This window comes from Malus domestica, chromosome 08 (assembly GCF_042453785.1).
Source record: "Malus domestica chromosome 08, GDT2T_hap1".
Taxonomy (NCBI): Eukaryota; Viridiplantae; Streptophyta; class Magnoliopsida; order Rosales; family Rosaceae; genus Malus; species Malus domestica.
The window spans coordinates 25,500,354-25,560,894 of record NC_091668.1 but is presented as its reverse complement, the minus strand read 5'-3'; the positions used below and the strand labels follow the sequence as shown (position 1 = coordinate 25,560,894).

General features: G+C 39.4%; 3 protein-coding genes across 7 annotated transcripts; 2 read left to right on the top strand and 1 right to left on the bottom strand.

Annotated features, from left to right (window-relative positions):
• The first annotated feature begins 3,656 nt into the window (after window positions 1-3,656).
• Window positions 3,657-5,672, top strand: LOC103441680 (UDP-glycosyltransferase 91C1-like). Its single transcript, XM_008380380.4, has one exon. It carries the CDS (start codon window positions 4,110-4,112, stop codon window positions 5,571-5,573), a length of 1,464 nt encoding a protein of 487 aa, XP_008378602.3. The 5' UTR covers window positions 3,657-4,109; the 3' UTR covers window positions 5,574-5,672.
• Window positions 5,673-7,678: 2,006 nt separating this feature from the next.
• Window positions 7,679-9,479, top strand: LOC103441681 (UDP-glycosyltransferase 91C1). The gene has a single exon (XM_008380381.4). The coding sequence runs from the start codon at window positions 7,928-7,930 to the stop codon at window positions 9,389-9,391; it is 1,464 nt and encodes a 487-aa protein (XP_008378603.2). The 5' UTR covers window positions 7,679-7,927; the 3' UTR covers window positions 9,392-9,479.
• Window positions 9,480-9,912: 433 nt separating this feature from the next.
• Window positions 9,913-49,891, bottom strand: LOC103441723 (BEACH domain-containing protein B). 5 transcript variants are annotated; one of them, XM_029107225.2, is made up of 42 exons: window positions 49,686-49,891; window positions 48,872-49,095; window positions 46,673-46,736; window positions 39,934-40,168; window positions 38,832-39,008; window positions 38,101-38,418; window positions 32,663-32,885; window positions 31,929-31,997; window positions 31,035-31,496; window positions 30,572-30,896; window positions 29,190-29,633; window positions 28,923-29,081; window positions 28,688-28,837; window positions 27,486-27,641; window positions 27,259-27,300; window positions 26,756-27,100; window positions 26,240-26,413; window positions 25,927-26,087; window positions 25,511-25,826; window positions 24,950-25,379; window positions 24,470-24,806; window positions 24,119-24,307; window positions 22,878-23,139; window positions 22,532-22,723; window positions 22,239-22,457; window positions 21,947-22,123; window positions 21,200-21,315; window positions 20,040-20,284; window positions 19,798-19,930; window positions 19,485-19,698; window positions 18,713-18,934; window positions 18,085-18,552; window positions 17,678-18,007; window positions 17,138-17,590; window positions 16,992-17,038; window positions 16,806-16,899; window positions 15,637-15,843; window positions 13,343-13,468; window positions 12,854-13,225; window positions 12,531-12,762; window positions 11,318-12,084; window positions 9,913-10,392 (listed from the first exon to the last, which is right to left on the bottom strand). In XM_029107225.2, exons 2-41 carry the CDS (start codon window positions 48,991-48,993, stop codon window positions 11,384-11,386), a joined length of 9,708 nt encoding a protein of 3,235 aa, XP_028963058.2. In that variant the 5' UTR covers window positions 48,994-49,095; window positions 49,686-49,891; the 3' UTR covers window positions 9,913-10,392; window positions 11,318-11,383. The 5 variants fall into 5 exon arrangements, with proteins under 5 accessions (XP_028963058.2, XP_028963057.2, XP_028963059.2 ...); XM_029107224.2 differs by having other exon boundaries at window positions 19,820-20,284; XM_070825937.1 differs by lacking the exons at window positions 9,913-10,392; window positions 11,318-12,084; window positions 12,531-12,762; window positions 12,854-13,225; window positions 13,343-13,468 and adding an exon at window positions 14,294-14,481 and having other exon boundaries at window positions 19,820-20,284.
• Between the last annotated feature and the right edge of the window lie 10,650 nt (window positions 49,892-60,541).

Sequence of the window (60,541 nt, the reverse complement as noted above, 5' to 3'; positions counted from 1 at the left end):
CGAACTTAGCAAAGTTCTAAGGCCTATACTGTTTCGCAGTGCAATTGAGGCATAAAAAGTTGAGTAGGTTCTCTTTAGGAGATCACGTTCAGTCAGCTCCCCTCAAAGTTAGAGGAGTGGTCGGATTCGACAAATCTTAGAATTATATCATTCATAGACTTAAAGAGTCTTGGTAAAGAAAATGTAACAGTCGCGGCTTGCCTTGGGCCTATACTTTTTGCTTTTATTATTTTTTTGTGTGGAAAAATATGGGAGAGAAGTTGGAAAGAAATGTGAAAGAGATAGGGAGTGAGTGAGAGATAAAACATGGGAGTAGAGAGAGGTTTATATTTTTATTTTTTATTTTTTTAAATTAGAGATAAACTATGATGACGTGTGGGTGAGGAAATAAAAATAAAATTTCGTTAATACGTATTACATTACTGCACCTGATTTTTATATGTAATATCTGACTAAATTGTCTTCTTTCTCTTTTAGTTGACAAAAATAATTTCGTTCGTAAGGAATTCAGATATGTTGGCTTTGGTCAATTTGGTTTTTACATATCATTTTCAATAAATAGCCCCACAAGCTATATCGATCACTGAAATTTGAATAGCCCCCAATCTCAAATCTCATATTCAACATATGGTACATTTAAATATAATGTGTGAAAAATAATAAAGGCAAATTCAGATTATGTACCATTTTTTATATAAGTTTTAAGGAAAAGTACAAACTTAAAAGGAAGATTACCAATCTCCTCATACTATTTGGATGAAGCTACCAATTGTGAGCAAATACACTTATAAGCATACGAACATTTATATTTGTATCCCTATGGCACATTACCCACATGCCATTGGTGCCAATCACAGAAATTGTCACCGACCATTTTCATTGTGGTCGAAATTTTTCTAGTCGCTGGAAAATTAAAAGTCACTACTCAACAATGACTTAAAAAAACAGTATGTGCAACATTTTTACCTTTAATAAAGTTTCGTTGTGTGAATTTACTGTTGTTACATGCATACAGAACAAAATTAGAGAACTTACAAAAAACTAAGGGCTTGTTTGGTATTTTATTTGAAATTTTTTATCATTTCTCAAAACATTTTTTAAAAACATTTCTTGAAGACAATTTTTCTTAAGATTCAAAAACTTGATTGGTTTGCGATTTAAAATTTGTAAATGTTACGACTTAAACTAGACAAAGAGATCTAAAAAGATGGGGTCGCAGGAGAGGGAGAAAGAGAAGAGAGGATGAAAGAAATTAAGAGATGATTGAAAGAAAGAGAAAGAAGAGAGAGGATTGGACCATGTAGAGAGGCAGAAGAGATAAAAAAAACCGAGAGAATGAAGAGACAGATTGTAGAAGAGACTAAAAAGGTTAAAAATAAAATAAATAAATAAGAGGAGAGAGAAAGAAGAAAAGAGAGATAGATTTGGAGTGAGAGGGGAGGAGTGAGAGAAAAGAAATGAGTGAGTTTAAGTTTAAAAACTCTAAAAACTCACTTTTTATGTTTTTAGAGAATAAACTATATTTGTAAGTTAGTCTTGAGTTCAGTTTTTTAAAATAGTTCTACCAAATAAGTTTTTAAGGCCTAAAACTTGAAAATTGTTTTTGAGTTTAAAAAGTTGAATTCAAGTAGAGTACCAAACATGTCCTAATTACTTAAAATATTTTTATGAAAGTCACTGTTGGACAATGACATTGTGATCGGAAAATTTGATTAACCAGTCGCAAGAGAAAATTAGCCGGTCGACTAACATGGCAGCTTAAAGCAGTAATCATGTAACTATTTTAAATTATAGCAGTATTTAAAAAAAGGAAAACTAATGAAAAAGACTTGAAAGTTTTGAGTTTTAATGATAAAGACAAAATAAAGAGTAAAGTGAATAGTACCAGGATTAACTTTTTAGTGTAAAAATATGGTTTTTCGTTAAAGTGAACAGTAACGGATGCTTTTCGTTAAAGTTCCCTTTAAAAAATTGTAAGTAATGATCACTACGATCCTGACGATTATTTTATTGTCGTCATTAATCATTCAAGGGCACAAATGCAAATGAGGAAGTCGTAGCAAATTCGGCTACGTCTTTTACATCGTTTGTCCACTTCCTTCTTATTTTAATGTAGACTAGTAGATGAGCAAACATTATGTGTGAACAATTTCATTTTGTTTTTTGTTTTTAGTAAGGAGTGATTTGTGTTTAAAATTTTAAAAAAGAGTATGGGACAATCTTAATAGGGGCATATTTTTTTTCTTCATATTACATAATTACTGTTTTATCCTCCTAATGTAAATATTGTGTATCAAAAGTGAGTGTAAAATAGGAAAAATAGAGATATGATTATCTTTTTCTCTAAGGGAACATAATTACTGCTTTGTCCTCCTTATGTAAATATTATGTATCAAAAGTGAGGATAAAATAGAAAAAATAGAAATATGATTGTCATTTTGAGAAAATGTTGACAAGACATCTTCTCTTAATAATTCTTTTATATTTAGGAGTGTGATTAGTTTTTAAAATTTTTAAAAAGAGTATTAGACAATAATGATGGGATCTTATTATAATAAGGGAATATTTTTTTTAATATTATATAATTACCATTTTGCCTCTTTATGTATATATTGTGTATAAAAATGAGGGTAAAATAGAAAAAAAATAGGAATATGATTGTCATTTTGTCAAAAGGTATAAAATTACTATTTTACCCTCATCATGTCAATATTGTGCGTTCAAAAGTAAAGGGCAAAATTGGAAGAAAATAGGACAAAAAGTTGACAAACCCTCTTATCTTAATAATAGTATAAGAATGTTGTTCTCCCAACTCCTTGATGTTGCGAGTTTAAACAACCATTATATCTAATATCTTGTTCAGTTTTATTCTTAGATACTATTCTGGATTTAACGTGAATTAAATTGTTTATTTGACAATATTTGTTGCATGCATGACACTGGCCTATGTGACGTCAATGTGCTAGGAGAGATTTTTCAAGATGACCAGAATATAGAGTAATACGTCATGTGTTACATTATAAATAGTAGGACATGTGTGTTAAAAAGTTAATAATTTACAAAACAAAAGTTTCCACCACTTATAAAAACGCGTGGTGTACCACCCGTGTTCCGGTCATAATAAAAATTTTCTCACGAGTCAGTGTCTCTTGAAAAATATTAGTATTTAAGTTTATTATAATATTTGAATTTTGCTTGTTAGTTTAGGATTTGAGTATATCAATCCGAGTTAGGGTTTCTTAGATTTAGTTCTTTTTAAGTAAGGGCTTATAGTTTAGTATGATAAACAAGTCATACTTTCTTGAAGTTTTGTAACATTCTCGGCTTTTGTTGTTTTTTTCATTGATCAAATAATCGTTGTAGTTTGTTTAATCATCGTAGCTTGTTCGTATGTTCGTTAGCACACTCTGATTTTCAACGAACATACTCTGATTTTCAACTCCTGTTTGTGACTGTACTGATTAATTTGGTCTGTTGAGACGTGAGACGAGGTTCTACTTCTTTCTTCTTGGTCTCCGGAAAATCATCCTCCACCACCGGAGCTACGATCAGTTTTATTATCAACGATCCATGTCTCTACCACATCGCATCAAAAACCTTTTTTAAATAATTGTTCACAATAAAAAAAAAAGGGAACGATTGACAGGAGGTGACGGTAGTTTTCTGAAATAAATATTCACAATAAAAAGGGAAACGATAAGGAACAAACGGTGGAGGTGATGGGGAAGAAAATAGACAAAACACAAAATACAAATAAAAGTAAAAAAAAAAAAATCTCAAGGAGTCAAGTGTCTGAGAAGAATCGAGATTCTCCTCCTCCGATGAAAAAGGATGCCCGTGTGAATCTCACTAGCTTCCCATTTATTCCTTATCGTGAACGATACACTTGATTTATCGGATCGTATTTTCGGCGCACTGAGCTGTTCAAAAACCTGAGAAGCTTGACTCTCCTACTTGAGTTGGCAAACACACAAAAAGCCAAGACCTGCGTATCAAACAAATATACAACTTGATTCCTCTTTCTCATGCCGCCCGCCGTCCCTCCATGAACGGAAACCAATTGATATATATCCATCATTCCGTCCTCTCCTGTGTGTTGGTCAATCTCCATGGACAACCAGAACACTCAGAGTGGAGGCAAAGGAGTAGGAGGCGGAGGAGCTGCTCTTCACGTGGTGGTGTTTCCATGGCTGGCCATGGGCCACATCATCCCCTTCTTCCACCTCTCCACCCTCATAGCTCAAAAGGGTCACACCGTCTCCTTCGTTTCCACCCCAAGAAACCTCTCCAGACTTCCCAGAATACCCTTCCACCTCTCCTCCCTCATCAACCTCGTCTCCCTCCCTCTTCCCCGCCTTCCTAACCTCCCAAACGACGCCGAATCATCGACCGACGTCCCCTTCCACAAGCAGCAACTACTCAAAACGGCCTTCGACATGCTACAACCCCCGTTGACCGCTTTCCTCGAGTCCTCAAGACCCGACTGGGTTATTTACGACTACACCCCTCACTGGCTTCCCGCCACCGCCGCCAGGCTCGGCGTCTCACGCGCCTTCTTCTGCTGCTTCAACGCCGCCTGCATGTCCTACATCGGCCCGCCGTCCCTTCTAATCAACGGCCAGGATGGGAGGACCAAGGCCGAGGATTTCACGGTGGTCCCCAAGTGGGTCCCGTTGGAGTCCGACATGGCGTATCGGCTCCACGAGATTGCCAAGTGGGTGGAAATATCAAGCGGGGACGAGTCGATCACTCCCGATACGGTGCGTTTTGGGGTTGCGATTGAGGAGAGCGACGTTGTGTTTATTAGAAGCTCCGAGGAGTTGGAGCCCGAGTGGTTAAATTTGATGAGACAACTTTACCGCGAGGTAAAAGTAAAACCCGTTGTTCCGGTCGGATTTTTACCGCCAAACATAGAAGAGGAGGCAAGTGAATTTGATGAAACATGGGGTGGCATTAAAGAGTGGTTGGACAAGCAACGAGTCAACTCAGTTGTTTACGTTGCGCTCGGGACTGAGGCGACACTGAGTCAGGAGGAACTCACCGAGTTGGCTCTCGGGTTGGAGCTATCTGGGGTACCCTTCTTTTGGGTGTTGAGAAACCCGCCCGAGTCGACTCAGTCAGTGTCGGAGATGCTCCCTCCTGGATTTGTGGAACGAGTCAAGGGTCGAGGAGTGGTACACTTGGGGTGGGCTCCGCAAGTGCGGATACTGAGTCATGACTCGGTGGGGGGATTCTTGACTCACTGCGGTTGGAACTCAATGATCGAAGGGCTCGTGTTCGGACGGGTTTTGATGTTTTTTCCGATGGTGAACGACCAAGGGCTTAATGCTCGATTGGGGAACGGGAAGGGGCTCGGGGTGGAAATACCTAGGAACGAGCGAGACGGGTCGTTTGCGGGTGACTCGGTGGCTGAGCTAGTAAGGTTGGCAATGGTGGATGACTCGGGTGAATCGTTAAGGACTAGGGCTAAGGAAATGAGGGATTTGTTTGTAGATAGAAATAAGAACAGTCGGATGGTGGATGAATTCCTATGTTTTCTTGAGGAGAATAGGCCACCGAGGTTTACAACATAAATTTACTAGGCAAGTTTATGTCACAAATTGCAACAAAAATGTGTATTTTGAAATAATATGAAATTTGGTAAAACATTCGAAAGACAAGTATTATTAGAATTATGCATGAAAGCCATCCGAAAAAGGGTGAACAATTGTTTGCAAGAGTCCATGATGCAAGTTAAAGAAAGGAAAATACATCAGAATTTTGTAACGAGGGTTTAGAATCAACCGCATTTCAAAGTTTACAACTTATGTAAAAGCACATAAATTTTGACTATTCATGAATAGTCACATATTTTTTAAGCAAACATCTCAATTTCTATAAATAGGGAAGTCCCCTACCGTCACTAAAAATCTTTTACATTCACATATTCGTACACATAGTGCACTATTGTTAGAGAGTTTTGTAGTGTCCTATGTATTGAGTCCATCTAAGAGAGTACTCCACACAATTGTGGTTCATTAGAGCCTTACGATTTGGATTGCAATTATTGCATAGACGTGGTCGTCGTATGCTGCAAGACAAACGCCGATTAACCATGAGCATAGTATAGTATGGCGTAAACTTGTCTTAAAGACATAATATGTAACATTTACCTCGACCATATTTCCAAGTTTTTTCTAATTCATTATGTCATGTTCATTTAACATTGGTTATTCATGTGCATGCATTACTTTGAAGATTCAAAGAGATCATATATTGAATTGCATGACTATATTTTGTTTTTGCTCGTCTAATGAATCGTATTCTTATCGTAGAATTGATTGGTATTTCCATTTTACATATGAATTATGATTCATGCTGACAAATTAATTATTTGGTTGTCTCTTTGTTTGACAAACCAATTTCACATATTATATCATGTGTCAATTTTAATTTAGTTGTCTCTATGACTGTTTCAAATCCGAACAAATGCACGAGGGAAAGAGACGCACACCATTTTTCCAAAAATGTTGGATTATATGTCAACTTAAGAAGAATGAAAAAGTAATTTGCTTTTAAAAAGCGGTAAATATTATCTCTTACGATGATATTTTTAAGCTCTTGAATACCTCAAATGTGGGGAAAATTTACCCAAGTGTTGGCAAATTACTTAGTAATTAAGCCCTAATATAAGTCTGGAGGACTTAACGTAGAAAAACAACTACTCTCAAACGAAATTTATTTCCATGCATTGATAGGTTTTGTGATGGCCCTATATATAGTGTGTATAAGTAGTCAACCTAGCAGTACCAATTATTAAAAGATTGATTAGAGGAAGTTGCATCAACTAAGGGAACAAGTTAAAAGCCTATACTTAGGGCTGGTTTGATATTGCTGTGCTTTGAAAAAAAGCTGCTGTGAGAATGAGCGGTTGTGCTGTGAGAATAAGCGGCTGTGAAATAAATCAGCAGAGTGTTTGGTAAACTTTTTTGTAAAAGTGCTTTTGGAAAAAAAAAGCAGTCTAATAATGGGTATTTTCATTAAAGAAACACTGTAGCTCCGTGTGCTTTGAAAAAAAAACCAGTTTTCCAAAGCTGCAAATACCAGCTTCAGTTTTTTCCTTTGATTTCAGCTTATTCTCACAGCAGCTTCCAAAATAAGCCATTTTTTTTCAGTTTACCAAACACCTAAAACCCTCACAGCTTTTTTTCATGGGTGCTTTTTTTTTAAGCACCTCAGTCCCAAACTAGGTCTTAGAGTAGTACAGTGAAAATCCAACCTAGTTGACTAGAGATCTCAAAATCTAGGTTCAAAATGAACAACTAAATTATGATAACTTGAAGTAACATTGCAGAGATATAATCTCCTACCCATATCATGTGATGATATTACCTGTCATTGAGATTAGGGTTAAACTTTATGATTTCAATGATTCCTACAGCTTGGAAGACTTAGAAGTCCAAGTGGTATAGGTATTGCAAGATAATATACAACAAATGAATAAAACTTACATTTAGATACCAAAAATAAAATTAAGACTTGCATTGCTCCACTTACAAATAACACATCAATACTGTAAAAAAATTATAATTATTATTAAATTTCTTAATATTCATTTGAAGATCATTCAAACAAAAAAATAATTTCAATAAAGACCAATTTCGTCATTCAACTATATCAAATAAATAAATGATTTATGATTAATAATATATTATTTAGTACCTATACAATTAATTTATTTGATACACTAAAATAACCAATCGGTCTGTAAATCAGATGACTTTTTGTAAGAATAATTTTCAAACTTCCTCTAATTTTCCACTTTGATTGTACTTGAGTTGGCAACACAGAAAAGGTCAAGACTTGCTTACTCTTTCTAAATCCGTCCATATATTCCACCTCCCCTATCCTCTGCTCTGTGACTCAGAGTGGACACAGGTCAATCTCCATGGACAACCAGAACACTCAGAGTGGAGGCCAAGGAGGAGGAGGCGGAGGAGCTGTTCTTCACGTGGTGGTGTTTCCATGGCTGGCCATGGGCCACCTCATCCCCTTCTTCCACCTTTCCACCCTCATAGCTCAAAGGGGTCACACCGTCTCCTTCGTCTCCACCCCAAGGAACCTCTCCAGACTTCCCAAAATACCCTCCCACCTCTCCTCCCTCGTCAACCTCGTCTCCTTCCCTCTCCCCCGCCTCCCTAACCTCCCAAACGACGCCGAATCATCAACCGACGTCCCCTTCCACAAGCAGCAACTACTCAAAACGGCCTTCGACATGCTACAAACCCCGCTGACCGCTTTCCTGGAGTCCTCAAGACCCGACTGGGTTATTTACGACTATGCCCCTCACTGGCTTCCCGCCATAGCCGCCAGGCTCGGCGTCGCACACGCCTTCTTTTTCTGTGTCAACGCCGCCTGCCTGGCCTACCTCGGTCCGCCGTCGGTTCTGATCAGCGGCCAGGATGGGAGGACCAAGGCCGAGGATTTCACGGTGGTCCCCAAGTGGGTCCCGTTCGAGTCCGACATGGCATATCGGCTCCACGAGGTTGCCAAGTGGGTGCAAGCATCAAGCGGGAACGAGTCGGGCACTCCCGATACGGTGCGTTTTGGGGTTGCGATTGAGGAGAGCGACGTTGTGTTTGTTAGAAGCTCTGACGAGTTTGAGCCCGAGTGGTTAAATTTGGTGAGAGAGCTTTACCGCGAGGTAAAAGTAAAACCCGTTGTTCCGGTTGGATTTTTACCGCCTAACATAGAAGAGGAGGCAAGTGAATTTGATGAAACATGGGGTGGCATTAAAGGGTGGTTGGACAAGCAACGAGTCAACTCGGTGGTTTACATTGCACTCGGGACCGAAGCGACACTGAGTCAGGAGGAACTCACCGAGCTGGCTCTCGGGTTGGAGCTGTCCGGGGTACCCTTCTTTTGGGTGTTGAGAAACCCGCCCGAGTCGACTCAGTCAGTGTCTGAGATGCTTCCTCCAGGGTTTTTGGAACGAGTCAAGGGTCGAGGTGTGGTGGACTTGGGGTGGGCTCCGCAGGTGCGCATACTGAGTCATGACTCGGTGGGGGGATTCTTGACTCACTGCGGTTGGAACTCAATGATCGAAGGGCTCATGTTCGGACGGGTTTTGATGTTTTTTCCGATGGTGAACGACCAAGGGCTTAATGCTCGATTGGGGAATGGAAAGGGGCTCGGGGTGGAAATACCTAGGAACGAACGAGATGGGTCGTTTACTCGTGACTCGGTGGCTGAGTTTGTAAGGTTGGCAATGGTGGACGACTCGGGTGAATCGATGAGGATAAGGGCCAAGGAAATGAAGGATTTGTTTGGAGACAGAAATAAGAACAATCGAATAGTGGGTGAATTCATATGTTTTCTCGAAGAGAACAGGCCACCGAGGTGTCCAGAATAAATTTACTAGGCAAGTTTATGTCACAAATTGCAACAAAAACGTGTACTTTTGAAATAATATGAAACTTGTTCCAACATTCGAAAGAAAAGTATCACTGGAATTATACATGAAAGCCATCCGAAAAACGGTGGACAATTGTTTGCAAAAGTCCACAATGCAAGTTAAAGAAAGGAAAATACATCAGAATTTTGGTAACAAAGGTTTAGAATCAACCACAAGCACATAAGTTTTGTACCTGTGCGTGTCAATACAAATCAGAGCAGCTTGTGGGAGCTCTACTTACCAAATGTTAACGAGCAACACTCGTATTAGAACATCATTCTGTACAGATAGAGCGTATTCACGGGCGAAACAACCACAAACTGGAAAACCTTATCTACTAAGAGCAAATGTTAACGAATACCCCAAACATAAGAGTTACTACAAAAAAAGGCATCGCAACCCACTTATGGAAAACTGTAACTACTAAAATACCCGTAACGTCAGATGATTTATGCAAACTAAATATGCTACACAGCAAAGAAAAAAGGGGGTTTCATTGCTTTAGACAAAATAAAGGGCATTGCAACCCGTCTATACAAAGTTCGGAGGATTAAAGCTAGCTACTTGGGAAAGGACAAATCAGAGTTGGCCTGCCACTGGTTAATACACAATATTTGAAATCTAACCTACCAAGAACATATAGTACAGGTATGTGTTGCGCGCCCCACAGGGTGGCGATGAGGCTATAACTTTTAAGAAGCCAGTATTTTACCTTAATTTGGAACGTTGCAGAAAAATTCACCTCACCAAGTTTTCGAGCTCTGAATGTGTTGCATTAAAATAACTGGAGCTTGAACAGGCTTCAAACAAAATGTTCTTGCAATTCTTGCGCAACTGCATGTAATCCCGTTCATTGTCTTGACACGCCAAAACATCAAGGAGACGAAACCAAATTGGAAATGAGTCTAGGCCAGGCATACGATGACATGGCTCAATATTCTGAGATATTTTACAGACTCCTGTATTGAAGGTTGAGAAGATAATCAAAATCTAAAGGACAAACAAATACCACAACTTCAACTGTAATTACGAGCACTTCGAAAATCTGACAACACACACACCCCACATACACGCGCTTAACATCATTAGAGGCAATAGACAATTAGTTCATGAATACATATAATTACAGCCAAATCTAACGGAAACACAAGCAAAAACTGCAATAATCCCAATTCTCATTACCGATACTTCCAACCACATGATTTTAATCTGAAATAAAGCAACCACAACAGCCACACACAATCACACAGTTACCGGGATCACGAGTTATATCAACCAACACAAAAAAAAATATCCAGCTGTCACATTTCATAATTTTAAGATGTTGACGAATTCAAGAATTATCATCAGATATCAGCACACACACACGCATATGCACACGGACATACAAGCAGCTACATAAAAGTTTAGTGTTTTTCTTAGGTGCCAAGTAAGTCTTAATTTTTAGTAGAGCAAACAGGCGAAAATTCCATGGCCTTAATTGCGTTCAAAGAACTCGGGGTGGAGAGAAAACAGTTGTCCTTGTCCACAGTTTGGCAGCTTAAGCTTTTGAGGAAAGTAATAAACCAACAGACTGTTCAACACGTTATCAGAATTTCCATCCAGCCATGAGGGAATATGGAAAATTGTTACCATATGCCAATATATGTTTGGTTGTTTTGGTTTATGTTCAAATAAAGATTAAGGTGCGTCTTACTGGATAAAAAATAACATGTTAAACCAGTACAATGAACAGAGAATACAGTACTAAAGAAGAAAAAGCAATCCCAATTATTACGTCTATATTTCCCAAATAAAGGCATTTATAAAGTGACCGAAATTCCAGAAGTGAACGTGACCGAAATTCCAGAAGTGAACTTGCAGGAAAATGGCTACAGTGCATACCTTGATTCACCTCCCAAATCCTTGCTTGCCATTGAAAATAAATGATTTCCATCCCAAATGGTTAATTTATCCTGTTGATGATGGTTTGGATTTTGAATTTCGAGGAACAGTAGCTTTGCGAAGTTGAGTATTTTCTATAGAATATACGAGAATGGTTCCATCTTTTGTTCCAGCTAAGAAGCATTCTTCTGGGGTCACCGTTAGAGATGTTATAATCTTTCCTACACCATCATATTTCTTTATGACCTCGAGTGAATTCATAGAGCGTACAACTATTTGCCCTTGGTCACCGGCACAAACCAAAAATTCACCACACCGACTCAACTCAAAACAGTTGAGGCGTCCATTGGATTCAGAAGAAGCAAGATGTTTACCATTAATTGAATAAAGATGCAAACTCAGATCATCATCAGCATAAAACACAATCCGTCCATGTCGAGAAGCGACAAGCTTTGACAATGCACATCCAGATGGATGGCGCAAGGATCTTACATATCTTCCATTCTGCAGGGTATGAAAAACACAAGTTCCATCTTTTGATCCACTGATCACCATGTCAAGGTCCACGCTGATATACAAGCATGTAATTATATCATCGTGCCCACAGAGAATACGAAAAGGAGTTTGAACAATGACATAATCTTTTCGTGGTACTTCTGTCTGTGTATTACGAGGTCTCTTTTCTTGGGTTCTACCTCGAAAGACTTCCCACACCATAATTGTAGTGTCATAACTTCCAGTTGCAAGGAAGCTTCCATCAGATGTCACTGCAACATTATAAATGTTACATCTCAGAAAGCATTATGAAGAACTGTGCCAGAATAAAAAGCCAAAAATAAAACCTCGCCCAAAACAGGAGGAAAAATCAGTGGAGTTGTTATTGATTAAATATTAATGCATTGGAATTTGAGCACCCAATTGGTTACCACAGTTCATAGTCCCCAAAAAAAAAACATGCATGACAATAGGACACAAGCCTTGACTCACTCGCTTAAAAAACCAACCACAACATATTAAACTACATGAGCATTGTGTGCTAGAAAAGGTAACATAACCCAGACATCACAGGCCCTCGGAGAAAAAAATCATTTCACTTGGCCACCGATGCTGTATTTCATTAATTCAATTTAAATAGGCTGAAGCAAACTGTCTTTATTCTTCATATGCATGTGCCATAAAGGAAACAATAATTTCGGCTTCTAGTTAAACATACCTGCAACACAGCTGACCACATCCTTATGCTGTCTGATGCTTTGTACCATTCTGCCATCATATAACGATATAACCTGAAAGCTATTTTCCCAATTGCCACATGAGATCAAAAAATTCTCAGATGGTGTTTGCATGGTTGCAAAGCATTGTCCTCCAGGTTCAAAATTTTCAGCTAAAGAACTCCCAATTTTACGAGATGAGAGAATATCAGAACCAACGACAAATGAAGGATCCTGTACATGTTAATTTAGTAAGCAGTAAGCACATGCTTACCAGAAAAAATCAAATCAAACATAATAATAAACAATAAAACAAAATCCCAACCTGGGAGCCAGAGAAGGTAAAATTTCCACCAGATTGCAGTGAGGTTGTCAACCACATCTTAACTGACAAGGTGAGACCCTGGTTTACAAGAACGACATTGGAGTCCACAGTCCGAACATATAAAGCAGCCGACCGTGTTTGACTTGTACTACAAACAATTGATGTCAAGTTAATAGAACTAGGTGCAAAGCGCAAGGGATGTGCAATTGGAATAGGTGGCCCTCTTCTTGGGTGTTTTTTACGGAAAATCTGAATTGGTGTCTGGCCAAAATTTGCAATTTGGTCTTCAATAGCTGACCTTTGCAAATCATCTTCCATGGTCTCCAGGTCAACAGAACCTTCATAGGTTAAGTAATAAAAAATATTTGCTGCCTGCATTTCAAATTTTCAATAATATTTTCAGAGATCAGTTTATTTGTAAAACAGTTGTATTAAGCAATACAAAATGTTCAGGAGACTGAAAAAATGTTTGAATTATCACATAGGTACCTCCACAGCAGGCTTTCCACGCTGCTTGTAACCAAATACCAAATCTATCCAATGGTGTAGATTAGAGCTAACATATTCGCTTTCAAGGGCTTCTCTGTTCTTGTTAATAAATTCTTCAGGTGAGCCCTGAATAAATAATTGGATCAGGTAGCAAGAAAAGAAAACAATGAAAATGAAATGGTGTATCTAATGTGAATAAATCTCATGTCATAGAAAAGACGGAAGATGAAGAAAAGAAAACAAAAGCTTAAACCTCAGATGTCTTATTCCAAAAGAAAAGTTTCTAAAGTTATGTGTGTAAAGCAGAAATCCTTTACAATGGCTTCCAAAAGAATGAGTGACACCCCTATGAATTACAAAAACTGGATAAGAAATCCACCAACAAGAAAAACAAGCTAAGACCTCTCAGGTAGGACTATTTACATGTAAGTTGTAACTAAAGCAGAACCAAATTCATTTTACGGCTGCTAACACATCCATCACTATATAAGAAAGAGAACAATCCCTGAACTCATTCTAAACTGATGCCCAGTATCTTACTCTATGTCACAGTTCCTCTACTCCCACTCCCTTATAATCCTAAAAAATTCTCCTATTACGCTCCAACCAAATATTCCAAAAAATTGCCAAAACCAAACAGTCCCACAAAGCGTAGCTTTCCTCCCCTTTCCTAAAGCCTCGAACTTGGTACTTAGAAGCTTGAAACAATCTTTTGGAATAACCCAACTAGCTCTAACTTCCTTGAACAATTTCCGCCACAGCTGTATCGAGTAAGAACAATGGAGAAAAACATGATTAACACTCTCCTCAGATTTACACAAGCTGCAACAATGAGGAGAAATGCAAATAAAAGCCTTCACCTTTGAACTTGATCACAGGTGTTGACCTTCCCGATAGCCACTAACCATGCAAGAACTTTGACTTTTGGAGGAGCTTTTGATTTTCCAATCTGAGAAAAGGGTGGAAAATGTTGTGCAGCTCCATTGCTGCACAAGAAAGAGCTATAGGATTTGCAAGTTAACAATCCTGATCTGTCTAGTTTCCACCTTCTATTATCTGTTATTGATTGAATCAAACGAACATTTTCCACCTTCTGTAATAACCTAGCCGCCTCTGCTATCTCCAGCTCATTCAAGTTTCTGAAATCAAAATTCCAACTTCATGACTGAAGAAAAATCCACAATACTTGAAATGCTCTAGTCGTGCTTTCTTGATAACAAGAATAATCTAGGATACTACTCTTTCAACGGTCCACCCTCCAACCAACCATCCTCCCAAAACCTCACCCTCTCCCCATTGCCAACCTCAAACTTGCAGCACTCTAGGAAAGAAGAAAGACCAGAAGAAATATCTATCCAAGGGCTACGACTTGAACCACGCAGCTAAGGGTTTGTGTCCCACCCATTAGCCTCCAACCCGTACTTGCTCCTTGTCACCTTGTTCCAAAAGAGAATTTGATTCCAAAGGTGCAGTCTCAGTGCTGGCAAACTTTTATACCCAAACAAAGAGAGAAAATTGGCAAGGTCATATGTTTAAGAAACATGCAGACAACATGTATGTGTCTTGTGTATCTGTACGCCAACAGTGATTGTATCTATCAAGTCCCAAGGCAAAACTTTTTTATACTTATTCTATATTTTCTTTATAAAATATAAATAGTTCCCGCAGGTAAGTATCATGACTGATCCACTTGCGTAAACAAATCCACTGTTTCCCTTTTTATTGTGTTAATTTTTTACTTCACATATTATCAGCGTTCTCCTAAATGTAGTCAATTCCTACCTGCAAAGACACATTCAGTTAGCTAGAGTGCACTTCTGGTCTATGAAGTTGACCACAATCAACTTGGTCAGTATACCCTTTACATCTCTCCATTTCTAGTCAAAGCAATGTGGTTCCAGAACCTGTTGATTTTGGTAGATTTTATATTGATTTGCACACTGATTTCCATAACTGTCAAAGCCTAGTCATTGAATGCACACTGTAACTTTTGCCCAACCTACACTTATATTCCCAGAAGGGACATAGGGTTCAATTCCACAGAAATTAAATAGGATGTGGAATGGTTTGGAGTGGATTCCCCAACCACTCCTCAATCTGCATGAGCTTTTAACCATGTTACAGCACTTACTACCACTGTAATATCTTTCCAGAGGCACCCTTTGTTTCAGCTATCATTCTAAGTTCCTCTTTTTATAAAAAGATAACACATGTAATGAACCAAAACAAATTGCACTGATGAGGGAAAACATTTCTTTCTGCATTATCCATTACTTGGAGAAGATATTACATACCTTGGCCCAGGGTGGGAGACAAACATCTGCAATAGGTTCTCCATCTTGCTTCATACCAAAATGATAAGCATTTGAATTGACAAGAAACTCTGGCATGTAAAAGAACTCCGGTATTAACTCCTTCACATCACTAGTATTAGAAAGGCAGTTCTGATATGTTCCCTCAATGCTTTGAAAGAGACGGTCAGCATGATCAAATTTACCACCCTGATAAAAAGAAACACGTAAAATTCATGGACCATTAATCAGGAATTCAGGATTCAGTATGGTAAGAAAGTAGACAAATGATAAGAGATGGCACCACAATAGCTCCAGAAAAAAAGAAGAAGATACTACACTTAAGCACCAACTCTATAACCTTAAATATAGAAATAGGAAATACGATTTAAAAAATCATAAAGCTAGATTTAGAGAAAATACTGACTAGAATAAAAATCCCCAATAAACAGTGATTAGCCCGTGGTTTTTGAAAACCCTACATAATGTGTTGAAAAGTATAGTCCTATGTCCAATTGTGGTGTCTTGTGAGGATATGCTTCATCAGAACCTCTATATCTTTGGTCAAATTAAAATCTCACATAATCTCTGGTAAAATGTCACGTAAAAAAGAATCATCTAAGAAATATTAATTAAAAAAGCTGATAACTGAAAAACTTACTACGCACACATTACATATCACACTTAAGAGTTAAGAAAGACATAAAAATTCAAACAATGTGATATGAATGCCAAGATTAGGCAGAAACTCATACTTTGAAATTTTTAAATGTAAATAACCCTCTGCTTATTGGTCATGCATGTGAAATTGCCCATAATTCCAAGATTAGGTAGAAACCCATGCTTTGAAATTTTTAAATGTGAATAACCCTCCGCTTATTGATATCAAAAAGATGAAAATAAAAAGATGAAGAAGGAAAAAATGGTGATGGAAGGATAAAATAACCATGAAAGAAAAACTGTAATGTAGTTTGTTGGGCAATGTAAAGTAGGGTAGTGGGGCAGTTTAAGTGTGTAGTGTGTAGTTTATATTTTCTTAGAACAATTATGTCAGAAGATGATATTGTTCACAAAAGATAAAGCTCTCTAGGAATCACTTTATTTTAGTTGAAAAGAAGGCTTATAACATATCATAAGATACTTAAGGTATGTGATACTGTCCACAAGAGTACCTGTAAATTTCGATGGAGAGAAGTAAACGGCTCTAATCTCAGAAGGTAATAAAGCACAATCCCCATGCTTGAGTAATGAGACCCATAGTAAAAACTGTAAATGTTAAAATTCAGGTGAGACAATTAAAGAAAGAGCACTTGGGGACCTAAAAAATCATTTTGTCTTGACATGGCTTTGGATATTACCTAGGTATATCAGGATCAGTGAAGCTACGGTACCTATCTTCAAATACCTGTATGGGAAAGCATGCCACCATAATTTTGTTAAAAACAGATGCACAAATATGTGAATTGATTATGTTTGTCAAATAATTTATGACATACAAACCAACCTCAAATCGCTTCATATCAAGTGCACCAACTGGTTTTGAAAGATCCCGAAAGGTGGAAGACTTGTTAAAATCAAGAAGCTCAGAGGAGTAATCAGCCAAGACCCAAGGAAAGACAGGGTACTGGGTCAAATCATTATACGACCTTCCAGCCAGTGTATTGAGAATCATTAGATATTCAAAATTTGTCATATCCCTTCTCCTCCAGCTCTCTCGAGCAGTTTCTGCCATCTCCAGTGCGACACGTCTATCAACAAATGAAATAGCTCCACTTTTGTCACGACCACTTCCTTTTGGAAACAAATATTCATTTCTGGTAGCAACTATTAAGGTTCCAGTATCTTTTGCATCCTTCTGGGATGCAAAATTCAAAAATACTGGTGCAGATGAATCGCTGAAGAAAATCTCTATTGCGGAATATCGAAGCAAATAACGAGTCCAACTGACAGCTTTTATCTGTGATAAAAAATAAAAACAAATAAAGATGACTACAATACGCATGAGACACTAAAAATAAAGCTAAATGAAAATTATTTCTCCAACCTTGCCAATATTCCATCTCCTGTGGCGCTTAATATTTTTTAATTGTTTTCTATTAAGAACAGTTTCATTCATTGCATCAAATTTATCAACTGTGGCTGCCTTCTCAGAATCCAAACCAAGATTTAGAGGCTGTTTCAGAGACTTTTGCTTTGGATCAGGTTTGGCCAAATCATGATTACTTGGAGCATGGAAGTTTTTGAAAACAGATGATCCTCCACTACCTTCAACCAAAAATTCACCAAAGAAATGCAAGACATTTTTCATCACTGCCAAATGTCCAGCTAATTTTCTTTTTGGGGTTACAAGCACACAAGGAACTGATGTAAGAACCTGAAACAGAAATCCCGACATTAGAAGTTTAATTTCATTTTTAAAGCAAGCAGTGAACATATTCATCTCTCCAATACCTCACTAGTTTCTGTCTCAAGTGAAGAGGATGAAGAATCTTTTCTTTCCTGTATCCAATCACCGCTGTCTTTGGATAATTCCGAGCACTGGCTGTCTGAAGTATCTTTAGGGAGGGTCGGTTTCTGCCCACCAAGTTCATTATCAATTTCATTGGGTTCTAAGCTCCCATCATCAATTATCTTCCATACCCCTTTCAGCAAAAAGCGCTTCATTTGCTCAGGAATGTGCCCCACAAAACCAGATTTACTTTCATTAACAGGAGGTGCAACCTCATTGGTGGGCATAGATGATGAAGGATGACACAGCTTTTCATCAAAATGATAATTCTGTCTCAACTTTTGCCTACGTCGCCAGGCATCTTCTATCTTGTCAAGTTTCCAATGCCTCACAGCACTATTTGGAAAAGGATTAGCAGACCATGGACCTCTCTCATCAATCAAAGCGCGAAACATGTGTATCCATTTTTCCTGGAAAATTAAGTATGTCAGTAATTACAAGCATTGGTAATTTGCATCACAAGTCAGAAGAGAAACAGCGGTAATAATGAACAAAAGAAATTGCATGCTCCTAGTTTATTATTCATTTTGAAAAGCGATGTTCAGTAACAGAAAAAAGTGGAATACATACAGCAACATTTTGTTGCTCCTCCTCATGAGTGAGCTGGAATACAGCTCTTCTGCTGTCATCTAAAGCAAGAATGGAGACCAAGCTACTCTGTATCTCATCTTCAAAAGCTTTCCTAGTATTAGATTCTGCAGAGGAATTTTCATCTAACCTAGATTGGAGCTCACGCAACTGCCTTTGACGATCTGTATCTAATGACTTTGCATATTTTGCCTCATCAGCTACCTGAAAAATAAAACTAACAGTAAAACAGTAGATGACATAGGATTACAACCATATTTTGCCTCTTATTGTTTTATTTTATTTTATATCTCAAATTAAATAATAAATACATGATTAATTACAAATGGTACAGTTACTCAGCATTTTACTTATTTATTTTGGTATGTCGCGTTTTATTCTCATTTCTTAATCTGTCAAGTTGAACAATTAAACTATTTCTAACCTTACTAGTTAATACTACCTTATAACTAAGATTCATTTTATAAATTATGTTCTATGAAAGGAAAACCATAGGGGCCCGTTCAAAGACATGACAGGCACAGGCACGTTCAACCCTAGGTCTAGGACAATCGTGCATGGCACCACATGGCGCAAAGCACATTTGGGCCTATTTAGGTGCACTGTTTCTGCATGGCTCGACCAAATTTTATACATTAACGCTATAAATATATCAGCACTAAATATTTATTTAAGTGTGAGAGTGGGGATAGAACATAATACATATATATATATATATATATATAACATCACTGAAATAACTTGCAATACGCACTGCTGCTAGCACTCGATCCCTCTGAATTAAATTCTGAATTGATCCTGTTTCTTTTACACTATTTGCCGAGTCCAAGGGGTCCTCTCTCCCCATCATGCTAGTAGCCAGCATTGATTTGCCAAAGTTGACAGTTTCTCGAATCAAGTGTGATATCACATGAAAACGAGCACCATCATCCAACATTCCGAACTGCGACCTAACAACAAGCAAAGCCCTGGCCACAATGTTAACTTAAGTTAAATTTTTGTGAATAACACTATAAACAAAGAAATCACAATTGTTTTTTCCTATTATAGTGAACTTGGTTAGAGACCTCAAAGGTGAAAAGTGGTTACCAAACGAACAGCTGCAATCTGCTTTTGCTTTGCTCATCATCAGCTGCCAAGAGACATGGCAAAAGCGAAATGACCTGTTGGACGCAACGTGATGCTCTTTCCAGAGAAGATCTGCATAGATATAGGATGACAAGTCGAAAAATGATTCTTGGGCACCTCTCCCCTCGCAAGAGCATTGCCTTATCAACAATTTTGTTAGGTTTGCCACCTAGCGCATTACCTATCCCTCCTGATACAACAACTGCAGCCACCTCTGCAGCAGGAATATTCAGAGATTCTACTAAGCCACGTGCTCTTTGGCCAAAAGATGGACCTGCAGATGGTGATGGTTTGGGTGACATCTTGCTTGGTCCCTTACCATTCATGTCACTTATAATAATCCACAAATTGTCATACAGATTCCACCACTTGTCATTTACTATGTCATCTGCATTATCAATTGGCTGCTTGTAACTCCCAGGGATCCTAAACAAAAAAGTCAATCAGAACATGAATCATATTCATCATAAATCATGACACATCATGAAAAGGAATGACAGCGACAACAGTAAAAGTCCTAGATTCCCACAATGTCTCACTCCAAAAGAAAATACAAATAAATAAACCGCACAAGAACTTCAGAGTTGAAAAGAGAACCCTCCTAGGTTCCTAAATCCAACTGATAGTTATAGTCAAAGAAGGTCATAAACTAAGAGAATTCTTCCTTTGATGTAGCCAATATAGACCACAAACATCAGAGAACCACAGTTTTGTGACTCTTTGTCCTTTCCCAGTGATTGGAGACTTGGGCATGTTGCCCTCTAGAGAAGACTCAAAAATAGGCATCAGAACCAGACCTAACAATCTAAAATATCCTTCTCTGGATATCTTGTGTAGATGAAACATGCATCAAGTCAAGAACAGCATTAAACTATCATTCTGAATCTAACAAATCCTTTATTTTCTTTCCCTGTAATCATCTATGTACTATTTAATCCTCAGAGTGAAGTTTAAAAGATCACATTATTCTCTTACCTCTAGAGAAATCTACAAGTAGGTCATGAAACACCTAAAACAGCAGCAAAAACATAAAAACCCAAATAGAAAACATATTAGGGTCACATTATTCTCTTTACCTCTAGAAAAAAAATCTACAAGTAGGCCATGAAACCTAAAACGAAAGCAGAAACATCTAAATCCAAATAGAAAAACTAAACCGACAGACAGAGCACCATCCTAGAATGCCCTCAGTACTACTCCCTCCAATGAAGATTCATCTGGCACAATTAAATTTATTGCAGATTCACTAGATAGGTTAAATCCACACAGAAAGTACTAGTGACTGACATCATAATGGACATCAGTTTCAGGAATAAAAGTTGCAACTCCAGAAGCTAATACCTGGATGTTCGGCTATCAATTTCTCCTTCCAGCACTTCATACAAAGCAGAGCCATAATCTTTATGGCGTTCTAGCTCCAGTGAATCCAGGGAAAAGTCAGAGCTACTTGCCGGAAACTATAAGAAAGTCAAATTTTCAATGATAATCTCACCTCTGCAACTAAAATGAAATAAACAGAAAATTACAAGCCATTTCATATCATTGAAAACCAATTAAGCAATGCTTTTGTGTATGCATATAGGAACAGAGAGTTAACAATTCATTACTGAAAGAAAATTTAAGGAACCACCAACTGCATTGGCTGACTGTCACCAGAGTTCGTCCGACACACCCATTGGGAATTATTGGTTTAGTAGACATAACAGAAAACTGGCGAAATAGCTGAGCATTTGATGTGAAAGTTTAGAACTGTGATATGATTGCCAAGAGATAAGAATAACTGGTCAAATTTTGAATTTCAAGTCATCTATCCACAACCGAGGAAAGATGGGGAGCATCTTAATAAATCAGAATGGGAAGACTGAAGTTAGAGTAGCACAATTAGACGGTCATCTGATCATTGAGCATCCACTAATTGAAGCAGTTGAATTAGTAGACTGACTGCAACGTATCTGCTCATGTACTTTTGTAAAATGATAAATTATTGTATCCATTGCTCTTTTTTTATTTCTATTTAAGCTTGGGTGGCGTGGTTGAGCATGGGAGTAGTAAGGATATTATGATCTCAATTCCAAGAAAGCTGATTACCGGAAGATTTTGGTCTATTTCAGAGATAAGCATCTCATCCACCAGCCTTAGAAGGTATAACGTGTTGTCCCGGCATGGTTGCAAGATAAAGATATTCTCTTCAGAAGACAATTCCACAAGTTTACTGATCAAATCCTTATAAATATCTCGAAGCAAGTATCGAAATGAAATGCCCCCCTGCCAGCAAAAAGCAAAAATAAAAATAAAAATAAAAATAAAATAAAGCTTAAGATCATACAAAGTCTATAATTAATTAGAGATGTAGAATAGCAGAGAGCGGCTTTTAACGTACATGTTCAGACTGCATTAGTAGGAAAGTCACTGTCTCTTCTAACTGTTGCCACCCACCTTTGACAGAATGAACATAGTAACAAAGAACAACACCAAACAGATTCCTCACCAAATCTTGCTCATTTCTCTCGTTATCATCTTGGTCTTGGGGATTAACTTTGTAGTTTTTGAATACACCAAGCTTGACACAAGCTGTTAACCAGGCATTCCAGCCAAATTCCTATTCATGACATTTAAGTCAGGAGAATTTAATTAAGAAAAAGTAAACTACAAAACACTTGTTGCGCTATATACCATAAAAGCTTCAACATTTGAAGGATCAGAATCAAGAAGATCAAGTAAGTCTCTGACAATTTTCATTCTTGAACCTGCATCCTCACAGCCAGACAGGAATCTAAAAATAAGAACCAAAATTTGCGGAAGGAGAAAATGAGAGCTATTTGCTTTGCTTTTTTGCCTTTCAACCTGGTTGTGTTTCTGTAACACCTGTAAATCCGAAATCAATTTTCAGTTTGCCCAGTATCCTGTTAGAAAAATCAAAACAAGAATACAACCAATAATTGCACAGCTACAATGACAGGATGAACTACAAATATTTTATTTTTTGCTTTCTACTTATCTAAATCTTTGTTACATGTACCTGTTTGGGACTAGCACCACCAAGAAGAGCATCAAACAACGAAGCACACAAGTTATCTGTTTGTGGAAATCTGAATAACCTATCAGACATGGCTGAAAAAATTGGTTGCATCTTCATACTAATTTTTTTTGGGCCATCTGAAGGAGACCGAGATCTTCCAACTGCAAGATTAAAAAATCTTGCTCCCTTCTTCTCAGATGGATGATCAACCAAAAGTCTCCCAAGGAGCTGCAAGCTGAGCAATCTAATGGGTTCATATTCCCTATGGAAAAAAAGAAGAGAAAAACAAAATCAGAAGAGACAATATAGGTCGTGTTTCTTATCAATCTATACCTTTAAATAAATATATAAGCAACTGCATTCTGAAACAATGGTCTAGAAAAGAAAAGAGTTTTCTGCCTCAGTTACTTACAGTAATTTACAATCATATAAGAGTAGACTTATTCGACGAGAAAGCAATAAGCAATTTGGGCAAAACTCACTGTTGATCACTTGCAAACATATTTAGATACACAAATTATTTTTGCAATCGTGCAATCTGGAAGCAGCTTCGTCACTCTTTGTTGAGTAATAAGCATGTGGTATTTGGTGATAGGAGGGGTTCTTTGGAAGGAAAAATTGGAGAAGCATTGAAGTCATGGTGGGTGTGGAGGTACACTGCGATAAAATAAGATTTCGGCCTTCTTTGTGGGTATGTATTTCCAGTACAGTTCTATCTTTTTTCTGGAATTTTAGTTTATTAGAAGCAGCTCTGCAGTAATTCGCTGCACAGTTTGTGTCATGATATAGCAGAATGTAAAATGTTTCATCTCTGGTAGTTAGTTTCAAATTTTTATCTTTCAGGTGGACTACTTGTTCTCAACTTTGTATTCATTTCAAGACTTTATAGAAATTTTCTATTTTCTAGGAAAATAAATGACAATTAAGGAAGGGTAGTGCAATTCACTAGAACAAGCTTAGCTTTACCTATTACTCAAGACAGATCATGTCATTATATAGCTATTCATCATAACATACAGAAAAAAAACAATAATTTATATATAGCTTTTATTGCTACTGTTGCCAATTATCTAAAATGACCAGTGTTCTAGGGAATTTTTGATAATTGTCTGAAGTTTAGTTATTTTGAAAGTCCCTCATCCATACATAGAATAAGAGAACACTCAAAAAAATAAGGTCTTACCCACATGCTCTAGTGTGAAGATCTATATATCATTGAATTCATAATATTCAATGCGTACCTCTGAAGAAGATTAACAAACATATGACAACCACCAATCAGGTTGGCCTGCTCCAGGAAAGCTGCAAGCAGTGGTTTTTGAGTAAGCGCTCGAACAAGCATATGTAAAACATCCTCGATACAGGTTGAATCCTGACTTGTTTCGAAAAAAGCTATTAAAGCTCTTATATCTGCTGCTGCAATTTTCTGCCTGCATATTACCCAGGACTTTTTTAAGATTTCACTTAAAACATGAAATGAACAAGACATGATAGTCTGTTACGTTAAATTTGTTTGTTGGAAAGGAGAAACATGATCATAGCTAAATGTTGGGAAACAAAAAAAATCCTCTGATTCAAGTGAAGAGCCATACCTGAGGCTCATTTCACCAAGGCTCAACAAAACAAGACGAATTTTTCGTATTTCTTCATTACTGGGTCTCTCTCCAAGAACTTGTTTTGTGATGGGATGAAGGAGAGGTGTGCTTCCAATAGAAAATCGAGTTTTTGGATTGTCCCAATAAAATTGGTGTATTATATCAATAACACGAGGGAGCCGGCAAAGGCTTTTAAGTAACCTTGGGTCATTATCAAACTGCTGGATGAGAAACATGTATAATTCAAGCTGCACCTTATATACCGTGTACAACCAGATGAGAGGGTTAAGAAATATGCTAGATATAGCCTCTTTAGTAAGCAGCTCCGATAAGCCTAAAGGTAAAATAAGGAGAAAATTAATAAATCTGGCCGAATGAATGATTCAGAAACTTCTGCACAACTTACATAGGAAAGAAAACTACAGATATTAGTATCAGCTGGTTATATGAGAATTGAGAAACAGTAATAATTTATACCGCAGTTTGCGACGACATTAAATAGATGTTTTAAAGCCGAAAGTGTTTCCAAATTAAGCTGCTGAGGAGGAACTGATTGCAACAAGAACCCTAGTATTGAGAATCCAGACAGAAGATGCATCTGTTGTTGATTAGCTAAGTTCTCATCTAGAACAGAAGCTATGAGCTCAATAACTTCAGCAGTCACTCGCTCTCTCGTGATAACAGGCAATGTATGCTCAAATTGCCCACTTTCTTCATTTTCATATTTTTCAGACTGCGCGATAAGAGGAAAAAACACTGATACACCTCCAACACAGTAAATTATCTCTTGCAATAAGCGTCTGGAGCATTGCTGCGTGCCAACCATCACAGTTGCTTCAAATGAGTTCTTATCTGATACATGGTCCAGCATTGGTGAAACATTAAAGAGTTTCCTGCCATCACATGCCTGAAAAAAGAGACCAACTGCTCAGAATACACCATTTCCTTATAGGATATGGATAACTAATGGATTAGAGTTACTTCATAAACAGACACCAAAGATTATAGAGAAGTAGTCTTCTAAGAAGAACAGAGAACCTGTGCATTAAGTCCAAAAATAATTTTTGATGAAAGACCATCTTTCGCATCAAGGATCCCACTAAGCACCAGGTTATCCTTGGATGAGGCAGCTTCATTGTCAAGGAATGAATACATGTAGCTCGGCCCAAGAGAATAGATGCCCTGAACTTGCTCAGACGAAATGGCGTCATTAAATAAATAAACTGGACCAATCTGACCGAGGTAAGGATGTGAATCTTTTACAGATTCCAGAGCCAAATCATCTTCATACAGAGGAATATCAAATTTTGCGCCAATTCTACAACTTGTTAATAATTCATTAACTTTGGCATATCTGAAACATACAAGTATGAAAGTAAGGGATAATCTCTGTAACTAGACAAAAGATAAAACAAATCTACATGTGAAGGTTTTTAACGGAGGTAGTCTCCAACCTGCATCTTTCAGAAGAAACGAGATCACCATCCACATAGCACCTCAATAAGCTACCCCCAGAAAATGCTCTTCCAATGCTATGAGTTATACATAGAAAATGCCATTTCTTTCTAACAATATTAACCTGTAACTGGACCGATTGTCGCTTCAGATTCATTGACTGGAATTCATGAAAGACATCATTAGTGGCATGACACTAGTGGTAAGCTTTACAATATGGCAAATGAAAATGACTAAGCAACAAGATTGGACACATCCACATTTAGAATATGAATCAAGCATGAAAACATAGTCCCCAATAAATATATTTACCTCATATAGAAACTTGTCCTTTGCAAGTGCAGCCATACAACCTCTTCCATTTTCTGCAAGAAAATTGAAAAGACCCATTTTTCCATTTCTGGGGAAATTCTCTACACGAAGCCAACATGAAAAAGAAAATCCCTTATTCAGAGGCCACTGCACAGGCGTTTTTATTATGATCCCCTACAAGCAAACAAGAGAGGGAGCGAGAGAAAGAGAGAGGAAAAGGATCAGATACAAGATACAACAGATAAAATAATTTCAGGCATTTCAAATAGTATAAAACAATATAAAACAGAACAGGAAGGTTGTACATATGAAGGGTTTAGAGTTTAGAGCTTATAGAGAGTGGGGGAGGCTACAATTGAGAGGGAGTATCTTTAAACATTTTATTCAATTTCTGCATCATCCTAATTTTGAGCCGTAAATCCCAACACTTTATTCAATAAACTTCTTGTTTCTTGTAACAACATTTAAAAAAAGAAAGAAAAATAAAGGAGCTTCAGAAGACAGAGTTGAACTTACAGAATCATTCCCAGTGAAGTCAAAGAAGGCAGTAGGACCCTTTACATTTAGCATTGACAAAACACTGGACAACAATAGTGAGCAATACTTCTGCTGATTCCCAATTTTCTCACTTCGGAGAAGTGCAAAGATTTTGCGAATGTCCTTTCCAGATGTGCTATGTCCACCAACGACCTGAATTAGTTGGGCAATTTTCAAGATGACACTATCATTGTCTTCTTGTGAAAACCAATCAAGAAGAAAATTAAGCATCCCCGCTCTGACGCAAGAAGCCCGATTGGATATGGAATCCCTCAGTAGTTGTTGAAACACATCCAGCCCGTTATGCTGCAACGAGTCACTGCTCTGCCCAATCATAAAATAGAAAGTAATGATATAGAATGATACCGATTTTCAGAACCATAATTCCAAAATAATCTATAATGATTCTGAAGAAAATAAGAAATCCAAATTTCAGGAAATTTGGAACATAAGAGAGAACAAATATAGAAATGATCACCAACCTCCCGCAAAACACGCAGATAAAGTATGATCACATCTTCATTCTGCATGGAGAGAAGTGAAAGAAAATATAATTACAAGAAGCAGGAACTCAGGAATTCAATTCCAAAGCCAAACTTGGCATAAGTATAAAATCATAAACAAATAGATCTGTGGACATTATGGAAAAGAAAAATCCTAAAAGGGGATGTTACAAACTTTCTGAATAAGGTTTGCATCAGGGAGACACCTTTATTTTAGGGCCTGATTTCATATCAAACTTTCCATCAACAAGCATATGGAGCAAAGCATTCAAAAGTCCTTCACTTGAGCGTGACTGACAAGACTCCAACAGTAAGCTTTGCAATGTCTGGTATCCCTTGCCTGCAAGAACTCTAAATGTAGCCTGCAAAAATATATCTGCCAGTCAACATAGCAACTCGAAACTTAGCAATATGAACAAGAAAAGGAAATTGTAGTACCCAAATATCAAATACATATGCTTACATAATAATGCTGGCATATTTGAGAGTCAAGCAACCTAGGAAAGACAAATTTACAAAAATCAACATGTACAACATATAAATTAGCCAAAAATTGAGATTCAAGACAATTCTCTCACATATTTAAGGATCATGATGTTCCACTAAAGGAACCCCAAAAATTCAAAGGCCACACACCATTTTACAGCACACACTTTTGTGTGTGTGTGTGTGAAACTGTTAGAGAAACGGTTCCTTATTGAAGATGTTGGGGTTGTGGGACAGGGTTCTTGGTCATCCTTGTAGGCTCCAAGGCGGATTGGCCTTTTCACACTATTTATTTGGACTGGAATGTTTTAGTTTTGTAATTCTGTTTTTAGTGTTGCTTCCTCTATTATTATTACACATGTATTCGATGTCCCTAAGTTGTAAATTCCTTTTATTAATGAATCTGTGTTTCTCTTAATAGAAAAAGAGTAAAGGAAAAGAAAAAGAGCTAGAGAGAGGAGCATGAGAGAAACCAAGGCTGTCCCCTTGATTCTTTTGGAACTTAGATCAGTAACTCGGGTTCTCTCTTTTCAATCAAAATAGAGTGCAAGAAGAAATGGCTTCTGCTCTCTTTGTGATCAGCAGGAAACTTAAACAAGTTTATGTGATCATAATGCATATTAAATGGATGCTCTATTCTCCATGGTACTGCCACATCCATAAAGCAAATAAAAAACGCAAATGTACAATGAATTCATCAAGATGAAATCATGAAACTGAATTCAACATCTTCTTTGAACAAACAAGACAAAAATGAAGCACGCAAGCTTCTACAACGACAAACAAAGAGAGGCAGTAACCATGAGAAAAAGAGGATTACATTCTTTTGTGGAAACAAACTTTTTGTAAGGAAAAAAAAAAGGAACACTAAATACAAGAAAAAGATGGAAAAGATGTCCATCTAGATCGAAAATAGGAATACCTTTGAAGCATCATTGCCTGCAAGCAGACAGGTAAGAGTTTGAAGAACATTCAGAACCAAGTTTTCTCCACTAGCCTCCTCAAGGTTGCCATTTAGTAAAGAGACAACGTGCAAAAAGCACTCTCCGTCACGAAATAAAGTCTGATAGTACTGTGTAAAACAAATATTGATGAGATATTGGAACTTCAAACAAAAAGACTGAAGATGAAAATAAAATCAAGGCATTGGATTATACCACAGGATCAATCTTGAGCATATCTCTCATTCCGACCAGTAAATTGATAGACAGTTCAGCAAAGCTTTTCTCTCGTTCCTTTATTTGAGTGAATGTTTCCAAGTATTTAGAAAATAACTGTAACTTTGCTGTTTGATCCTTTTCAGATGATGGTACAGTCTAAAAAGTAATATATAAAATTTAAAACAGAATTAAAAGTTAATCAGCTTTATAAGCACTAACAGCCAAGACATATTTATCAAATGAAAACATGATCTTAAGTAATACCTTCATCAGCTCAAATATATGCCTAAGCACCTTATCCCTCAAACCTTCTTCCCAGAATAAATCAAATAAATAACCAATACATTCGACGCTACGCAGAACCAAACTTCTAGCATCTTCTGCTGTTGAGAAAAATTCCATATAGAGCTCCATGGATGTCTCCATGCATTTAAGCCATCTTTGCGTTGTCTGATGTGATTTGGATCCCTGATGACTAGGCATCGCTTCATCAACATTAGGGCTTGTATTTCCAACCCTTCTTGATTCTTGGGCTTGAATGCAAGCAACTTTAAGCACACGAGGAAATGCATTAACTGCCTTAAAAGAAGCAACAGTTTTCTCAGATGAAAGCTGTAACACGCGACGCAGACTCTTGGCAAGAACACTAGCAACTTCAGGACTGCAAGCACAGTGTTCAAGGGCATCTAATAAAGCAGATAATTCAGGCTGCCATACAAAAAAGAGGCAAGAAGTCAGGAAAGATGCAGAAATTATGAAGCAGGTGTTGATTTGAAGCTACCATTTTTTTTGTTATCAAAATACAAGACTTTATCTATATCTATATATCTAAAGTGAGAAGGAAAAAAAGGTGTGGCATTCAAAATGGCAAGAAATGCCCCTCCCTAATTAAGAATTTCAAAACAAAACAATTTAATTAATAAGGGTAAAATGGTAAACTACATCATTTTGAAGATTACAAACAAAGCACCCACGATGTGGGTAGTTACTTGATAAAATTAATACTAATATATTTGACAAAAAAAATACTAATACATAAACATAACAAATAAAAAGCCAATTAGCACACGCGTAGGCTAGTTTCAAAATAATAGCTGTACATCTAAGGGGACAAGTAATCCACCATGAACAGAAACAAAACAAAGAAAAAAATACATGAGGCTGCATTTATAAAAGAATTAAGATTGATCAAGATACTGCAGCCTTCCAATCTAGTTAAATGGTCAACAGAGGCATATTCTTAAAATAGGAGATACAGAAGCCCACAGCGCTGCCCAGTACTACAACTGCTCTGAGGACATTGACAAGTTGTTTTCCCCTTGCACATATGTTTCGTGTTTGCAGAGATGCATAGGCTGAAACTCTCGGAAAGGTATTTCTCAGGGCCTCTATTGTCCCTAATGTTTGTCACCTAACAGCTTAACAACAGCAATACCAAAACAAGAAGGCATTCCTTAACACCTTTATCAGCCCTCACAACACCTCACACCCATATCAAAGCCTCACTTTAAACAATATGTTATTTTCCTAAGCACAATAAATCAGCAGTACTTATATGTTCTAATGTTTAAGCTGACCAGATAGTCAGATACATAAAACAAAAGTTTGTGAGTTTGGTGAAGAGTAAATGTCAGAGAAAAACCAACCAAGTTATGAGCACTTCCACTAGAAGTTGCAGCAAACTCCACAAATGAAATCACTTCCATTTGGAGAATTTCAATCCCACAAACTTTTGCTTGACTGTTGATGCCACTAGAAGCAGAGAGTAGTTCAAGGTTCCTTGGGGACTCATAATAAGTGCAACACTCTCCGCAAAGGTCATCAGATGCTGGTCCAAAGTAGAAAAAATTCTCAGAAAATATGAGTTCCCAGATTCCCTCTTCCCGAAATACTTTGAGTGACACTGGAGATGAAACAAGAACCTTCCTAAATGCATTTAAAACGCAATGCTGCAGAGTACTGACAAAGACCCTACAGATAATGCAAAAGGCAAAGAGTAAGATTCAGAAGAAAGGGAGAGAAATTGAACAAGTACATTAACACATTAAGTAACAACACCTAATAAATAATTGGAAGTGGCTTGGCACAATACTTCCGAAATAAATTCACCTTAATTGGCTTGGCAGTTCGTTTTCATTTGAACAGGCCTTAATGCAGGGGAACACTGTAAGAAGAACCCTCACAATCCATTTGATCGAAAGTTCACCGTACAATGAAGAGACTGCCACCGTAGCTTGACCAGTGGATGTTTCAAGATCATGAGATTTAATATCTTCTGAAGCAGGAAGAAAAGAACAAAATACTCTGCTCAGCTTAACAGCATAATCACTCCAAAGTTGAGAGAAATAATCATTGGCAGGCAGTGCAACAGAAGTCTCTGTTATATGGTTTTCCACAGTATTCTCACTTCCAAAGTCAATCATCGGCGTTTGGAAATCAGGCTGACCAGGAATATTCTTGGTCTGCTGTTTGTACTCTTGAAACAAGAAAGCAGGCGAACAAAAGCTATTTGCGAATTTTTGAACCCTCCCGTTTTCACATAGAAATTGCAAATTGCTGATATTCCCATAGCTGTATACTTGTCAAGGGAATCAATAGTGTTCTTTCCAGTTAACTAAGGATACAATTGCAAATTTGCAGAACAGATACGGTCGCATCTACTATTTGATAAACAGAAGAAGGAATAGTGAAAAGGCAAAGCTACAGCAGACCCTTGTTGCACCAAACAGGAAATGATGGAATAGGAACAGTACTTCCCTGATGTGTTTATTGAATTTATGATTGTACCCATTCAATTCAACTATATATGCATCCATGCAAAAAATATGCATTGAAGGTCTCCATGAAATTCAATGGGTATAAGTATAAATTCCCAATAAACACATACGGTACACAGTAAGACAACTTTCATTTATAGGGAGAAAAGAAATCACAACATCAAATTCCTAGTTAAACAAAGGTACAAAAGTTCACAAGTTAACCAACAAAGGACGCAAAGGATACACAGCCTCTTTGAGAACTTCCAGAGAGAGAACATGGAGCTGGAAATTTTTTAGCAAGGGGTTCTCATATCTGCAAAAAATAGTGAGCATATATCAGAGCTTATGATGGAGTGTATAACACAAAGACTCATGTCAGAAAAACTGCTATGAAGTTCACAACTTCACATAGTAAATCAAATTCAAATCAGCAAAATCTTACTTTATTGATTAAAGTACATCTTAAAAATACGAAATGAAAACATATACACAGATATATTACACAGATTCCGCCCTTTACAGGAGATTTTATTATGACGTCGATAAGCTGTTCAGCGAGAAAATACTATATTCTAATTGTACATGCTAGAAGACTTAACCAGAAAAAGGTAAGAGATAAAATCTCAAGCAAATTCTAGTAGTCAACTAATACATACTCTTGATCTGGCAGAGCCACATTCCCATAACCCCAAACGCGAACTAAAGATACTTGGGTTTTAAGATGACCCAAAAACAAACAAAAGCACAACTTGACCTGCATAATCTCTATCTTGAAGTTGAAGGAGATCAAACAGATATAGAAATCATTTCATAGAAATTTTTAATTTTAATCTACATACCCCGCAAACTTAAGAAAGCCGTAAATAAAATGAAATGATACTCACCCATTCATTAGCATTTTAAGAAAACTTTGCATATATGATTGCACAAGATAAATGAACCTCAGGATGCATGTCATACACAAGGAGTTGGTATTACCTTTTCTCAATGGCAGAAGCAGAACTTTTCAGTATTAGCACATTACTTGACGGTATTCCAAGACCATCCAACAGAACTTCAAGTCCTCCAATGCTTTTAAAATGATTTTGACCACGAGGATTCTGTGCTAATGTCGAATGAAGAATTCTTAAAGACAAATACGGAAGTGAGGTATCCGTCCACTGTTCTTTCATGCTCAACCTTCTGCTTACACGCAGCAGCTCTGGGACAAGAACAATCTCAATCAATGAAAATGTAGATGCAAAGAGAGTATAGGGTTTACAAAAGGCACAAAGGATATCATACAGATACCAAAAAGAATTTGGGGTCTTCATAGAACTTAAATATATCCAAAAGCAAAAAATGAAGGGGAGGGGCAGAAAATAGCAGGATCTTAAGATAACAGGGACTGGCATGGGATAGTGCAGGATGTCCTCGTCTATTATGTGCACTGAACCCTTTGAAAACGAAACAATACCAAGAGCGCATGCTAAGGACAACATAGGAATTCATACAACCATTGAAAAAAAAAATTGACAAAAATCCGATTGTTGTGAATAACATTATTTCTTTTCCTTTTTTTTGGCTTTTCTCAACATTATGAGATTTTCCAAAAGCTTGTTGAATTAACTCAAACAATTTTTAATTCTATCACAAGCTACAGAAAGAAGAGAAAGGTAATTTAACAAAAAAAGGGAAAAAGAGGCTGCCAGAAAAGAAATGAAATAAATGGCACGGAGATGCTCAAGTATAAAAAAAATAAAGACAGACATTTGGGATACAAGCATGTGGAGCACTAAGTGTCATGTACAGATACAACAACAACAACAACAACAAAGCCTTTTCCCACTAAGTGGGGTCGGCTATGTGAATCCTAGAACGTCATTGCGCTCGGTTTTGTGTCATGTCCTTCGTTAGATCCAAGTACTCTAAGTCTTTTCTTAGGGTCTCTTCCAAAGTTTTCCTAGGTCTTCCTCTACCCCTTCGACCCTGAACCTCTGTCCCGTAGTCACATCTTCGAACTGGAGCGTCAGTAGGCCTTCTTTGCACATGTCCAACCCACTCATTCCTAATCTTATTCTTTCTCGTGAGCCCACACCTCCAACGAAGCATCCTCATCTCCGCTACACCCATTTTGTGTACGTGTTGATGCTTCACCGCCCAACATTCTGTGCCATACAGCATCGCCGACCTTATTGCCGTCCTATGAAATTTTCCCTTGAACTTCAGTGGCATACGACGGTCACACAACATGCCGGATGCACTCTTCCACTTCATCCATCCTGCTTGTATTCCATATATTCTGTCTTTGATCGGCTTAGGCGAAGACCTTTAGATTCCAACACTTCTCTCCAAAGGTTAAGCTTCGCATTTACCTCTTCCTGAGTTTCATCTATCAACCCTATATCGTCTGCGTAAAGCATACACCAAGGAATAACATCTTGAATATGTCCTGTTAACTCATCCATTACCCATGCAAAAAGGTAAGGACTTAAGGATTGTTGATGCACAAAATCAGTGAGGACTTTGGTACAACAAAAAGTATTAAGTTTGTGACCTTCGCTAGATTGCTCCGGTCATTAGTGTGGATAAGTATGTAAAAGGATAGAGACAGGAGAGCAAACACAAGATGTACGTGGTTCACCCAGATTGGCTACGTCCACGGAGTAGAGGAGTTCTCATTAATTGTGAAGGGTTTACACAAGTACATAGGTTCAAGCTCTCCTTTAGTGGGTACAAGTGAATGATTTAGTACAAATTACATTAGGAAATATTTTGGGAGAATGATCTCCTTTTATAGAAGAGAGTTTCTAGCCTTGTTCTGACATTGACACGTGTCGTGTTGTGATTGGCTTCCGATGTTGACACGTGTCGTACTATGATTGGCTTCTGATGTGGACATGTGTCGCTCTGTGATTGGCCTCCTGGTTGGAGGGAAGCTCCTCGGTTGGGGACTTGCAAGATCCAAGCCGCTGAGTAATCATAAAACTTCTAAGTACCGAAGTGTAGTATCGTCTTCACTTGCCTTATCTGACTCATAGGTAGATGTGGCATCTTCTCTGGAAGTACTCTTCCTCCGTCCAGGGGTGGTATCTTTAACTGGTGGAGATGCACAAGGTAATGTATCAATTTCACTTAAAGCTTACTTGTAGTTTCAGGCTTGGTCAAGCGCGATACAAACTATGTAGTAGGAGTCTCCCAAGTCGCCGAGCTAGGGGATCTGCTGAAAGAGGTGACAGACAAGGTAAGCAATCAGAGCTCCAAGCAATCAGTCCCAGATCAGAAGTTTGATTTCGAGTTCCGGCTAATTGTTCTCATTCTCCTTATCTTGTAGGCAGCATGAAGGATAAAGAGAAGAAAAGGAGAAGAGATGATATGAGATACTTTTGCTTTTGAAGAAGTAACTTTCCACAGGCTTATTCTTGAACTGGGCTGCAGGGTTTTCTGGTTACCTCCAGAGTATAAGGCCGACTGAAGAATTTGAGGGTCAAAACAAGTCCATCAAATCTAGAGTACGTTCGACCCTGCTGATATGGGATACTTTTGGTGTTGACAAAGTAGTGGAAGTATCGACACGTGTTCTGTTACGCTTGTCTCCACATGCTTCCTTGTATCCTTCTCACTTGCCCTATCTGTTCCTCAGGCAGATGTGGTATCTTCTCTGGAAGCATAAGATGTTGAAGATGAGTACTCGAGAGCAATGCCAGGTAAGTAATTAGGTAAGGGGTTCCAGGTAGTCAGTTCCTTACTGGAAGCTTGATTCCAAGTGCTGACTGATTGCTCTCTTTCTCCTTGTTATGCAGGTAAGAACAAGGCCAAAGGAAAAGACAGGGAAAAAGCATGATATGGGATACTCTTGCTTTTAACCCTGATGATATGAGATATTCTTGCTCTGGTGTAGCTTGTTTGCAGAGGTATTATCGGGGGGAAAGAAAGCTGAGTATTTCGAGAGGCTTCGTTGGGAGTGCCCTCTCAGATATGAGGAAGGGTTAAGCATTTTTGCAAGTCTGCCTGTCCGTTGAGGATGGAGGTCGACATATATAGGAGTCTCCCTAACAAGTAGTAATGCTATTCCTTTACCCTTCTTGGTCATAGCACTGTAGTGGGAGCTGCCAGCTTCACGTGTTTTAACTCTGTCAAAGCACTTTGAAAAAGTGGTCTGTGGTATCTGGAAAGCTGATGTTGCGTGTGAAGATTACAGACAAGCTTTATCCAAGGAGATCTGGCTCTCAAAGTTGAGAAAGCGATGCCTCTTCGGTTTTCGAACAAGCGATCCTGTCGGGGATCTGGCTCTCGAGATTTGGAGAACAGTGCCACTTTGATTTTTGAGAAAGCAATCTTGTTGGGAGTCTGGCTCTTGAAATTCGGAGAGCGGTGTCTCTTCGATTTTTGAGAAAGTAATCCTGTTGGGAGTCTGGCTCTCGAGATTCGGAGGGCGGTGCCTCTTCGATTTTGGAGCAAGCAATTTTGTTGGGAGTGTTTTCTCGAATGTGAGTAAAGGTTGGGCATTTTTGCTAGTCTACCTTGCCACGGAGCACAACGGTTGACACATAGAGACTTTCCAATTATCCAGCAGTGGTGCTATTCCTTTACCCTTGTGGGTACTAATATGGTAGCTAAACCTTCAAAATTTATGTGTCTAAACTTTGTTAGTGTTGTTTCTTTGCTATTCTTTTACCTTTCTTGGTCATAGCGATGTAGTGGGAGCTGCAAGCTTCACGTGTCTAAACTTTGTCAGAGATCTTTGGCAAAGTTATCTGTGGTACCCATGAGCTGATGTTGCGTGTGGAAAGTGGATGATTGAACAGTAAGATTCACGTGCTTTCTACTTCACCAGAAATCTTCGACAGATTGCCCGTAATTTCCACAAAGCTGAGTGTGCATGTGACAGGTGCTGACAAAGCTGAGAAAGCACGTGCCTCTTCGATTTTTGAGATCGGCCCTCGTGGTCTTTGAGCAGCCCAGCTTTTGAGAAAGCAAACACCTCTTCGATCTCTGAGATCGACCCTCGTGGTCTCTGAGCAGCCCAGCTTTTAAGAAAGCAAACGCTTCTTCGATTTCTGAGCAGACGCTTCTTCGATTTCTGAAGCTCCGTCGAGTGCAGATTTTTATAGAGGTTGGCATTAAGTTCCAAAGCACACTTGAATCTCCACCAGTAGAAGCTCCCTTCTTGCACTTCTAAGATCTTGATTTGTCCGACCTCTTCTCTCTTCAACACCTTTGAAAATGTCTGGCCTTTCCGACCGTCGTTTTGACTTGAACCTTGGTGAAGAGGCAGCCGCGCCTTCTCTAGACAACATATGGCGCCCATCCTTCTTATCCCCTACTGGTCCTCTTACCGTTGGGGATTCCGTGATGAAGAATGATATGACCGCTGCGGTGGTGGCCAGGAACATTCTCACTCCCAAAGATAACATACTTCTTTCCAAACGGTCTGATGAGTTGGCTGTTAAGGATTCTCTGGCTCTCAGTGTTCAGTGTGCAGGTTCTGTGTTAAATATGGCCCAACGCCTATTTGCTCGAACCCGCCAAGTTGAATCATTGGCGGCTGAAGTGATGAGTCTCAAGCAGGAGATTAGAGGGCTCAAGCATAAGAATAAACAGTTGCACAGACTCGCACATGACCATGCTACAAAAATGAAGAGGAAGCTTGACCAGGTGAAGGAATCTGATGGTCAGATTTTACTTGATCATCAGAGGTTTGTGGGTTTGTTCCAAAGGCATTTATTGCCTTCGTCTTCTGAGGCTGTACTGCGTAATGAAGCTCAAGTGTCATGTACAGATGACCGAATGAAAATAATCTCTCCAAAATAATGGAACTAAGATTCTTCTCAAAAAAAAAAAAAATAATAATAATAATGGAACTAAGACCAACTACACAGTGAAGGTATAACATCCATACACAGATGAAAACGAGAAAACAATCTTGTGGAAGTGATGGAACTGTGACAAATAACAAGTTTTTGTTATTTCAGTCTAACTGTGGATTATAAATACAGTAGTCATTGGTCATCTAAGAAGTTTACAAATGTAAATACAGACAGACAGACACATTATGGAAATTAAGAAGGCACACAAAATAGAATCTTTACAACAAATGGCAAGGACATGCACACACTCAGCACTTTTGATGTATTTAATCATAAAAAAAATACACTTACAAGAAGAAAGAAAAAACAGGTCATCAAGATAAGATTAAATTCTCTCTAGGAAAAGTTGATGTAAAGAAGAGTAATGAAATTTTTTTTACAAAATAACCAAATCATATATGGAAGATGTCCAGACTCCAGACTGTAGCATATTGTTTCTAAGAGTGGGGCTCAAGTTTTCACTGTGTATTACCAAGTCGAGATATGATGTACTATAAGTTATAAATAAAAATTTCCTATCCAAAAGAAAGATAAGAGAACAAGTAAAAACAAAATTGCCTACCTTACCTACTAACCAATTAAGTCCACCAGCTTCCATCACAGACACAACTGCCCTCTGATGCCATCGTAACCTTATTTCACTGGAAGGAACCTTACCAGAAGAGCCAACTGGTGATGCACAACCCCTTGAAACAAAACCTATAGTATTACTGCACAACTGACCTCTCTCATATACATTTGAATTTAAATCAATGAAACTATATATTATTGACACCACATATACAAGTATTTGTTGCAAGAGTCCAGTCCACTCCATAGTAGAATTAGATGACTTTTCATCAGCTGAAAGTGCACCGCTTATTGTTTTAAGCTGGACAACAGCCCCTAAAATAACAAAAAACACAATGTAAAATTAGCAATGTTTTGCAAGATCAATTAAAACTTACATAGAAATCAACAAATTTGGTGGATAGGGTCCTAATAACATATGTTACAGCATCACACACATTTAAACCAATCAAAATATATGCACAATCAAATGAAAAACCAGCCGAATTATAAATCCAATCCAATTTTAGTCATTTGAATGGGTTATTTTCAATCATTTAGGTGGATTGGGGTTGAAATAACAATTATAAAAACCTATAGTTTTATAAGCAAAAGAAATCTTCAATCAATTGGGGGCGTGTGGATTTTAAATAAGTTTAACAATTGCAACAATTCAAATTATTTGAACACCAGTTCACAATGTCTCATCATAAAAAGAAATTACACTAGGAGAGTAATACTACTAATACCTTTCATTAATGCCGTTAGCTTTTGAATCCCACTGTAGTATCCAAAAACTCTGCAATTATGTAATGAGCGAGTAACAATCATAAGAGCATCCAGGATTGGCATTCCTTCCGAAATGATATTTAAGGTTGCGGAATGGCCAGAGAAGTCTGCTGACAATCGCACTATACTGGTATTTACTGTATTAACCATGGGAGAAACAAAGTAACCATAAATTATGCAAGAAAACCCAATTTGAAGGAACGAAGATCATAACTAAATAATATGGGAGGGGCAAAAGGGCCATAAGGAACTATTTAACCAAACAAAAAGCGCTAAAATATCAATGTATAGTACCATGACCACAATCCTGAAAAGAGTTCACCAAAAGCCTTCCAAAAGTGAAAAAAGAGAAGGAACAAGATACAATTTAGATGGCAATGATGAAGTCCAATGAATAATGTGCAGTTACCATGCTGATTAGCACAAGTATAATCAACTTTGTTATATATGAAAAAAGAATGAATTACTTCTTTTTCTTATTATTTAAGAAAACAAAAGCAAGATCCTTCCTTCTATGTTTTTTTTTTATTATTGTTGTTGTGTGAGCTTGTGTTTAGTTAGGATCTTGCAGTTTATCGACTGCCAGGCATACTCATTAACTTACAGAAATTGATCTAAAGGAAGGATCTTGCTTCTTTTCTTTTCTTTTTTAAATAATAAGAAAAAGAAGTAATTCATTCTTTTGTTGTGTGAGTTTGAGTTTAGTTAGGATCTTGCAGTTTATCAACTGCCAGGCATACTCATTAACTTACAGAAATGTATCAATAACTAACTGCCTGCATTTTGGCTGGAAAGAAGATTGGAAGCTATAAAGCCAATTCCCATTCTTACTCAACTCAAGTAGAGAATGTTTATCTTCACATACAAGGTAAAATATATAAATTAATTTAAATAATAAAACTTCCAATATCGGGCTGCTAACATTTGGCTTATAGTGGTATCAAGCATATGGCCAAAAATATCTCATAAAAATAAAAGAAAATATGTTTTGCAAAAAAATTTAATACAGCACACCAAAGTAAATTGCCAATTGCTAAAAAGCAAGCATGAATTTCAACTTACACTCAGCAACCATAGAAGTTAATTGTGTAATCTCTTCAGTCAATACTAAAATGACTTCTGCAGGATGTCCAGCAAAGCAGCCAATAACTACATCATCCGAATGTGATGAATATTCTGTATATTGAATGGTACTTGAAGAAGCCTCTGACATTTGGCCTGTATTTACTGGTTCCCAATTCTTGAATACAACCAGAAACTGCTTAAGAAAAACATGAAACAGCCTCCTCTTTTCCACCTATAAATTGAGTGAACATAATATCACAAAGTTAAAACATAAATCAACTAGAGCACAGAAGGAACAAGAAAAGCTATTATTATCATTCTCTGCTATCAATTCATTTGATGTATTCTTCCTAACCTGTTATGTCCAAAGATAGAAAACAATTCTACAGTATCTATTCTCAACAACAACAACAACAACAACAAAGCCTTTTCCCACTAAGTGGGGTCGGCTATATGAATCCTAGAACGCCATTGCGCTCGGTTTTGTGTCATGTCCTCCGTTAGATCCAAGTACTCAAGTCTTTTCTTAGGGTCTCTTCCAAAGTTTTCCTAGGTCTTCCACAGTATCTATTCTCAACAACAACAACAACAACAACAAAGCCTTTTCCCACTAAGTGGGGTGGGCTATATGAATCCTAGAACGCCATTGCGCTCGGTTTTGTGTCATGTCCTCCGTTAGATCCAAGTACTCTAAGTCTTTTCTTAGAGTCTCTTCCAAAGTTTTCCTAGGTCTTCCTCTACCCCTTCGGCCCTGAACCTCTGTCCCGTAATCACATCTTCGAACCGGAGCGTCAGTCGGCCTTCTTTGCACATGTCCAAATCACCGGAGCCGATTTTCTCTCATCTTTCCTACAATTTCGGCTACTCCTACTTTACCTCGGATATCCTCATTCCCAATCTTATCCTTTCTCGTGTGCCCACACATCCCACAAAGCATCCTCATCTCCGCTACACCCATTTTGTGTACGTGTTAATGCTTCACCGCCCAACATTCTGTGCCATACAACATCGTTGGCCTTATTGCCGTCCTATAAAATTTTCCCTTGAGCTTCAGTGGCCTACGACGGTCACACAACACGCCGGATGCACTCTTACACTTCATCCATCCAGCTCGTATTCTATGGTTGAGATCTCCATCTAATTCTCCGTTCTCTTGCAAGATAGATCCTAGGTAACGAAAACGGTCGCTTTTTGTGATCTTCGCTAGATTGCTCCGGTCATTAGTGTGGATAAGTATATAAATGGATAGAGATAGGAACGCAAACACAAGATGTACATGGTTCACCCAGATTGGCTACGTCCACGGAATAGAAGAGTTCTCATTAATTGTGAAGGGCTTACACAAGTACATAGGTTCAAGCTCTCCTTTAGTGAGTACAAGTGAATGATTTAGTACAAATGACATTAGGAAATATTGTGGGAGAATGATCTCGTAATCACGAAACTTCTAAGTATCGGAGTGTGGTGTCGTCTTGACTTGCCTTATCTGTCTCATAGGTAGATGTGGCATCTTCTACTCTTCCTCCATCCAGGGGTGGTATCTTTAACTGGTGGAGATGCACAAGGTAATGTATCAATTTCACTTGAAGCTTACTTGTAGTTTCAAGCTTGGTCAAGCGCGATACAAACCATGTAGTAGGAGTCCCCCGAGTCGCCGAGCTAGGGGGTCTGCTGAAGGAGGTGACAGACAAGGTAAGCAATCAGAGCTCCAACTGATTGTTCACCTTCTCCCCATCTTGCAGCAGCATGAAGGATAAAGAGAAGAAAAATAAGAAGAGATGATATGAGATACTTTTGCTTTTGAAGAAGTAACTTTCCACAGGCTTATTCTTGAACTGAGCTGGAAGGTTTTCTGGTTTCCTCCAGAGTATAAGGCCGACTGAAGAATTTGAGGGTCAAAACAAGTCCATCAAATCTAGAGTACGTTCCACCCTGCTGATATGGGATACTTTTGCTTTTGACAGAGTAATGGATGTATCGGCACATGTGCTGTTACGCTTGTCTCCACATGCTTCCTTGTATCCTTCGCACTTGCCCTATCTGTTCCTCAAGCAGATGCGGAATCTTCCCTGGAAACATAAGATGTTGAAGATGAGTACTCGAGAGCAATGCCAGGTAAGTAATCAGGTAAGGGGTTCCAGGCAGTCAGTTCCTGGCTGGAAGCTTGATTCCAAGTGCTGACTGATTGCTCTCTTTCTCCTTGTCTTGCAGGTAAAAACAAGGCCAAAGGAAAAGACAGGGAAAAAGCATGATATGGGATACTCTTGCTTTTAACCCTGATGATATGAGATATTCTTGCTCTAGTATAGCTTGTTTGCAGAGGTATTATCGGGGGGAAAGAAAGCTGAATATTTCGAAAGGCTTCGTTGGGAGTGCCCTATCAGATATGATGAAGGGTTGAGCATTTTTGCAGGTCTGCCTGTCCGTTGGAGATGGAGGTCGACATATATAGGAGTTTCCCTAACAACAAGTAGTAATGCTATTCATTTACCCTGCTTGGTCATAGCACGGTAGTGGGAGCTGCCAGTTTCACATGTGTTAACTCTGTCAGAGCACTTTGAAAAAGTGGTCTGTGGTATCTGGCTCTCGAGATTCGGAGAACGATGCCTCTTCGATTTTTGAGAAAGCAATCATGCTGGGGGTCTGGCTCTCGAGATTCGGAGAGCAGTGTCTCTTCGATTTTTGAGGAAGTAATCATGTTGGGAGTCTGGCTCTCGAGATTCGGAGGGCGGTGCCTCTTCGATTTTGGAGCAAGCAATCCTGTTGGGAGTGTTGTCTCGAATGTGAGTAAAGGTTGGGCATGTTTGCTAGTCTACCTTGCCCGGAAGCACAAAGGTTGACACACAGGGACTTTCCAATTATCTAGCAATGGTACTGTTCCTTTACCCTCTCTTCGCTTTTGAGAAAGTAGTCATGTTGGGAGTCTGGCTCTCGAGATTCGGAGGACGGTGCCTCTTCGATTTTGGAGCAAACAATCTTGTTGGGAGTGTTTTCTCGAATGTGAGTAAAGGTTGGGCATGTTTGCTAGTCTACCTTGCCACGAAGCACAGAGGTTGACACACAGGAACTTTCCAATTATCCAGCAATGGTACTGTTCCTTTACCCTTGTGGGTAATAATATGGTAGCTAGACCTTCAAAATTTATGTGTCTAAACTTTGTTAGTGCTGTTTCTTTGCTATTCTTTTACCTTTCTTGGTCAGAGCGATGTAGTGGGAGCTGGAAGCTTCACGTGCTCAACTTTGGCAGAGAACTTTGGCAAAGTTATCTGTGGTACCCATGAGCTATTGTTGCGTGTGGGAAGTGGGTGATTGAACAGTAAGATTCATGTGCTTTCTACTTCACCAGAAGTCTTCGACAGAATGCCCATAATTTCTGCAAAGCTGAGTGTGCGTGTGACAGGTGCTGACAAGGCTAGAATAGTAGGTGCCTCTTCGATTTCTGGGATCGGCCCTCGTGGTCTCTGAGCAGCCCAGCTTTTGAGAAAGCGAGCGCCTCTTCGATTGATTCGGAGAACGATGCCTTATCGATTTTTAAAAAAGCAATCATGCTGGGGGTCTGGCTCTCGAAGATTCGGGGAGCAGTGTCTCTTCGATTTTTGAGAAAGTAATCATGTTGGGAGTCTGGCTCTCGAGATTCGGAGGGCGGTGCCTCTTCGATTTTGGAGCAAGCAATCTTGTTGGGAGTGTTTTCTCGAATGTGAGTAAAGGTTGGGCATGTTTGCTAGTCTACCTTGCCACGAAGCACAGAGGTTGACACACAGGGACTTTCCAATTATCCAGCAATGGTACTGTTCCTTTATCCTCTCTTCGATTTTTAAGAAAGTAGTCATGTTGGGAGTCTGGCTCTCGAGATTCGGAGGACGGTGCCTCTTCGATTTTGGAGCAAGCAATCTTATTGGGAGTGTTTTCTCGAATGTGAGTAAAGGTTGGGCATGTTTGCTAGTCTACCTTGCCACGAAGCACAGAGGTTGACACACAGGGACTTTCCAATTATCCAGCAGTGGTACTGTTCCTTTACCCTTGTGGGTAATAATATGGTAGCTAGACCTTCAAAATTTATGGGTCTAAACTTTGTTAGTGCTGTTTCTTTGCTATTCTTTTACCCTTCTTGGTCAGAGCGATGTAGTGGGAGCTGCAAGCTTCACGTGCTCAACTTTGGCAGAGAACTTTGGCAAAGTTATCTGTGGTACCCATGAGCTATTGTTGCGTGTGGGAAGTGGGTGATTGAACAGTAAGATTCATGTGTGTTCTACTTCCCCAGAAGTCTTCGACAGAATGCCCATAATTTCCGCAAAGCTGAGTGTGCGTGTGACAGGTGCTGACAAGGCTGGAAAAGTAGGTGCCTCTTCGATTTCTGAGATCGGCCCTCGTGGTCTCTAGGGAGCCCAGCTTTTGAGAAAGCGAGCGCCTCTTTGATTTCTGAGATCGGCCTTCGTGGTCTTTGAGCAGCCCAACTTTTGAGAAAGCAAACGCCTCTTCGATTTCTGAGATCAACCCTCGTGATCTCTAAGCAGCCCAGCTTTTGAGAAAGCAAACGCCTCTTCGATTTTTGAGCAGGCGCCTTTTCGATTTCTGAAGCTCCGTCGAGTGCAGATTTTTATAGGGGCTGGCATTAAGTTCCAAAGCACACTTGAATCTCCACCAGTAGAAGCTTCATTCTTGCACTTCTAAGATCTTGATTTGTCCGACCTCTTCTCTCTTCAACACCTTTGAAAATGTCTGGCCCCTCCGACCGTCGTTTTGACTTGAACCTTGTTGAAGAGGCAGCCCCGCCTTCTCCAGACAACATATGGCGCCCATCCTTCGTCTCCCCTACTGGTCCTCTTACCGTTGGGGATTCCGTGATGAAGAATGATATGACCGCTGCGGTGGTGGCCAGGAACCTTCTCACTCCCAAAGATAACAGACTACTTTCCAAACGGTCTGATGAGTTAGCTGTTAAGGATTCGCTGGCTCTCAGTGTTCAGTGTGCAGGTTCTGTGTCTAATATGGCCCAACGCCTATTTGCTCGAACCCGCCAAGTTGAATCATTGGCGGCTGAAGTGATGAGTCTCAAACAGGAGATTAGAGGGCTCAAGCATGAGAATAAACAGTTGCACCGGCTCGCACATGACTATGCTACAAACATGAAGAGGAAGCTTGACCAGATGAAGGAAACTGATGGTCAGGTTTTACTTGATCATCAGAGATTTGTGGGTTTGTTCCAAAGGCATTTATTGCCTTCGTCTTCTGGGGCTGTACCGCGTAATGAAGCTCCGAATGATCAACCTCTGATGCCTCCTCCTTCTAGGGTTCTGTCCAGTACTGAGGCTCCAAATGATCCCCCTCCGGTGCCTTCTCTTTCTGGGGCTCTACCGACTGCTGAGACTTCTCCTAAGCAACCTTTGTGAAGGCTCCCTCTTGTGTGTTTATTTTGACTCATGTATATGTACATATTTGTAGCTTATCGGGGATATCAATAAATAAGCTTTCCTTCATTTCAACGTATTGTGTTAAATACACCAAAGCCTTCTTCGCTAAGTTCTTTGAATTTTCTTTTGTTGAAGCTTGTATGTTGAAGCTTTCTGAGTGGAGCACGTAGGTTGGGGTAGTGTTCCCTTAATTTCCCGAGTGAGGAAAACTTCTCGGTTGGAGACTTGGAAAATCCAAGTCACTGAGTGGGATCGGCTATATGAATCTTAGAACGCCATTGTGCTCGATCCTGAGTCATGTCCTTCGTTAGATCCAAGTACTCTAAGTCTTTTCTTAGAGTCTCTTCCAAAGTTTTCCTAGGTCTTCCTCTACCCCTTCGGCCCTGAACCTCTGTCCCATAGTCGCATCTTCTAATTGGAGCGTCAGTAGGCCTTCTTTGCACATGTCCAAACCACCGTAACCGATTTTCTCTCATCTTTCCTTCAATTTCGGCTACTCCTACTTTACCCCGGATATCCTCATTCCTAATCTTATCCTTTCTCGTGTCCCACACATCCAACGAAGCATCCTCATCTCCGCTACACCCATTTTGTGTACGTGTTGATGTTTCACCGCCCAACATTCTGTGCCATTCAGCATCGCCGGCCTTATTGCCGTCCTATAAAATTTTCCCTTGAGCTTCAGTGGCATACGGCGGTCGCACAACACGCCGGATGCACTCTTCCACTTCATCCATCCAGCTTGTATTCTGTGGTTGAGATCTCCATCTAATTCTCCGTTCTTTTGCAAGATAGATCCTAGGTAACGAAAACGGTCACTCTTTGGTATTTCTTGATCTCCGATCCTCACCCCTAACTCGTTTTGGCCTCCATTTGCACTGAACTTGCACTCCATATATTCTGTCTTTGATCGGCTTAGGCGAAGACCTTTAAATTCCTTGAAGGATATCTAATTTCATGAAGGTTAGGTTATAAGTCTTTTTTTCTGAGCATATAATATATGTATTGTCATTGTTAGAGAAACTAACATAGCTGGACAAGGAAATGAGGATAGCTCCTCTAAGATCCAGTAAGTCCCCCTTTTGTTTTTGGCAAGACAGAAAATCCCTAGCCAATCTTGAACATAGTGCATAAGGAAAAGTTATAAATAGCTCAACAATATGTAATTGTCAACACACAACCCTTTTAGCCGACCCCACTTAGTGGGAAAAGGCTTTGTTGTTGTTGTTGTAGAAAGAAAAAAAAGTTTACAAGTAGCCTCTGTGAAGAACATTGAAGAATCTTTGGAGAAAGAATTTGAGAAATTAATAAACTTCCATACATACCTTATCAACAGCTTTTTCATATCGATCCCAAAGTATGTTTAGGACTGCCTCATCTCCAACTTCACTGCAAAATAAAGGGCCAAATCATCAAACCACCCATCCTAAAAGGTCAATAAATTCTCTTATAAAAAGGATAGTTAATAATTCTGCATATTAATGCCCACATAGATAGTGTAACAAAGAAATTACTAACAGCAGAAGAAAATGGAATAAAAGGACCACAAAAGGCTAACCAAATTAGGCATCATAAAATTAACAAGTCTTGCATTCCCCCGTTTGCAGTTACAACACTTGCCCACACTCTGTAATGTCACTATGGTTGAACTGCAAATGCTTACAAGAATTTACTCATATAGTTGGCCTTAAAGTTGGGGCTGAAACTAACATGTCTAACAGTGTGTTGGTGGGTGCTAATGTAGAGATATTAGCGTCCATAGCTAGTATTTGGGATGTCGGTCAGGACCAGGAGCGTGGCCTTTGAGTTCTTTGGGACTTTCTTTAGGGGCAGTCTGTGTGCTTTATCTTCCTGGACCCCATTGTTGACTTGGTGAGGATAAAATTAGATGGGGTGAGGAGATAACGTCGCACTTACCCTGATTCGCTCACTGACTCTTGAATCTTGAATACCGTTCCCACTTATCTTATGTACATTGTGGAATAAAGTAGCTAAAACTTTGGAAAAATCGACAACAAATTACTTTTGGGAGAGGAATGGAGAGGGGAAATTGACCGTTAGGTTAGATGTGTTCAATGCATAAACCAAAGGATGGTCATGGGTTGGCTTTAGAGAATTTGGTGAAAGAAAATAGTGTGTTGTTAAGTGTGGAGATTCCCTCTTGAGCATTATCCTTGTGGAATTTAGCCATCAGGATTGTGCAAAGACTACAGAGTCCAACTGGGATTCTTGTATTCTAATGAGAATATTGTTCCAAAGTCTTTTGAAATAAATTTTTAAGGGTTTCTGTTCCTTTTCTTATGTAATGATAATTGTTTAGATCCCATCTTGCCGTGCATAGTTTCCCTGCCCAAAATTATATATATATTTGATAAAGAAGCGATTGTAGATATTGCTAGTCAGGTCTGATATGCAAGAGGACAACTTGTCCTATGTCTCCATACATAGCCCCTGCGTCATGCATTACCATGAAAAAGGAGGTGCCAAGGATGACCAAAAGGCAGTAAAATCCTATTGAAGGCTTTCTACTATTAATCTCCTCTTCCAAACAGATTTATTTAATAAGTAAAAACCTTTAATTGAGGAAAGGAAAGAGTACAAGGTGTTCGATGGCCCAAACCTAACAAGAACTCTCTAAAGAATATAAAAAAAGCCACCATAACACTACACAAAAACAACAGACTATTACAACAATACTCTAAAACACTACATCTCTTCAATCAGACAGTATTACGAAAAAGAAACAGCCCTAAATTATGGACATATCATAGCCCATAGAGTAGCCGAAGATTGGACTCTCTTTGACAAATTATCCACCTCTTCCACCACCAAAAACCCTAAAGAATTCAATCTCCATATATTAGTGTGATAATCACATTTCTTCAAATGTTCAATTCCCAGCTTTAGCCCTCCCATGGGCACTATATTTTTTTACAATACCGTGACACATACCTAATACCTATCTTAGCTGTGCCCCCTTTACCAATTGAGTGGAGGCCCAGAGGATACTTTTTTATGGGAAAAAAATTTTGCCAATAAAAATCATTAAACACAGTGCACAGACTCGGTGAAACAAGAGGCTCACCAACAATTTGACACAACTCTCATAAAAAGCAGACCCAAATTTCATCTATGACATCGTAATACAAAACTCTAAAAAGGTACCCTAGAGCAGTTCCCTCATCTCATTAAATTATACAAAATGAAACATCCCTAAAAGCCTCGAGACCAGCTTTAGGTTCAATTTTTCCGGAGAGGGAGGAGAATAAAATACTTCAACCATTTTATCATTTTCTTCCAAAGACCCAGACACTGAACTAGCTAAAATTAACTAAGATCGTTCTATATATCCCTGAAAATATGCAAAGATTATTAAACATACCAGTCCTTTCATTACAATAATTTAACTTGACTGTATTCAATCTAAAATAGCATCCCCATATTAGGAAACACAAAATCACAATTTACAATAACTAACATGCCAGAGTAAAACAAAAAGTAGTGTAACAGTGAATCATAAGTACCTAAAGTGGATCTTCAAGCCAGGAGAAGAGAACTTCTGCGCTTGGGTCCCTAAAGAAGAATCTCCATCGTGGCCACCGGCAGTCCTTCGAATAAGGTCAGCAACACCCTTGACAATATTCATGCTTCCCCACAGCCAAGTTTTTCATATAAGTCAACACTTCATAATCGAATGGTCAGGATGCAAATGGTGATTCCAGCCCATCACCCTCAATGTGCTTGCCTTCTATTAAATGTTACATAAAACACCACTAAGTTAAAAAAAAATCCCATACACTCAAACTCATACTAAATTACCACCTAATCCACGAAATTCTGAAACCAGTCGAAAAGGACTAGAAATTTGGTTCCACGAAAAATTACAATAAGAGCGTCTCAGTTAGTTTTTACACAACAAATACACTGGTTAGAGTTGAATTTGTCTGTTAAACTTCCTATAGTGCATATTAACAAAAATCTTCTAAAACCTCCAACTCATTTTCCATTCCTTTCCCTCAACTTCTTGGCAAACACACCAAAACACTATCCGAGTTTCCGACAAGCTATCACATCAATAAACTAACACTCCCATGCACAAAAAGCATAAATTTACATCAAATAAGCTGCTAATAAACAAAAATAAAAAATAAAAAACCACATTATTTGGCAAAACATTGAAATGTCTGATAAAACTAAATGCGGATGAAGGTTGATAACTCTGAGGAAAAAATCAACGAAAAATAGAGAAATAATTAATTGATCAACGACGTACACTCGAACTCAATTGTTGAATTCTTTGATCAATTTCATGAATTTCAGACAATAAAAGATGGGAACCTGATCGGATCGCGGGGCCCAAAAGCACGGTGTGGATAGGGTTTGCGATTGGAGATCTGAGCCTGAAATTCTTGGGAGCTCTATCTCTTCTTCAATGGCGTCAGTGTAGATTCAACGACAGAAGATGCGTTAGCGGAATGCGGAAAGAAAATGAAGGAAGAAGGAAAATACGAACCCCCAAACAATTTTAAATTTCAAGATTGCCCCTGTTAGTGCAGTGGTTGAAGATCAAAGTGGCTGATGTGAATTTTATCTGACAGTCGAAAATGCGGTAAATGTAACAGATTTTACCGGGTTTTTCATTTTTACGACCATTGAGACGTTGTCGTTTCTCTTCGGTGAAACCTATTCAGAACTTTACCAAAGAGGCCCTAAACACATAAATTAATGGGGACAAGAACACGTGTACAAAATAATATTTTGTATTAATTATTTTGGGATTACAATCTCTCTTAAATTTAATCCTCTAATTCGATCTCCATAAGGTGTTGATTTGTGGATGGGCTGCTGATCCAAAGGGTCATCGGGGCTTGATCTTTAGGATGAACAGTGGTATACGGATCTTCAAGGGTTTTTGGGCTTGATCTTGAAGAATAGATTTGTGGATTTGTTGATGTTGTTGATCCAAAGAGCCGTCGGGGGCTTGATCTTAGGATGAACGGTGATGAACGATGAACACTTTCTTCAAGGGCCGTTGGGGGTGGATCTTGAATTGGTGGAAGTTCTTCAAGGGCCGTTGGGGCTTGATCTTGAAGGAGGATTTGACGAAGAATGAAGAAAGCTTTCTTGATCATTCGGGATTTTCTTAGGAGCTTCGGAGTTTCCAAGCTTCAAGTTTTTGGTGTGATGTGAATTGGTTATCAATTGGTGTCCCCAAAATGAATGATTTGGCTTCCTATTTATAGAATTCCAAAACTTTATTTTTTGGATTTAAATAATCAAATGAAATAAATCATTTCTGACAAATGTTGACACGTGTCATGATTGATGACTTTTCTGATGATTCTCGATTTTTCGTTGAGTCATATGCTATGTGTAAAATTTATGTGACACATGAACGTTGAAATTTTAATTATTGATCAACATTTATTTCACCGAAATTTCGATGTCTACAAATGCCCCCACTTCAAGGCGCGTTGTATACATGTGCTTGTCACATGTAGAAGATGTGTTTTGAAGTCCCTTAATGTAGATGTCGATCCAAGGACGTTTGAGGCTTGATCTTGAACTGGGCTGGTAATTTCTTCAAGGGTCGTTGGGGCTTGATCTTGAATTTGGCTAGAAGATTTTTTGGTTTCCTCCAATTGTTGATTTTCCACAGGCTTAATCTTGAACTGGGCTAGAAGGTTTTCTGGTTTCCTCCAAAGGTTTGAACTTACTCATTTTATCTGGAGCTGAATTTGATTTAAGGGTGGATGAGATTTGATTTTGAATCGAACTTGTGATTTCACAAGGGCCGTTGGGGTTGATCTTGAACTTAAACATGACCACGAGGGATTTCAGGATTTGGACACATGGCAGGTAGGCACGAGATGAAGGTGATTGCCTGTTTCTTTGTTTAATCTTTCCAATTCATATTGAAGAAGGTTAGGGGATAAAGTCAGATGCTGCAAAAAATTTGCTTTGAAAAATCAAGGAAGTTCGTAGCATTTTCATATGAACCCTGAGCAGTTTGGTTAACGGTATGATTTTCAAGGGTTGTCGAGACTTTGCTCTTCGGCGACAGTGCTAGCGAAAGGCTGTTGAAACTTCTTGAGCTCTTTGATTATATCAACGATGGCGAGCTTGGATTTAACTTAGACTCATCCGTCTGGATTATGCAGTTCTGCCAAGAAGGGTGTCCTGCTATAATGATTTGTTCCAGCTCATCGTGCTGCATTCTTCTCTGCTTGTTTCTTTCGCATAGCAGAAGTGGTGCGCAACCTTTTGCCTTTAAATGGTCGTTCAGAGCATCACTTCTCAGCGACTCATCCATGCTTGGCAGCTTCAGTGTAAAGAGCCAACATCATATTAACTGTCCTGAAGTATTTGCTGAAGAAATTCGAGACCCGTCGAAAATTGAAGATGAGCACTCGAGAGCAGTGTTAGGTAAGCAACCAGGCAAAGGTTCCGGGCAATCAATTCCCGATCGGAAGTTTGATTTCAGGTTCTGACTGATTGCTTTCTTTCCCTTTGTTCTGCAGGCAAAAGCAAAGGTAAAGGAAATGATAAGGGAAAAGCATGATATGAGATACCTTTGCTTTCGACCATGATGATTATGAGATACTTTTGCTTTTGAAGAAGTAGCAGATAATCAGCACATGTATTTGTTGCGCTTGTCTCCACATGCTTCGATGCATCATTTTCACTTTCCTCATATGTTCTCCAAGCATCTGGTATATTCTTTGGCAGTGCATCAACAGTTGAAGATGAGTACTTGGGAACAGTGCTAGGTAAGCAATCAGGGAAGGGGTTCTAGGCAGTCGATTCCAAATTGGAAGGTTGATTCCAAGTGCCGGCTGATTGCTTTCTTTCTCATTGTTCTGCAGGGAAGAATAAGAACGAAGAAAATGACAGAGGAAAACATGCTATAAGATACTCTTGCTTTCGACCTGATGATATGAGATACTTTTGCTCTTGAAGACTTGGTTGAAGAGGTATTTTCAAAGAGAAAGAAAACTGAGTATGTTGAGAGGTTTGGTTGCAAATGTATTCTTGCCAAGGAAGAAGAGTCAGGCATTTTGGATGTGTGCCTTGCCATAGAGAATAGAGGTCGACCTATATAGTGATTTCCCAATAGCAAGTGGTAGTGTGGATGCGGCCTTGTCACCTACACTTGTCAGCCAAAAGTGTGGTAGTTGGAATAATGAACTTCACGTGTTTTCAACTCTGTCAGTGATTTTTGACAAAGTTGCACGTGCTATCCGACAAGCTGAGGTTGCGTCTGAAAAGTGTTGACGAACTTTATGCAGGAAAATTCGGAGAGTGGCGTCTCTTCGATTTTTGAACTGGTGGCTGTGTTGCCTCTTCTTTTATAAAGGTATCGATCACATCCCACATGCACATTTTGAAGATTGCCCGCTCGTGAAAATTGTCTCTAGTGTATTTCTGATATTTTACTCCATCCAACCCTTTTCTTTTACCATTTTTGAAAATGGCATACCCGTATAACATTTGCTTAGATTTGAGTCTCGGGAGTGATACAGGTGCGCCGCGTCAGGGTAATATATGACGCCTGTCTTTCTTATCTTTTAATGGCCCTCTTACAGTTGAAGACTCCGTGATGAGGGATGCAATAGTGGCGACGGTAGTAGCCAGGAACCTCCGTACTCTTAGAGATAATTGGTTGCTTTCAAGACGGTTCGATAAGTTAGTTGTCCAAGACTCATTGGCTCTTAGTGTTCAGTGTGGCTCTGTGTCCAACATGGGCCAGTGCTTACTTGCTCGAACTCGCCAAGTTGAATCATTGACGGCCGAGGTGGAAAGCCTTGGACGAGAGATCAAACGTCTCAAGCGCTAGAATCAAGAGTTGCGCATGCTTGCAAATGATTATTCGACGAGTATGAAGAGAAAGCTTGATCATCTGCAGGCATCTGAAGGTCAGATTCAAAGCGACCCTCAGAAGTTTGTGGCTTTCTTCCAGAGGCGCGTTTTGCCTTCGCTTTCTAACGGTCGACCAAGTATTGAGGTGCCACACAATCAATCTTTAATGCCTTCTGCCTTCTTCTTCTAAGATTCTGCCGAGTGCTGAGGCTTTACGTGAACAACCTTTGTGAAGTATCCCTTTTTTTGTTTTTTTGTACTTGTAATTTCTCGGAGATATCAATAGACATGCTTTATTTTATTCGGTGTATTGTGCTGAAAAGCATATCTCACTAAGACATGTTACTTCTGTTATTTATTTATTTTTAAAATGGTGCCTGATGCACCATTACCCCCTATTTTGTTTCTTCATTTCAATGATTTTGTCGCCACCACCCTTTTTTTTCCTTTTCTTTCTTTTGACTTGCTAATAGTAGCATGCACCTTCCTTTTGTGTGTGTCTGTGTATGTTTCAATGATGAGTATGGTAGACTGGCATTGCTGGGTTCCTCGATAGGACTCCTCAATGCACCACACTCTTATCCGCATGAGGATAATTTTTTCATTTGCTTATCTGAAGACCATTATTTGCACATTCACCACACCAATATTTTTTTTTTGTATATATATGTGTGTGCTGCGTGGGATGAAAGACAGCCACCTACAGCGGCAGAGGAGAAGCTTGCAGAGGGCATGGCAGTTTGGGTGAGGAGGAGTGCCACGGTAGCTTGAGGTAGTGCAGAGCAACAGAGGCAAGCAGATGTAAGTTGACACACTTTGGTTTTGTCAATCACATTCACAGGCAGCAGCAGAAGCAAGCAGATATGAGTTGACAAACTTTGGTTTTGTTAATCACATTTCAAGGCAGCAGCCATGGCAGAAGTACAGAGGCAGCTGAAGCTTGAGGAAGACTGTACAACCGGCTAGTTGTTTGACGGCGATCACTGAAGCTCTTCGATGATTTCGATCATGGTGGCCAGAATGATGAGCTCGAGGTAGTGCAAGGCGTCGAGCTTTACGACCGGCTAGTCATTTGATAGTGGTTACTAACTTTGGAGAACCCATAGAGTCTTACTAACTGTAAACCTTTGCAGCCTTTAGAAAGAAGAAACATGCCCACATCATGCACGCCATTCCTCTGACCGTTTCAACACATTCAGCAACTCGACCGAGTCAAACAAGCTCAGACAACTTCAACCTTTTGTCGAACTCGTTGACTCAGACTATAGTTTCAATCATCACACAGATTTGGTCTTCATTCACTGTCGTCTTCTACCATCAGAAATTTCATGGGTCAAATCGAAGGAGGAAAACATCACTGCAAAAGGAAGAGACAGATGGACAGCTCTTCCGAAGCTTTTTCGCCGCCGTCAACAGCACCAATCTTTGCTCATTCAGTTCAGCAAAAGCTTCAGGATCATCAGTAAGTCCAAATGGGTCAAATGCACCTCATGGGTTCCTCTGTGGGCTTGAATGATGATACGATGGCTGGGCGCGAGGTCCAAAGCTCGCTGGGTGGACTACGGGACAAGGAGGAGCCATGCCACGCGGACGAAAATAGCAGGCACTGGAGCGTCATACGTGAGGAAGTGGGAGAAGCGGAATGTGGAGAAAAAGCAATAAACGAGCAGGGTTTGAGCTTCAAGCTTGGAGGTTCAGCCTTGTAAAGACGCAAAGTCAAGAGCGGAGCAACCCGACCGAATCGACTCGATTCTAGCCAAGAAGGAGTCTAGATCTGCAGGACACTTCTCCAAAACATTGCTCAGAAATAAACCTTGTTCTCATCCTCGTACACATCATAGAGGTCAATCATATTCGGGCGTGGCGACAGATTCTCAACAATCTTCCTCATCACCAAGATTTCATTTGTGAGCATCACATTTGTTATGGACACCTGCTTTCGGGTTTGGAAAACGGCAGCAGCAAAGTTATTCTAGTATTCTCTCTCTTGATTTCTCGACCGCATCCCTGTTTTTCAACTGCCTTCTAGTTTTCTTAGAGATAGGATTGTCGTCAAGAATTTCACCAAGATGGCGTGGCCTGATCCCAAGTAGTATACGAAGGAAGCTTGGGGTGTTGGGATGAGGTACAACCATGGCTGGGTGTTGATAGCGGTAGTGCTCGCAGCTCTCAGATATAAGGATGAGCAATCGAAGTTGGCGTATATGCCAATGCCGAATATGGTAAGTGCGAGGTTGGTGAGGAAGGACACAGGTCCAGCGGTTGCTGGAATTGGGTTGCACCGGCGCTGAAGAGCACGGAGGAAGCAGAACGGCGATGTCTTGGTCAGTGGGCTCCTCGGGGAAGCTGAAATCTTTGTCGTCGTCGTCGTTGGTCGGGTGCGAAGGAGAGTCGATGTTGAGATGCAGGTCATAGAATGAAGTGGAATGAAGAGGGATTTGAGACTTAGTGTGCGATAGGTGGGCCTGGCTATTGGGCTGTGTTCCTTAGCTGAGGCTTGTGTGCGGATGGGCTTCATGTGGTGGACATGGCGTCTCTATTTTGGGGCCCTTGGTGGCAAAAACGGGTTTGAGGTGAAGAGGTGAGCTGAGAACAAAGAAAGAGACAACTAGAGACGAGGAAGCTTTGGAAGATGATCTGGACTAGCTTGGAGTCGAGTGAAGATGGGCCACGAGAGTTTGGCTCATTGCTGGTGGACTCATTGATGGTGTGAACCGTGTTGGGCCGAAGCAATTGCAGATATATATATATATAACCTGTATTTTATTTATTTATTATTATTTTTTTTAAAGTTGTAATTTAATTTTTGTACAAAGAAAACAGGTATTTTTTTTGTAATGAAATGGACTTTCATTAGTCGAGCTTTTAATAAAACCTTTTTTTTATTTTTTTATTTTGATGTGACTGAACTCAAAGTTGAATGTTCGAGTTGCCTACGTACCCTTCCAAAAAAGAGATCAAGTCATAACGTAGTTCAAATACTTTTTTTTTGTGCCGTACGCAGTTTATGCTCTTGCAGGTCAGGAATGTGCTTCGTTTGTTTTAGGGGTAGTAGCGCTTGAAGAATCTGCCATTGATGAGGCCAATCTTCAAGCCGTTTTCTGCCATGATTAAGTAAGCTCCATTGGTGTAAACTTTTTGTATTACGTAAGGTCCATCCCACTTTGATGTGAACTTGTTTTTCGTTTTGTGAGTTGTGATGATAGGCCTACGTAATGCAAGGATGAGATTTCCCATTTGAAAAGAACGAGGGCGAACTTTCTTGTTGAAAGCCTTGGAGAGTCGTGCTTGATAACATTCCAAGTGCTGCTGAGCTTCGAGCCTTCTCTCATCTAGCGCTTCCAGCTCTTGAAGGTGCAATTTTACATTCTCTTCATCAGTCAAGCCTTCTTGTATAGTCATCCTTAGTGAGGAGATATGACTTTCAAACGATGGAACAGCTTCCATGCCATATACAAGAAAATAAGGCGTAGCTTGGGTAGGAGTCCTATGTGTCGTTCTATATGCCCAAAGTTCTTCGGTTATTCTTTCGTGCCAGTCTCTCTTTGTTCGGCCGATCACCTTCTTCAGGAGGTTGCACAATGTTTTGTTAAATGCTTCTGCAAGACCGTTAGCTGGAACATGATACATGGAATACTCGTGCTATTTGAACTTGTATTTCTCATAGAGTTCGTCCACAAGTCGGTTGGAAAACTGTTTTCCATTGTCAATGATAATGTAGCGAGGCACACCATATCGGTGGATGATATGCTCCTTGATGAAATGGATGACAGTTTCCTTCTTTACTTCCCTTAAGGGTATGGCTTCAGCCCACTTGGAGAAGTAATATGTTGCAGCTAGGATGTAAGCTTCTCTTGCAGATGACTTTGGAGTAATTGGTCATACGACGTTCAATCCCCATGCATCGAATGGCCATGAAGCAGCTGTAGGGTGTAATGGTTCAGGTGGTTGATGTATGAAGTTGGTGTGGAATTGGCAGGCTTGGCACCTTTTGGCATGTTCCAGGCAGTCACCATGCTTGGCCAGTAGTAACCCATTCTTTTGAGCTAGAAATGTAGCTTTAATCCAAACTGATGCATCCCGCATACGCCTGAGTGTGCTTCTTCCATGGCTTGATTGACTTCTTGCTCACCTAGGCATCTTAGAAGTACTATTTCGAAAGAGCGTCGATAGAGTGTTTCTTTGTAGTAGAGAAAGTGAGGTGCTCGTCGACGTATTTCAAAGCTGTGTCTAGGACCATCTGGAAGTTTTCCATGCTCTAAGTAGTTAATCAGCGGTTGTCTCCACTCTTTAACATTGACTAGAAGTACTGAGATGACATTTGTATCATCTAGTAGCATTTCAATGACGAGGGGGATCACCCATCTTTGGCAGACTGGCACGTCTACAGCTTCGTCTTCTCCTAGTGTCATACTCGAGGCAAGGTTGGCAAGAGCGTCTGCCATTTGATATTCTTTTCTTGGCACATGTTCTAGTGTCACAATCTCGAACTTTTGTAGCAGTTAAGTTGCTAGCTGGAAGTATGGGACGAGATCATATTTCCTCACCTCATATTCAATTAAGAGTTGATTGATTATGAGCTTGGAGTCGCCAAATACCTCAAGGGCTGTGATTCCCATGTTGATCGCCATTTGGAGCCCGATGATCAATGCTTGGTACTCAGCGACGCTGTTGGAGCATAATTCACTTAGTTAGAAGGAATAAGGTAATATTTGCCTTTGTGGCGACATGAACTACTCCTGACCTCACACCATCTGCTTGTGCAGATATGTTGAAAAACATCGTCCATGTTGGGAAGATGTCGATGTAGAACACCTCCTCGTCAAGCAATTCGTCTGAGATTTTCCAATCAGCTGGGATTAGGTGATCGACAAGAAAGGCTTGTCCCTTGACGGCTTTAGCTGGGACGTAGATGATCTCATGCTGATTAAGAATCAATGTCTATTTAGCGAGTCGCCATGTCAAGACTGGTTTGGACATGACGTATTTGACCGGGTCAGCTTTAGCAACCAAGTGGATGGTGTAAGCATGCATGTAAACACAAAAATTCTTGCAATGAATGAGACAAAAACACGTGTACAAAATAATATTTTGTATAAATGATTTTAAGGTTACAATCTTTCTCAAGTTTAATCTTCTGATTCGATCTCTGTAAGGTGTTGATTTATGGATGGTGTAAGCATGCATGTAATGCCTAAGCTTCTTAATGGAGAACACCAAGGCAAGGCACATCTTTTCTATTGGGGAGTAGTTTAACTTGGCACTAGTGAGAGTTCGGCTGAGGTAGTAGAGCGCTCATTCTTTCTGATTCATTCTCTTGTGCCAAGAATGCTCCAACTGAAATTTCCTGAACGGCGATGTACAATATGAATGGTTTCCCAAGCACAGGTGCCCCCAAGACAGGTGGACTTAACAAATACTTTTTTATACTTTCAAAAGCATTGTGGCATGCTTCGTCCTATATGAACGGAACATCCTTCTTCATGAGTCGGCTGAACAGTTGACAATGCCCTGCAAGGTTGGAGATGAAGCGTCTGATGAAGGCTAGCCGTCCTTGTAGACTTTTCAGCTCGTGCATGTTTCTTGGCTCAGGCATGCTTTGAATGGCCTTGATTTTTTATTGGTCCACTTCAATACCACGATGCTTGACAATAAAGTCGAGGAACTTTCCGGAGGTGACGCCAAAATGCACATTTTAACGGGTTCATCTTAAGGCTGTATTTTCGTAGCCTTTCGAACACTTATTCGTAAATTCTTCAAGTGGTCTGATCTTTTCTTTGTCTTGACCACCACATCGTCTACATAACATTCTACGTTTTTGTGTAGCATGTCATTGAAGATTTTCTACATTACGCGTTGATATGTAGCTCCAACATTCTTTAAACCAAAGGGCATCACTTTGTAGCAATAGATACCTTTTGGAGTGCGGAAGGCTGTTAGTTCCTCGTCTTCGAGAGCCATGCAAATTTGATTGTATCCAGAAGAGCCGTCCATGAATGACAGTGCCTTGTGGCCAGTGGTTGCATCCACCATGATTTCAATGATTGGCAATGGGAAGTCGTCATTCGGGCAAGTGTCGTTGAGGTCCCAGAAGTCTACACAAACACATATTTGTCTAGATTTCTTAAGGACAATGACGATGTTGGAGATCTACTTGGGGTATTGCACCTCTCGAATGAAGCCTGCCTTGATTAGCTTATTAATCTCAGCCTCGATTTGTGGGATGAGCTCGGATCGATAGTGCTTTTAAGTTTGCTTTATCGATCGCGTTCCAGGCTTGACTGTAAGATGATGCACAGTGATGACAGGGTCAAGGCCGAGCATTTTCTTGTAGGTCCAAGCAAAGACATCTTTGTACTCTGACAGCAGTTGGTAATACTTTTCTATCTCGTCCGCACTTAGCAGCGCACTTATGAAAATAGGTTTCGGCTCCTCTTTTATGCCTAAGTTGAGCTCCTTGAGATCATCAACCGTGGCTTGCCCCCCATCCTCAAGTTGTGGTGGTGCAACGGTGACATCTTCCTCGGGGATTTCGTCTTCTTTGCCTTCTTGGATCGTGATGTGGTAGACATCTTGGACTTTTTCTTCAGATTTGTCCTCTCGAGCTTATTGGCATGAAGATTGTCCAGTGTGGATGATGGTGCGCATTCTTACTTTTAGTGGTTCATTTGTGTAAACCTCTAAGACTGCTTGGTGCTTCATTCTTGAAGGAATTGAGCTTTGAACGTCGTCTTTTTCTGCTAGCCTGTCGAGCTTTTCTTCATTCGGTGTTGTCTTCCTCTTTCCCGAAGGCTTCTTATTGTCTTCAATTTTTTCCAAAGCCGACCGTCGCAGATGAGAGCTGGCCGTGTTACTTTGTTTCTTAGGTTTTGACAATCTTTCAAAAACAGAGCTTTGGGATGTTGGCGCGTTAAGCCTCTTGAACACAGAGGTTTGATCTTAACCACCAATGCGATTAAATGCTGAAATTTTGGGCATTGAACGATTCATCCTATCGAAGACTGACGTCCGAGGGATGGATTTAGGTTCTTCTTGATCTTGTTCAATGCTCACGCTGATGTGTTTAGTGCTAGCATTTTTCGCTTTACTTGAAATCTTCACATGTGCATTTGGTGTGAAGCCAAGTCCAGCTTTGTTGTTGTCAACTCCGTAACCATGCTTTTTTAACTTCTTTTGAGTCTCGGTGAGGTCACATTCTTTGTCGTTGACAGTGCTTGAAACCTTCTTTCCAGAATTCAAAGAGGAAGCGAAGTCGTACCCAGCCTTCGACATGAATATGTAGGTGTTTAGATCAAAACCTTCTTTGGTCCTCTTGGTTGGAAGAAATCTTGGTT

Coding starts and splice junctions, on each gene's coding strand:
- LOC103441680 (XM_008380380.4), top strand. CDS start 4,110: ATGGACAACCAGAACACTCAGAGTGGAGGCAAAGGAGTAGGAGGCGGA.
- LOC103441681 (XM_008380381.4), top strand. CDS start 7,928: ATGGACAACCAGAACACTCAGAGTGGAGGCCAAGGAGGAGGAGGCGGA.
- LOC103441723 (XM_029107224.2), bottom strand. CDS start 48,993: ATGAATATTGTCAAGGGTGTTGCTGACCTTATTCGAAGGACTGCCGGT. Junction 18,935..19,484: donor GGGATCGAGTGCTAGCAGCA/GTGCGTATTGCA, acceptor TTTATTTTTCAG/GTAGCTGATGAGGCAAAATA. Junction 13,469..15,636: donor GTCTCCCACCCTGGGCCAAG/GTATGTAATATC, acceptor TTATTTATTCAG/GGCTCACCTGAAGAATTTAT.